Below are 72,089 nucleotides of genomic sequence, written 5' to 3'. Positions count from 1 at the left end.
ATAAGGTCCAAATTTTTGGTAATTTGTAGAGGAGTTATAGCTTTCAAGGAATACACCATAGGTCTCCGCAGATCCTTCTATTCATACTACAGAGTTCTCCTTTCCGGACTTTACACTGTACAAGTATGAAAAGATTTGAAGCTGGTTTGTGTGGGGATTTTAACGTAAATTTTGATATTGAATCTCAAGAAAGAATAGTGTTAATGAATCTACTTGAACCTTACGACCTGGTACAGACAGTGTGCTTCCAAACTAGCTAAGAGGGGAACTTCGCAAGATCATATCCAGTATCTTCACGTATTCTTCTCTTACAGATGACAGCAGCATGAGAATAATTAGTAATGGCCTGTAAGACCATTATTTGTGGACAATAATAGTGAAAAAAATCAATACAGACTTACTCCTGAAAGGAATAAATAAAAGATTAAGTGGTATGAGCCAACTTGCACCTGACAATCTCAAAGGGCAAACTTTTCAAGATATCTACAATATAGATAATTTGAACTACAAATGTAATAAAGGTATTCTTTATCCTTTTCCTTAATAAATCACTTCCTTTAAAAACGATTGCAGCCAGATATGCAGTAAGGAAACGATTTTCATAACTCATGGCTTTCGAAAAACATATAGTTTAAAACTGGAGCTGTGTCATAATATTAAGGATACTTAAAGACCGGTTAAAGATTTTCGCTATGGCATACTGTTGAACACTGATATCAGGCAGTTTTAAACAATGCAGTACACGTAGACAATGGAAAGCCTGCAACACAGAATTAAAAATCTGTGGTCAGTGTGAAAGACATATTAGGACAGAATATGGCTACTCAACATGTTTAATTTCTCATATGTGGGCATGAAGCCAGTTGTGATACAGCGTTTTGTGTTAAATATATTGTATCCATTTTCTTTCAATAGCCTATAAATGAAATCAGAATTGTTTGACAATTTTTGGTAACATTATTGGAGGTTCAACTCGTTCAAATGTATCGAAGCACTATGGGACTTAACTTCTGAGGTCATCAGTCCCCCAGACGTAGAACTACGTAATACTAACTAATCTAAGGACATCACACACACCCATGTCCGAGGCAGGATTCGAACCTGCGACCGTAGCAGCCACGTGGTTACCGACTGAAGCGCCTAGAACCGCTCGGCCACAGCGGCCGGCATTATTGGAGGTATCAGCGACCCAGCTATAATATTTATATAATATATAATTTATACAATATAATATATAATAATTATATAATGTTTTCAAAAAACAATTTTAACAGTGTAGACCGCAAGGCAGATTTATTTAGAGGTGACTGGTTTCGGTCATCACATGATCATCTTCAGACCTTAAGCCGAGATGATCATGTCATGATCGAGATCGGTCATCTTTGAATGCATGTTCCTTTCGATCTAGACTGTCCTACTTTTTTCAAAGAATTTGTTTGGTACATTAAAATATGCAGATCTTTAAAGGCTGTTGTTTTGAGAAAAGTAATCACATGAAGCTAGAGATAACAAAGAAAGACGATATTGGATGGATGACTATATCACTGTAAAGAAAGCGACGAGTACGGTGAAATATTTACTAGGATTCTGAAAATGAGAGTACCATACTTTCGTTCTTTGTGTGGCTGTAAAAGTTGTCTTTGAGGTGTGAAACTTTATTGACGTACCGAAAAATACGCGTGAAACAATTTTGTGAAAAGGGAAAAGATATCCCGATTGGGGTAATGAAAAGTGAGGAGTGCCTCCACAATATATGAAACATCGCTCCGTAGTTGTGTCTGCATATGACACAAATATTGTTGTGGAAGTTATGGAATAGCTGATAGGTAATATTTTCATGGCGCTCTCAGAGAAAAAAGGTCAAGGCTTGAATGGGGAAAATTTCAGTGCTCATAGTTTCTGGGAATTAACTCCTGCAAAATCAAAATGTTATTGCCATTTCGTGGTTGACAGTCAGTGACGTTCACGGTTTTAAATTCTTGGAGTTGGGAGTGAATGAAAAGCATTGTTGGAAGTATCAAGTTCAAGTTCTTGTGCAGAGATCGAATGCTCCTGTGTACACTACAAGAGTAATCTGTCTTTGACAGTGGAAAGCGAAGGCTTGTTTATATTGCTTACTTATATTACTCTGTTTGATACAGTTTTATATTTTTGAGCAAGCTATGCACTACCCATAAAGAGCAGGAAGGGGGTCACACTGAACTGCAGCGTCAGTTCGTGAATTTTGTGTTGGGACTCAGACGTCTCTCAAATCTATTTTTAACATCCCCGTACGTATTTCCATAATGAGATTCGTTGTTTTCAGTATTTATCCAATTCTAAGATACCGCAACATTAGTGGAGTGATCACTAGACGAAAAAACGATGTACACTTGCATAACACATTCTTCACTACTATGCAGAAAGATATGAGCTATCTTTCAAATTTAATTTTTGTAGGCTTCCTGTGGAACTGTAAAAAAGTTAGTGATAAGCGCCAAGTATTCTCTTTGGGAATTCCTCACATTTTATAATCATCATTCTGCAAACTATGTACCGACAGTGAGTAAATAGGTATATGAAAATACTTCCCTGTGGAATTTGTGCCCATACAATAATCTCTGAAATTTGCGACCAGTAATCCTAGAAAATACCTACTCATTATTTCACCACCTGCCTAGATCTCGAGGATGCCCTCCCACCAGAAACGCTCCCTGTTTTTCACGGTCTACTAGCACACCGACATTTCTCGTGCAACTCAGTGGGCGACCTCTTGATCAATGACCTTTGGTACGACTCTAGTTTTCATACTTTCTCTGTACCTTGCGGGCTTTGTCCTTATAGATTCGATATGGAAGTGTCAAAAATCATTCGTAGTAAGGCGCGTGACCACTATAAAGATTACTTATAAAGAGAACCGTATTAGGTGGAACTGCGATTTGGTGTTGTTCAAAATAGAAATCAATGCACTACCGAGTAACTATTAAGACCAAAGATAGTAAGGTGCTTACTTCAAACAAGCATCATTGTAGAGCTCTCGATGACACTCACTTACAAGTATTTAAGACACTGAATCGATCGAAAAAGGGTGCAAGAGACGAAGAGAGTTCGATTTCTGAATATATTCTGAAGACTTAGGTAACCTGTACAACAGAGGGTATGATTCTGTTACCGAAATGCCATACCAACAAGCAACACAATACAACCATCCTGCCAAACCACATTTAAATTAGAAAGAACCAAAGTTATGTCAAGATGTTGATCTCCAAGAAGCGGTACTAATTGTGAAGGACGCTAGCGGTTTTCTTTTAAGTGTCAACAAGTTTGGAGGGAAGGATCATAGTGTTTATTGGAAAAGCAGAAATGGAGCCTCTATAAAGACGGCTTCTATTTATAGATGGGACTTCAAATGCTGTCGCGAGTACTTTCACAAATATATACTACTCTTGCAGACTCTGGAGGACCCGATCAGATACCTTACAGCGATAAACCCCACTTCTTAAACAGGGGAACGAATTCGGCCGGCAGGTTATCGACAGAAACCTCTGAGAAGGCCAGCATGGAGGTGGTTTTCAGGCTGTTTCACACCGGTCTAGTAAAAAGCAGTACCAGACTTGTACCGGTACAGAATAAGCAAACATTTAGAAAACGATATTAACTTGAAGTAGAATTTATGGTGAACGCAATCAGTTGGGGTACACAAACTGCAACCTGGGACGAGTGGTGACTTTACCAAGGGCATTCGGCCACCAGCTTACAGCTAATGTGGCCAAAACCCGTATACCAATGCTGATCCCGTCGCGCGACAACAACAGGCAATGAAGAGGAGGAAGATGCACAATTTGGAAGTAACAAGGAAAGAAACATAGTTCTATAAGCTTGTCTTAGTGTTCTTACTCAAAAAATAAAAGAGGCAAAAATCAGTTTTTCCGCAGTGTGGTCCGTAATGTACCAGGTGGAAAAACCTAAAACTGCTACGGTTGATTTCGAATCAGCAGCCATTTCTATTCCTATCGCTTCAAAAACATAGGTCCCATTGCAACATCGAGAAATCTATGGAGGAATGTGCAAGATCTGCGACTTATTCGGAAATAAAGAGAAGTGAAGCAGTAATGCTACAAATTCGCTTATGTGCTGCTTTGGCATTCGTTCGTCCTGAAAAACTCTGTGATAACTGGATCGAGGTACATGCACAAGAGCCGGATGTTGCCAGTCCTTATGCATTTTGGCTATATTGTACTGTTGGAGTATGTATTCCCAATGACACTTTGTAGCTGCCACAGCTGCAACGTAGCACCAACGCTGTAGAATTCTGTCAAAGTGAGACTAAAAACGTGCTCGGAAAACGGAGTCCAAACCTAAAGGTGTAATGTAGTATATGGAGACAGAAATAGAGAAACCAGCAAGGGCATTAATGAGGGCAGAGTCAAGCACAGAAGACAAAAGAAAGAAAGCAAACTTCTGGAAATATAATGAAATGTTGGAAGAAATAGTAAAATGACTACGAAATGGATGGTGACAGCAGGGCTTACGGAGAAAGGTGGCGTAGTGGTTATCACATGGGACGCATTCGACAGGCCGATTGTGTAAAAGCGCGTCCGGCCATCCCGATTTGAGTTTATTGTGACTTCTCTAAATCGCTTCGGGCAAACGTCAAGATGGTTCCTTTGAAAGGCCACGGCCGACTTCCTTACCCGTCCTTCCCTAATCCGGTGAGACGTATGACCTCGACCTTTGGTCCCTCCTCGAAATCAACCAAACATCAACGGCAGTCCTTATTTGAAAGCAATCTTTCAGCTCAAAAAATTTGAATATACTTATAGACCTAGTGCCACGCTAGGTACATAAATGAACAATGTACGGAACGCGTATGGTAGCCAATCAATAATAAAAATACTGAGAATTCCTAGAGACCTAAATAACTCTAAATGGCTCTGAGCACAAGAGGCTTAACATCTGAGGTCATCAGTCCCCTAGAACGTAGTACTATATATACCTAACTATCCTAAGGACGTCACACACATCCATGCCCGAGGCAAGATTAGAACCTGCGACCGTAGCGGTAGCGCGGTTCCAGTCTGAAGCGCCTAAATAACCGTAATTACCATTTACCTAGTACTAATTCTGGATGAAATGTTACTGGATACAATGTAATGTGGAAAACATCGAGACAGGTAGAGGCTGCTTCCCAGGAACAATGATATTGTCTTCGGGGCATCGTAATTGAATGTCTCACGTTTTTTATTATCTGCCACAATTTCAAAATCTTGACTTTTTGCTGGTTTTCGCCAAAATCTGCTATATTAAAAAACTGCAATAGAAAAGATGCAAAACAAACTGCAAACAAGGTATCTTTTACTTAACGGTGTATACTGGAAAAAAAGCATGAAAGAAAATTTCTTCATACTTATGGATTGTTGTATGGTATGTGTAATGTGTATAAGAACCGTTCTTGTAGTAACTAAAAAGGCTAGGTAAGTGAGAGAAATGACTTTCTGGATCGAATATGCTCCGCATACATTCCTCAGACTGTCGCAGGTTGGGGCGAAGGCGCTGTGGCGGAATGACTTCATCATACCCTGATCTTTCCTATGCCACACCTCTTTCTTGGAAATATGAGCTTCTAGTCCAACATATGCACGTTTAGATCTCAGTATATTGACCTGGTACTCTACCAGCCAGTCACATTTTGCATCTCCTTTAAAAGCCACGCCACATTCTTGGAAATAGGCCAACCAAAGATCTTCTAAACCAACAAACACATATTGATATCTCCCAGTCACTGCCAAGGGTTTTACCAGCCACTATAATTAAACAGTCAACCTGTAAATGCTACAGAGTAACACACACAGACACACACACACACACACACACACACACACACACACACACACACACATACACATACACACAAACTATTTCAGCCTCATCGGAGTCCAGTATTTTGCCAGTCTTTATAAGGAAACTGTCACTCAGTATGTACACCTGAGTGCATCATATTGTTTTCCATACTCCACTTGGTAACGATCAAAATTCGATATTAGTGCCCCACTTAGTGCAAGGCACAATGGAACCAAAAATTAAATTCCAGAATGTATGTATTATTGTTCTACAACAGTGAAAATGCATATGCCACATTATTGGCACTGCTGTCTAAATACGAGTTAAGATGCCATGTAACTGTAGACTTTCAATTTACATGCTACAGCGCTATCTGAAAGCTCAGAGTGTCTGTATTATTGTTATATCACAGCATAAAACATATCTGGCTAAACTAATGTTTTAATTAGGCAAGCTGGTAATGGTTGACAGTTCCAAATAAATAGACATTCATAATCCAAGTAATATTCTAATACCATCAGCTTACAGTGTGTATTCCAAATTTGAGAGTGGGTGTAACTACTGGGGAAGTGCTACTATTTCCACTAGGAAAAGTGAATCATGTTTACTGCATTCGTACTAGTCCAAGCATTCTTCTAATTTATAAATTAGTGATGATCCACCTAATCCTCATTGACTGACACACCATTCCAGCTGCTAGAAAGCTAGTATATATTACGAACTGTTGCATACGACATCCTATGGAACAATGAGGAGAGGTGGGCTGTAGAGTGGTGGGGCAACTGTCTCCGTATTGAAGCAGAACATGAGCAGATATTACTAGCGACAAAGTTAACGTAACAAATAGAAGGTTTACTTAATTCTCATTTCTCCAAGTGCATGAAGACTCACTATAAATATCGCAGAAAGGAATCATTCAATAGCAGTTAGGATGGGGCTCAGTGCACTGAGAGTTCTGTTTTATACCACCAGTCACACAGCCTCAGGTAGGCTAATCACTATGCATGCATCATGGTGTCACAGCGATGAGGCTCCAGGTGCCTGTGAGTAGGGTGGCTGGTGCTGGCCATCCTATATTTCGGTGGCAAAGGGCACTTGTAGTCCAGAACCTCTGGAGATGCCGCTCAGTGGCCATGCACAGTTGGGTCTGCAACACCCAATGCGACCGCCATTGATGTATAATCTAAACTTGCGATTTTTTGTCAACATTGACGCCAGTAGGGTGGTATTGATAGGTGATACCACAACCCCCTCCTCAAATCTCCCCACCATTGTTGTGTAGTGAAGCCAGCGACAACTGGGTAAGGGGGAGGGGGGGGGGCGTGAAGAAGGGAAGAGGGCCCTATGCAGGTGGCAATGTGGATCCAGAAGCCGAAACAGAGGCCGGTGAAGCGCTGGCGCCCGCACCCCGGAAAACACCCTGAGTCCCACTGTAAACACCAGCCATAAAATTGGGCAGAAGGCATGCGCCCATATCTAGCGGTGAAGGGGAAAACGAAAATGGTGGCCTCTCACCCACTACAACGGCACCGAAGGCGGCACGTTGGACAGCTGCTGGGAAGAGAAGCCAGTCCCTTCCCTCTCCCCATGTTTAATATGTACGACTTCGTAGACAATGGTAAGGAGAGCAGACCACAGGGTGGTGTAGCAACTGTTATCGTAGTAAATCTGGACAGGAGCAGAAATCATTAGCGAACAATTTAACAGAACTAACAGAAGATTTACTTAACTTACATTTCTCCAAATGTATGAAAACTCACTATAAATGTTGCAGAAAGAAAACGGATCGTAACAAGAGCCACTAGGATAATCCTCGCTGTATTGAGCATGAATGAGGATGTAGCAATTCTACTGCCAACGTTGACGCGCTGGGGTGATATCGATAAACGGTACCACACTACCGAGTAGTTGACACACACTTTCATGCCATTTGTCTTAGGCCTACTTGAGGCTGTGTTACTGGTGGTACAAAACAGAATTCTCATCATCTGGCCAACCATAATTTCAGAGGGAAAGAAAAATGCTTCATGTTGTAGACTAGCACGTGTAATTAACTTTATTGACTGGCTAATACAGCTGTTTTATTACTTTTGACCTTGTACCTGTTGGACTCTATGTTACTGCAGGTGAAAAAATGAACTTTCATCATCTGACCAAGCACGAGTTTAAGGTGGGAAACTGTAAAGCATTATGTTACGTATTACATACATACAATCGACGTTACTGGCGGAGTAATATATGTTTTGATTAGGTTTAGTTCTTCAGCGTAGTTGGGATCATGTTCCACATGTGCTAGAAAAACGAATATTCGAGGCTATGGCTCAAATGGCTCTGAGCACTATGGCACTCAACATCTTAGGTCATAAGTCCCCTAGAACTTAGAACTACTTAAACCTAACTAACCTAAGGACATCACACATACCCATGCCCGAGGCAGGATTCGAACCTGCGACCGTAGCAGTCACGCGGTTCCAGACTGCGCGCCTAGAACCGCGAGACCACCGCGGCCGGCATTCGAGGCAGGTTGCGAAATTTTCCGGAAGGAACTATGGCGCTGAAGTTCTCTAAATTTGTTTATAAACTCTATCTCCTTTCCTTTCCATAAATCTATTAAATAACACCGACATCTGTAGCAAGTTTACGCTACCACATCTCGTTTTCCTACACTCTAGCACAGCAAAAAGTACTAAAAATGGTGGGTTTTAGAGAGATCTCTGACGCAGTGTATCGGGTAAACTGCATACTTTCGTAATTTGCAAGTCTAACTATGAAAAGCACTAATAACGATATGTTAGTTTCAGAAAATTAGATCTACATGTAGGCTGCTCTGTTCGCTCTTGCCACAGCCTGCTACTGTACTACTGTGATGGACAATATTCCACACAAAGGCACGTCTGATATTTGATCACGATCGAAAATTTATTCGTTGATTGGTGACTCCATAGCGTCCTGTGCACTACGACCAGATAATGGGTATACATGAAAAGAGAGACAGCATTGGTCGTATATTTTTACTATCGCAAAATCGATTTTCTGTCACTGAGTGACCATCTTCAGTGCCGTATTATATAACTTAAATTAGTAAGCACTGGTGTCAATAAGCTTACGGCGATCACATGTAGCTTATTGACACCAGTGCTTACTAATTTAAGTTATATAATACAGCACTGAAGATGGTCACTCAGTGACAGAAAATCGATTTTGCGATAGTAAAAATATACGACCAATGCTGTCTCTCTTTTCAAGAAAATTTAGTCTTTGCACCAAAATAATGTAGCACGTCAAAAAAACCGAGAAATGTCTCTATAATTTTTCCATAACAGTAGCAAAGACATGTGGTTCACATATTGACCCCAGTGCTGTACCTTATAGGTTAACGTACACTTGCCAACGAATATAGTTCAGTCTTTGTATTCCACTTGTTGAAAGGCACATTCGGCGGTCAAATGAAATTTTATTTACTCATTTTAATTTCCTGTCTTATTGTTGAATTGTAGTACAGAACACACGTGATTCGCTTATTGGCAGTACAGATTAAACTTAGAAATAAAGATATACATAGAGTCAAAAACTCTTGATTGGTCCGAGACCTTTGACTGACCATACGTACAGGCCTAAGCTCTGTACCCCCTTATTTAATTATGGCGTAAATTATGATTATTCGACCGAAATGTATAACGTCTCATCGTGACAGCTTGCTCGCCAAGCGTACATACTCATCTCAACGCAGTCACCCTAACGTGGCAGTAAGGAGAGATGTGATGTCAGGGGGATAGTGTTAAGTTGAGTTTGGAGATATAGTCAGCGAGGTGTCAGAAAAGTCAAGATTTCTTAACGCATTGAAATTTGCGTGTGTGTTATTTCACGTGTTACAGATGCACGTGTATCAGGTTGCTGTCAGATAATGACAGCTATGTATTAGTGGAATGCCAAGGGCAATTAGAGAAACAACTGTAATGTTGAAGAATGAAATGTGTAGTGCTATTAGCAGTTATCTACGTGGTAGGTTCCACAGAACAAGCTTCGCGGGATACTGAAGCTATTTCGCGTAGACGATTGTTACATTATGGATCTACATTTAACGCAAGATTTTTCTGGGACTTTTAATAAAAGAGAGATGTGTGAGTGTCCAACATCAGACGTATTCTCTTTGTGCAAGAAGATTGCCAAAGAACCAGCAGTGTCACTGTGAACAAGGATAAGATTATAGGAATAGGCAGTTTACTGTCGAACTGTAGAACAGTTATAACTAATAACTTTCTATGTCAAACACCAAGCCCAGAAGAGGACAGTGATATAAATAACATGTTATCAGTCTGATAACGTGTCCTAGATGTGAGTCTTTGGGAAATTTTTACATATTGTTTCGCTAAATAACATGCCACTACCAGACTGGAAGTTACAATTGATAACTACAGAATGAAAGGTGTGTTTGACTCTGTGGAAGACCAAGTGTATTAAACATCTCCAGCTTCTTTGCAACAGCAAAAATTACTCTCATCGCTAAAAGATGTAAAGTTTTGCACTGCAGGGTAAAGTCAATAACCGAATATGGGCTGACTGAAAAATATTTGAAAAAAGTAGTTAAAGTATGGGAATCCTCTTTTTTTACCTACAAAAATATTGAGATTTGCTTGTTACGATACGTTCTATTTTTCAATCATTTGCTTTCAGCAACATGCGAACTGGTCTTTGCTAATAAATTGCAAACATGAGCGGTAACCAACATCGATTAATACAGTGTAGATTCTATGAACTCTCTCACACTTAGATGGTGTGAAGAAAGAATGGTTGCGCTTGATCACCAGTCAGTGCGCTACTGGTTGAAAATGCCGGCCCCAGGGTGGATTTGAAACGCACTTGTTCCGCGAAGCTTGCTATGTAGAGTCAGAGGTCAGACGCGGTGGGACGTGTTTGCAGTTATTCTTGAAAACGTATCATTTATTCAACGTATCATTTAGTCACAGCAGGATTTTCCAGGTAATTCATTCAGGTGATGTTTCTATCCCATTATTTACTTTCACTTAGTTCAAGTATTAAACTCTTACGATATGCGTGGGTGAGCAGATATTAAGGCACGTGTTATTCCAAGACTTGTGGGACCTTGTGCTTTCAGTAAGCTTGAAACTAGTCACACGATCAATTTCTGATCATTCAGTCCGATGCATTAAGCATTCAGTTCCTACACTCCTCCCTTCAACGTAGGTAATTATGTGCGGTTCTTGAAGTTGTGTCAGTGTTACTCTTGGAAATTACGACATCTTGAATGTCGTTAGTTCCCTTTCGTTGTTTTGAATTAAATATACAGTTTAATTACGTTTGTTTTTCCACATTTCCACTTCCCCAAACCATCTATTGAATAGTTGTGTATATTTTGACGCATGCTTTGTGTTCCTTCACTACGTTCTCACACACTGCAAAGTACCAACTTTGTCTAACTATGACACCTTTTAAAGATGATGAAGTCACTCTGTTCGCAGCTAGTTTTCCTCTGATTCTAGTAATAAATAGCCTGTTCTCTACACTCAGATTAGTGTGAACGTAAGTCATTACGTCGTCTGTTGAGTGAAGAAATGCTGTGGCAGACTCCATGCAGTATATGTTTTCATGTTCCGCGAACCTGACTTGCAGAAACTATTGAATCGATCTATTCAGCTCTGCATAACACCTGATACATATTCCGTTCTTTTAAAGAAAATCATGTTTCATGTAACTTGGAAAAGTAATTGCAGTTAACCATATTGTATTAACTCTCGAACTCTTGAATGACTTTCATATATTATACGTACTAGACCTGTAATTTGTTGTGTGGTATACTTTCTCAGATTCTTTTCTCTTAATCGAAGGCAGATAGCGTTACAGCGATTATTTGTTCATGAATTTATTTATAACAGGGTATATAGTTTCGGTAAATCAGGACTCAGTTTTTATAATTGCATTATTAGTTCCATTTTCTAATAAGTTGTTGACATATAGAAACTCATGACCAGGATTAGTGTACCTTTGAACCTCTTAATTTACAATTAATTGCAAAACTGTTCCACTCAATATATAATGATGTATGTGAACCACTTACGAAGTTGTGTCTCCATCGCCGGATTCTTCCATCTTGAACTCAGTTTTGTCTGGCAAGTTTTCATTTTGTCAGTACTTAACAAATTTAAATAGTGCTTTAATACTTCATGGATCTCCAGCTGAGATAACACTAGCCGACATTGAAAATTTAACTAGGATGAAATAAATGTTTGTTAACTATATCGAACATGCTGATAACGAAAACGAAAACAAAAGTCACAAATTAGCTCTCAGCACTTAACAATTAGCACTTAATAATAATTATGTCTTAATAGGATTCACTGTCAGACGCTTCCCACGAAGGCTTAGAAATCCCGCTGATGGTAGACAGTGAGATGAAATTTCAGGCAGAAATAGATGTGTGTTTTTTGTCGCCATTTTTAGCCCTGGCTCGTAGCAGCAAGGGGAAGGACAAGAGGAAGGGAGAAGCGGAGCATGATTTCCTTAAGCGTAACGATAGTCTTTTACAAGCTGTTTCTGGTCGTGTGCTGGAAGAACGTGTTACTAAATTGTAGTTGGTGTGTAGCTATTGTAATTCGTGAGGGTCAATATGCCTCGCAAATGCATAACCAGTGCTCACAATATTTGCTGCAGTTCGGGATGGGCTACAGTGAAATTGCAAAGAAGCGCAATAGTGCCAAATAATAGAAACATATACAGACTATACTCTGGTTGTGAAATCTAGGTCCAGAACAAGCCCTGGACTCCTCATCTATACTGCTTATATTGTGTCTCGAGTCACCATTCACAGTTGAATCGTGAAAGATCTCCCATGGGCTCTTTCTTTACCCAAGGTCTTGTGAGAACCATGCGAATATTTATAACTTTGGCATGACAGCTCCATTAACACGTGGACTACCGAGAAGACAAAAAAGTCTTTCTTGACATATACTAACATACCTTCGTGCATGCCAACACTTCCTGATGGAGACGGACATCCTGCTCCTGTCCCACCTCATTGCGATAGTGACGAGGGCGGTAGTGAAACTAGTGCTTCACCATCACCTTCTAAATCACGTTCTTCGAAAGATGCTCATTTTGTGTGTAACGATGAGTGTACAGAGATTCACAAAATAGCACAGTGTGAACCTCATGACCTGGAGAGAGATCTGAAATTGAGGAAACGTACAGCTAGCTGAACTTTTACCGTCAAGATTGCAGCAATAGAATTTTCTTTATAATACGGTAAATGTGACTGCATTTTCTAAACGCCATTTGCCATTACTTCGAGTTTTCGAAAGTGAAAAGAACATGACGTAAAGGGATTAATGGCAGCTGCGGGTACTGCTTACAAAACTGATCGTTGGAGGTCGTTCATCGGCTCCTCCAAAGTAATTCTCAAGTACCTTGGCCCCAGACACGAAACTGAAGAAATATGTGCATATTGACAGGTACAGAGTTTCAGGCAGAGAGTCAGGGAACAATTGACAGGAATTGGCGAAATAAATACAGTAGAAGAAGAATGGGTAGCTTTCAGGGATGAAGTAGTGAAGTCATCAGAGGATCAAGTAGGTAAAAAGACAAAGGCTAGTAGAAATCCTTGGGTAACAGAATAAATATTGAATTTAATTGGTAAAAGGAGAAAATATAAAAATGCTGTAAATGAATCAGGCAAAAATGAATACAAACGTCTCAAAAATGAGATCGACAGGAAGTGCAAAATGGCTAAGCAGGGATGGCTAGACGATAAATATAAGGATAGAGAGGCTTATCTCACTAAGGGTAATATAGATACTGCCTACAGGAAAATTAAAAAGACCTTTGGAGAAAAGAGAACCATTTGTATGAATATCAAGAACTCAGATGGAAACCCATTTCTAAGCAAAGAAGGGAAAGCATAAAGGTGGAAGGAGTTACCATTTGGTGAGCAAGATGTATGAGGCAGGCAAAATACCCTCAGACTTCAAGAAGGATATAATAATTCCAATCCCAAAGAAATCAGATGTTGATAGATGTGAAAATTACCGAACTATCAGTTTAATAATCCACGCCTGCAAAATACTAACACGAATTCATTACAGACGAGTGGAAAAACTGGTAGAAGCCGACCTCCGGGAAGATCAGTTTGGATTCTGCAGAAAAGTTGGAACACGTGAGGCAATACTGACCCTACGACTTATCTTAGAAAATAGATTAAGAAAAGGCAAACCTACGTATCTAGCATTTGTAGACTTAGAGAAAGCTTTTGACAATGTTGACAGGACTACTCTCTTTCAAATTCTGAAGGTGGCAGGGGTAAAATACTGGGAGCGAATGGCTATTTACAATTTGTACAGAAACCAGATGGCAGTTATAAGAGTCGAGGGACATGAAAGGGAAGCAGTGTTTGGGAAGGGAGTGAGACAGGGTTGTAGCCTCTCCCCAATGTTATTCAATCTGTATATTGAATATAGCAGTGAAGGAATGAAAAGAAAAATTCGGAGTAGGTGTTACAATGCATGGAGAGCAAATAAAACTTTGATGTTCGCCGATGACATTGTAATTCTGTCAGAGACAGCTACGAACTTGGAAGAATAGTTGAACGGAATGGACAGTGTGTTGAAGGGAGAAAATAAGATGAAAGGATATAAGATCAACATCGACAAAAGCAAAACGAGGATAATGGAATGTAGTCGAATTAAATCGGGCGATGCTGAGGGTATAAGATTAGGAAAAGAGACACTTAAAGTAGTAAATGAGTTTTGCTATTTGGGGAGAAAAATAACTGATGGTGGTGGAAGTAGAGAGGATAAATAATGTAGACTGATAATGGCAAGGAAATTGATTCTGAAGAAGAGAAATTTGTTAACATCGAGTATAGACTTGAGTGTCACGAAGCCGTTTCTGAAAGTATTTGTATGGAGTGTAGCCATGTATGGAAGTGAAACGTGGGCGATAAATAGTTTGGACAAGAAGAGAATAGAAGCTTTCGAAATGTGGTGCTACAGAAGAATGCAGAAGATTAGATGGTTAGATCACATAACTAATGAGGAGGTATTGAATAGAATTGAGGAGAATGGGAGTTTGTGGCACAACTTGACTAGAAGGGATCGGTTGGTAGGACATACACGTGCTATCAAGGGATCACCAATTTAGTATTGCAGGGCAGCGCGGAGGGTAAAAATCGTAGAGGGAGACCAAGAGATGAGTACACTAAGCATATTCAGAAGGATGTAAGTTGCAGTAGGTACTGGGAGGTGAAGAAGTTTTCACAGGATAGAGTAACATGGAGAGCAGCATCAAACCAGTATCAGGACTGTAGACAACACAACAACAACTCATAGGTAATAAAAAGTTAGCTCAGTATTCCTTAGTTCAAAAGTCAAAAACTTTTAGGAAGTAAAAGGACAGAAAAGTATAAGAATCTTGAGTGAGGTTAGAATTAATAGTAGTGTCACAGTTTTTGTCATTGCTTGGAGTCAATAAGTAAAGATTTTCGTTCTTGGTAGCTGCTATAACGAGTAAACACATTTTGGTAAATGTTTGGCTAATCTAGGTAGCAACGCTGCAGTACTATTACTTGTTGCTAACTACCTTTTGCAGTAGTACATTTCGGCGGTTGTGAACTATTAGATGTATATTTTTAGTTGGAAATTACACTTGTGCGCTTTATCCTATTTCCCGTTTATCTTTAATGTACAATCCTGTTTTTCTACTGAAGTTTATATTCTTAGAAGATCAATATACGATTTTTAATCTGCCCCTATACTTAATACTTAACTCACGTGGCTACTTTTCGTAACGTGTTCTCTGAAGTGTCGCATACAGGACCGCGATGTTTAAATCAAGGTTTACCTAGTAACGCTTTTGGAAATCTTAATTTGATTTATACAACATTTATTTTCACCGTCATCCAAATGTTGTTTAAATATTCCTTGTTGATTTTGTTGCAATAAACACGCATGATGTATTTCGGTGTTTATCAGACAAAATCAAATACTTGTTCTTAGTTTTTTAAGACCGTACACTTGAATTCACTGTTAGATAACTGAACATTACATTCTGAAAAACTTAGTCTCTCTGTAGTAACTAAATTTCCACACAAAATTAAATGTCTGAGCTTAATATTCTTCCCAAAAATTGTATAACAGACAGTACAACAAAAAGTCTGAAAAATCCGACATTCGATGCTAAGACCTAAACTCTACTTTTACAGCACTAAGAACACATTTCATTTTAAATAACAATTTTATTTTATTGGAGAAACAGAAAGGTGTCCATCACCATCGTCCTGCAATTGTTCCTCTGAATGACTCACTTGTTCTCTAGCAGAAATGTTATCATTGGCTATTACAAAATCGTCGTCTTCTTGGTCTGTTTCGTGATCTATATCTTTACCATCTTCTTGCATCCAACGACAAACAGTTTCATCAAACTTGGTATCTTTAAAATTGACATGATCCTGTGAATAAATTTTTTATATACATTAAAACAGGCGGCGTATGGCTTATGAGTCCTGTACTAGGAGACGACAGTGTATGTCAGCAAACTTACAAAGAAGATGATAGTTTAAACTGATAGTCAAATATTGCATTATTGTGGATTGAGGGACGGTAGAGTGGCAATAACGCATTCCTTCAGAACTGAGCTTAGAGAGGAAGTTAGAAAATTCTCACTTGATATGACAAACCTACCGTTTCTATTTATAATACTGAGCTGAGACAATCATTCGTCAGAAGACTATCGGTTTATCGGCAAATTGTTTCCTAATGTTTTTCTTGATTTTAGTGGTGTTGAGGTTGCAACTCGAGGAATTAGTGGTATTGATATGAGTGAGTGTGCAGCTGAGCTGCAGAGGTACTGACTCTTGAATCCTATGGTAAATATGATCTTTTGATAGGCGATTCTTCTCATACTATTCCCTATATTGTTCAAGCCAAACAACGTGTCGCACCAGGTTCTGTTCATATAATATTTATTGTCTCCAAGACGAAGAAATGTAACGTCGACCCATCCTAAAGAGATACCCTTCAAAAATTTGCTCAGGTTTTATTTTTGAAATCATTTCAGAAACACATAAAGGAGAATAACAGCGTTAATATCAGAGAAAAACATGAGAGATTAGAGGCGAAAGTTCAAGCTGGTATAAGGGGAAGCCAAGGTAATAGAAAATAATTGGATGAGAATTTACAGACAAGGATACACATTTATATTAGAGAACAGATGTCTCTCATTCAGGAACACAAATGTAGTAAAAACAGATTAGGTAGAAGGGTGGAACCATTCGCAACGAACAATGCAATCACAAATACAAAATTTAGACACAGAAAATTTAATCCGTTGCGTCAGATATTTCAAGTAGATTTAATGTACTTGGCACATAAGTAAGATTAGAGATGGATCTGAATTTCATGATAGGCTCTCTCCAGTGAATAACTGAGAGCCAGGTTAAGTTACAGGAAAGATTCGTTTAACAATATTAGCAATTACGAGGAGTTTTACAGAATTGAGACAAGAGTATGAGAAAAGTAAGGCGGATTTAACAGAGAGGTTGGAAGTTGTTCCAAATCAGGCAGCTGTCTCTAAGATTTAGGAACATATTTCAGATCATTCCACATTTTTACAATGTCTTGAAAAATGTTTAGAAGTATCAATAGTCAGTTCTGAGAAACAGGCTATTCAGCATAGAGGGAAAGTACAGAAAACAGTTAGGACGATTGATGAATTTCCTACAACTCTAGTAAAGATAGCTGTTAGTACTGAGCAGAGTTCATAAAGTACAATACGAGTATATCTTGGTGATTCAGAGCATGTGAGGTCTTTATGGGGATTACTGTGAGGAAAAGGGGAGATTAATTGGAGGAAGACGAGTAGGATCACAAGTTGCTAGAAAGAGTTTCCAAAATTGAAAAAAAAAAGTATAAGTGAAAGTTCTGCTGAGGGTCTTTGTTGCAGAGGAAATCATATTCCTCATAAAGATGTCGAATAAGGTCATGAAGATGAGCTCGATCCTGTACCTCGATACTTGAGGTAAAGAACGCATTGTAGTATTCGTCACTGTAATCATGAGGTTTTAAATCAAGAAGGATGGCTCATTTTAATTACAAGAATTTCTTATCTGTTTGAAAGTTTCAGGTATATAGAAACACATAAAATATTATTCATCCACGTGCCTGGATAGAGCAATTTATATTCTACCATACACGCCCCCCCCCAACCCCACCCCGTTTCTGAAGCTGCCATATGATACGTACATTATCTCATAACTGTGGGCTGCATGAATAATTTTTCCATTTACTCTTGTGTGCATACTTATCTGAGGCTGCTCAAGGCAGTGGCAAACGTGGTATTGTTACGAAGCGTATTATTAATGATCCTGGATTCACTAACCCTGTTCGTTTCTTCGAGTATGTGTTGCTAAAAAATCTGTTCTTGTAAAATTCTTACTTTCTAGCTGTAGTACTTCGCATTTGTCTTCTCAGATTTCATTCTCATTTACATCAAATTCTATGTGATGGGCGTTGTAAAGATTATTACAAGGTTTTCATTGTTTGTTTCAAGAGTTAAGAGTATTAGAGTGAAGAAGACAATGATCGTTGTATGGCTGACTCTCATTTCGCTTATTCTGGTCCTAGGCACAAAGAAGCAGAATTTTTTTGTGGCGACATGATTCGCATTATGAATGTTGTAAAGATAGGTCGAGAGATCATAAAAATTTCCTGATCCAAGTGGGGGGACTATTATCTTCGGAATATTTTCCCCCAGAGGAAGCCATCATAATTTGACTAGAAAGAAGAGTCGCACGTCCTCAGAAAAAATTACGGCTATAGTGTCCCCTTCTTCCCAGCCCTTCGAAGTTCCGCCACATCAAGGCCGTTCTAGCTGATGTAACAAGGCCAAAGCAGCCAATCTTCCAGGCTGTTACCAAATTACTCTATCAGTTGATAAAAAAAGAAAGTGACGTTTGTAGGACGATGTTTTATCAATTTGTGAAATGTAAATATGTATACTGTTTCTTTATTTCATGTGCTTTACGAGAAACGGAGGAGGTGACTCAAGTGACTTACAGTCACATGAGACACACGCTTACTAGTCAGCTGATCGCTGGACTACGATTTGGAGGAACACTGGGTTGAGTAACGTGGCCGGAAGAATGGCACTCATCTTCCACCAGTGCTGAGAGCACGCACCAGTCAACACGAGGTGTTAGATGTGTCATGGCATAAATGTACAGAGAGGATGATATTGACAAAGCAACCCACATACTGCATCAAACTTTATGTGTTGCGTGGCACGCGGATGACCAACATAGCATCGACATGCTGAACTAGCTCTATCTTCAACTTGTAACATGCTATGCTGACACAATATCTCTTCCCCCCACCACGCCCCCTCTCCGCCCCACTGTATCGATGCACTATAAGAAAATAAATACCCCCCCGAAAACGTGTGACTAAATTAAATCCAAATAATTATTACTTCAGTGTCTTATTAGTTTTCGTCCATTGTCAGAACTAAGAAATCTGGTAGTGTGTTTAGTGTATGACACTTTATAACAAAACGAAACAAGTAAATGATGTACAAAGCATGGGCTTTAGGAACTTTTACGAGAGACTAACTTACTATAGCTGGTTTGTCCATTTACACTTTATTCCCGTATGACAGCTTATGACTAAAAACTGGGTCACGTTTTGATTGTGAAGCAAATTATTCTACTCAAACAAAGAATGTTTAATAGATAAGTATTAAATGGTCATCGAACTTAAATAACAAATGAAGACATGCGCCGGCCGCGGTGGTCTCGCGGTTCTAGGCGTGCAGTCCGGAACCGTGCGACTGCTACGGTCGCAGGTTCGAATCCTACCTCGGGCATGGATGTGTGTGATGTCCTTAGGTTAGTTAGGTTTAAGTAGTTCTAAGTTCTAGGGGACTGATGACCACAGCAGTTGAGTCCCATAGTGCTCAGAGCCATTTGAACCATTTGAAGACATGCAAATTATTTTGGCGCCTCTTGTAGTACAGCTACCTATTTCCTGGCGTGCTTCGCATGTAAGCGACCTTGAATAAATGACATCAAAAGCCACACTACCTCACCAATAACCCGCTGTCATCTACATCTAAATATACATGGATACTCTGCAAATCACACCTAAGTCCCTGGCAGAGGATTCATCGAACCACCTTCACAATAATTCTCTATTATTTCAATCTCGAACACTTGAAAAGCGCGCAAAAGAATGAACACCTATATCTCTCCGTAAGAGCTCTGATTTCCCTTTTTATTATGATGATCGTTTCTCCTCACGTATTTCGGCGTCAACAAAATATTTACGTATTCGGAGGAGAAAGTTAGTGATTGAAATTTCGTAAGAAGATTCCGCACCAGCGAAAAACACATTTTTGTTCAATGATTTCCACCCCAAATCCCGTATCATGTCAGTGGCACTCTCTCCCCTATTTCTCGACAATACAAAAAGTGCTGCTCTTCTGTGAACTTTCTCGATGTACTCCGTTAATCCGCGCAGCAGAACTCGAAAAGAAGACGGACAAGCGTAGTGTAGGCAGCATCTTTAGTAGATATGTTATATTTTCTAAGTGTCATGCCAATAGAACGCAGACTTTGGTTTGCCTCCCCCCCACAACAACTCCTATGTTTTCTTTCCAATCTACGTTGTTAGTTGAATGTAAGGCCTTTAGATTTGACTGATTTGTCGTGTAACCGAAGTTTAAGGGATTCCTTTCAGCGCTCATGTGGATGGCCTCACACTTTTTATTATTTAGAGTCAATTGGCAATTTTTTCACCACACAAATACCTTTCCTAAACCATTTTGCAATTTCTTTGATCTTTTGATGACTTTCTTGACGACAAACGACAGTATCATGTGCAAACAACCTAAGACGTCTGCTCAGATTGTCTCCTAAATCGTTTATACAGAAAAGGGACATGAAAGAGGCTGTAACAGTACCGTGGAGAACGCCAAAAATCGCCTCTGCTTTACTCGATGACTTTCCGTTAGTTACTACGAACTGTAACCTTCCTGGCAGGAAATGGGGAATCCAGACATATAATTGAGACGATATTTCATAAGCACGCAATTTCACTACATGCCACTTGCATGGTGCAGTGTCGAAAGCCTTCTGGAAATCTAGAAATACGGAATCAATTTGAAAGCCCTTGTCAACAGCACTCAACACTTCGAGTGAGTAAATAGCTAGTTGTGTTTCACATGAACGATGTTATCTAAATCCGTGTTGACTGTGTGTCAATACCGTTCTACACTCCTGGAAATTGAAATAAGAACACCGTGAATTCATTGTCCCAGGAAGGGAAAACTTTATTGACACATTCCTGGGGTCAGATACATCACATGATCACACTGACAGAACCACAGGCACATAGACACAGGCAACAGAGCATGCACAATGTCGGCACTAGTACATTGTATATCCACCTTTCGCAGCAATGCAGGCTGCTATTCTCCCATGGAGACGATCGTAGAGATGCTGGATGTAGTCCTGTGGAACAGCTTGCCATGCCATTTCCACCTGGCGCCTCAGTTGGACCAGCGTTCGTGCTGGACGTGCAGACCGCGTGAGACGACGCTTCATCCAGTCCCAAACATGCTCAATGGGGGACAGATGTGGAGATCTTGCTGGCCAGGGTAGTTGACTTACACCTTCTAGAGCACGTTGGGTGGCACGGGATACATGCGGACGTGCATTGTCCTGTTGGAACAGCAAGTTCCCTTGCCGGTCTAGGAATGGTAGAACGATGGGTTCGATGACGGTTTGGATGTACCGTGCACTATTCAGTGTCCCCTCGACGATCACCAGTGGTGTACGGCCAGTGTAGGAGATCGCTCCCCACACCATGATGCCGGGTGTTGGCCCTGTGTGCCTCGGTCGTATGCAGTCCTGATTGTGGCGCTCACCTGCACGGCGCCAAACACGCATACGATCATCATTGGCACCAAGGCAGAAGCGACTCTCATCGCTGAAGACGACACGTCTCCATTCGTCCCTCCATTCACGCCTGTCGCGACACCACTGGAGGCGGGCTGCACGATGTTGGGGCGTGAGCGGAAGACGGCCTAACGGTGTGCGGGACCGTAGCCCAGCTTCGTGGAGACAGTTGCGAATGGTCCTCGCCGATACCCCAGGAGCAACAGTGTCCCTAATTTGCTGGGAAGTGGCGGTGCGGTCCCCTACGGCACTGCGTAGGATCCTACGGTCTTGGCGTGCATCCGTGCGTCGCTGCGGTCCGGTCCCAGGTCGACGGGCACGTGCACCTTCCGCCGACCACTGGCGACAACATCGATGTACTGTGGAGACCTCACGCCCCACGTGTTGAGCAATTCGGCGGTACGTCCACCCGGCCTCCCGCATGCCCACTATACGCCCTCGCTCAAAGTCCGTCAACTGCACATACGGTTCACGTCCACGCTGTCGCGGCATGCTACCAGTGTTAAAGACTGCGATGGAGCTCCGTATGCCACGGCAAACTGGCTGACACTGACGGCGGCGGTGCACAAATTCTGCGCAGCTAGCGCCATTCGATGGCCAACACCGCGGTTCCTGGTGTGTCCGCTGTGCCGTGCGTGTGATCATTGCTTGTACAGCCCTCTCGCAGTGTCCGGAGCAAGTATGGTGGGTCTGACACACCGGTGTCAATGTGTTCTGTTTTCCATTTCCAGGAGTGTATTTGAAATAATTCATACTGACCATAATCAAGATTTCACAAGCCATGCCCTTTTCTTCTATAGTGTAATGTTGGCGAGAAATTCACATAATACTGTTGATAGAGATAATCAGTTCAGTCTGAATGATTAGCAATATTTAATTAAAATATACCAGCTTCATCTAAGTTCCATAAAACGCTGAAAAAGAAAAATGATGCCGATACTACAGTACTTCCATAAATTACCAGAATTGCTTAAATTTATGCTAACGACTTCTTTGTGTTTCCACACTTCTCTAAAAATTGTTTATGTTAATTGCTGAACTCCTTACATGTGACACCTACGTTACAAAGTAACCCTTTTATTGAAAACCACCCATTTTAGGACAGATTTCTTTCCTCTTTCTGCCCCCCCCCCTGCCCTTCACCCTCCCCCCTCCCCCTCCCAACACACACACACGCACACAGACACACCCTTGAGTGCAGGTGGAAGACTCGAGGGAAAAGAGACATGAGCAAGATCGTAGGTGATGCTAAAGGTCTTGTCGGGTCAACAGTGGGGCGTCTTTATTTTAAGGTCCAGCCGAAGGCAACGCATGATAGGACATGCCTGTTACTGGAAAGGCTGCAATTCCCTTGCATAGGGGGACAGACGTCATCACTATTACATTTTACAGACATGGCGTTCTATAGTGGGTCACCGTTTTCATTACAGATTTGAGTCCGTGATAAAAAAAAATATCACCCCCTCCTCCCAAATCTAAAATTTTATGTTCTTGCAAGGAGTAGTTTGGGAGTTACTAGCAATTCGTCGGCATTTAAAGTGAAACTGAATCCGAATTTGTCATGAGGGCTCAATTACTCATTATATTCACGGTCATAGTGTCGTATAGTAGAGTTCCTTAGTTTTTATGGTAATATACTGACAGTTTGAACTACACGAACTCAAGACATTCTATAATTTCGAGAGATGTTGATTGTTGGTATTGGTTATGTTAGTAACGCTACCATACAACACTTTCAGTTTTTAGTCATAGTCTTTGCTTATAACTAAAAACTTTCACTCATTTTCACTCTATGCTCGTTCACACATTCCGATGAAGCAACTGAATGTTATGTCGGGGCCAACGTGGTCACAGAATTCATGTCTCAAATCATGTTTGTTTTGTTTGCAAGTAATAGAAATATATTGATACAAATACTGTCTATGCCATAATACCATTCATGGCGTCGCTGCAGTTAGAGATGACTATAGCGTAGTTGTGCCACTTTTCGTCTGCATTCAGTGATCCTATACGTGAGATATGTATCGATGAACTCTTCATTAGTAAACCTTTCAACGTTTCTGTGCATCACTGTTAACGTGCCACTAATACTGTCGGAAAAACAAAGCATGCTTGGAGACAAAATGCAGAGTACGCGCCGGCCGGAGTAGCCGAGCGGTTCTAGACGCTACAGTCTGGAACCGTGCGACCGCTACGGTCGCAGGTTCGAATCCTGCCTCGGGCATGGATGTGTGTGATGTCTTTAGGTTAGTTGGGTTTAAGAAGTTTTAAGTTCTAGGGGACTGAAGACCACTGCAGTTAAGTTCCATAGTGCTCAGAGCCATTTGAACCATTTTTTTTGTAAAGTACGTGATCGACAGCAAGACACAGGGCGCATACTACAGTCAGTGTACGAAATCTAAAGTTTTCCCTAATTTTCTGTCTTGTTTATTAGATGAATCGATATTACAATGAGTGACGAAAAAGTAGTGACTTTCAACCGTTTTCCACATGAGGGCGCCGGCCGCTGTGACCGAGCAGTTCTAGGCACTTGAGTCCGGAACCACGCTGCTGCTACGGTCGCAGGTTGGAATCCTGCCTCGGGCATGGATGTGTATGATGTCCTTAGATTAGTTACGCTTAAGTTGTTCCAAGTCCAGGGGACTGATGAACTTGATGTTAAGTCCCATAGTGCTTAGGAGGGAAAGTAATAAGTGAGGTGTTCCACTGCACTTACCACTTCACTGTTGTATTTAAAAAAAGACCGTCAAAAGTCTTCAGTTTAAAAACAACAAATCGTTGTAGAGTCTAGGACATCACTGAAAACGCGTTGCCAAGATATGAAACGCCTGTGGGAGAACAGCTAAAATGAAAAACTGATTTGTATTATGAAAAATTGTGTTCTCAGATGAAATACTGCGATTTGTTAACGTTTAATTGCAAGTGATTTTCTCTGAGCTCTTCTTAGAACTTCATCACCGGAAATTAACATCAATGGCTCAACCAATAGCACCTGGGGCGTTGTTAGTCTCTCTGGAAACTGACCATCGTTTCCCCACACCTCTCAATCTGGGGTAACTGTGCTCATCCGACAAAGGAACTGAACAGAATGGATCGGAACGTTACAAAAATTCCACATTTCAGATGGTGGTATTCACACAGAGCGCTAAAACAGAACTGGAGGGATCGGAATGTAAAAGAAAAATTCCACAATGCATTACAAAAAGCTGCATTCACGCAGACCGTCGAAACGGAACGGAATGGGGCGGTTCGAAATGGAAGAAGCTGGACAATGCATTTCAAAAGTCAGTATGCACACAAACCGCCAAAACAGGTAAGAACACGACGGATCAGAGTGTCGAAAAGTACTAAAATACATATCGAATGGCGCCATTCACACAGATTGTCAATGGAACGTGAAACTGTTCATGGAAAGATAATTTTATGATGTATTTGGGGCAGTGGGGTGTCATTTAGTTCCATTATGACGGAAGCAGAAGAGCTATGGGCAAACTGCAAACCGACTGAAAATCGGGCTCGCCCCCATAGGAAGATCAGTGCGTAAAGCATCGTGAAGCTTAGCGATATTGCTTGCCCGTAATCTGAAAAAATTCTGATCATACGTAAAATTACTAAGCGGGTAGAGGGCTTTATTCAGTCACTCGTTGACCAGTCTGAGGTGGCAACTGATATCAGCAAACGGAAGCTGAAGTTATATATTTCAGGGTTACGATATGATTCACGCATAAGGATCGTATAAGCATACCTTCGTTTGATTGTCACACAGACACCGACATGTAGGACATAGAAATGGAACTCCCTGATGTAGAGATCCAAGTGAAAGAGTTGAAATAAATAATTTAGCAGATGCACATGGATTCCCTATTCGGTTTTAAAGAAAGCACTCTGCGGCACTGACACCTACTTAGCTCCTATTTATAGCAAATCTCTCTCACAGCGCAAAGTCCTAAAGAGACTGGATACTATTTATACGAAAGGTAAGCGAGTAGACCCACAGACCAATATTCTTTACATCGGTTTGCAGCACAATTCTTGAATACATTCTCAGTTCGAATATTAAATTTCCTTGAGACAGAAAAGCATGTGTCCACAAACTGGAACGGATTTAGGAAGCACACTGCTCGTGCGAAACTAGCTAGCCCTTTCCTCACATGAGATCCTAGAAATCACGGATTGAGTGCAACAGGCGTACTCCATATCCTTAGATTTCTTACTACAGACTGTTGACGCAGGTACGAGGATACGGATTAGATTCCCAGATATGTGACGAGTGCTCATGAGGTACCTAGATATTGACAGAAGGGCCCCAGGAGAGTGCGATATGACCCCTGTTACCCTCTGTATACGTAAATGACCTAACGGACATATTAAACAGCAATTTATTCGTGTTTTACATCTGCATCTACATCTACAACCATACTCCGCAAGCCATCTGACAGTGTGTGGCGGAGGGTACCTTGAGTACCTCTATCGGTTCACCCTTCTATTCCAGTCTCGTATTGTTCGTGGAAAGAAGGATTGTCGGTATGCCACTGTGTGGGCTCTAATGTCTCTGATTTTATCCTCATGGTCTCTTCGCGAGATATACGCAGGAGGGAGCAATATACCGTTTGACACTTCGGTGAAGGTATGTTCTCGAAACTTCAACAAAAGCCCGTACCGAGCTACCGAGCGTCTCTCCTGCAGAGTCTTTCAATGGAGTTTATCATCTCCGTAACGCTTTCGCGATTACTAAATGATCCTGTAACGAAGCGCGCTGCTCTCCGTTGGATCTTCTCTATCTCTTCTATTAATCCTACCTGGTACGGATCCCACACTGCTGAGCAGTTTTCAAGCAGTGGGCGAACAAGCGTGCTGTAACCTACTTCCATTGTTTTTGGATTGCATTTCCTTAGGATTCTTCCAATGAATCTCAGTCTGGCATCTGCTTTACCGACGATCAATTTTTTATGATCATTCCATTTTAAATCTCTCCTAATGCGTACTGCCAGATAATTTACGGAATTAACTGCTTCCAGTTGCTGACCTGCTATATTGTAGCTAAATGATAAGGGATCGTTTTGTGACGGTCCTGTGGTGTACGAAAAGGTGTCGGCATTGAGTAACTTTAGGAGGATTCAAAAAGAAATTACAGTTTGTGTGCAGAATGGCAGGTGGCTCTGATTGTAGAAAAAAGTTAATGCGGTTGAGTAGGAAAAACAATGCTGCAGCATTCGAGTACAGCATCACTAGTATGATGCTTGATAAGTCAAATCGATTAAATATCTAGATGTAACTCAGCAAAGTGATATGATATGGAATGGACGCGTCAGTTAGGTAGCAAGGTAGGCTAATGTTCGACTTTGTTCTACGGGGAAAATTTTGGGAAGGTTTAGCGCATCTGTAAAGTAATCAGCGTACGTATAGAGTGCCAGTGCGCTCCACTCTTGAATAATGCTCGAGTGTTTGGGACACCTCCCCCCCTCACCCCTTCCACCAGGTCGGATTAAGGAAGAGCCCGCGTGGTGTAGCAATGCGGTCTGCGGCGTCTTGTCACGGGTTCGCGAGGATCCCCCCCATCGGTGGTATGATTCCTCCCTCGGGCAAGGGTGTGTGTGTGTGTTGTCCGTAGTGTTAGTTAGTATAAGTTAGATTAAATAGTGCGTAAGCCTAGGGAGCGATGACCTCAGCAGTTTGGTCCCATAAGACCCTACCACTAATTTCCAAAATTTAAAGGAAGATATCGAAATAATTCCGAGGTGTACAGCTATATTTGTTACTGGTAGGTTCTATCACCACGTAACTATTGCGAAGATGCATCGTGAACTCAAATGGGAATCCTTGGAGTGAAGACGACGCTCTTTATGTGAGGCACTTGCGGAAGCTTAGAGAACCAACATTTAAGGTTGACTACAGCTCGATTCTTATACCGTCAACGTTCATTTAGCGTAAGGACCACGAAGATAATATCAGAGAAATTAGGGCTCTTTCGGAGGCCTATAGTTTCCTTTTTCTTGTTCTAATGGAGAGTGTAATGCTCCACCATGCACCTTAGGGTTGTGTGCAGAGTATGTAGATGCAGACGGCGGGTGGGGGGTGGTGGGGCGGGGGTGGGGGCAGTTGGTTGCGTCTTCTGCTGATACCAGATGTTGACAAATTCTTGCTGAACTCAGTGCCGCTGTAGAAAAGCATATTGTGGTTTTGTGAAACGTTGTGCATGAGCGGTGAGAACTGGCATAGGTTTTTTCCCTATTCGTATTCTTCCGTCAAGTTATCAAATTTTGAAAGGAGAAAATAGAGTAGGTTTTACAATACCCCTCAAAGAAAAAGGCGAAAGCAATTGAAGAATACCTTGGCCCTGCTGGACTAGAAAAATGCAGATGTAGTAATAATTTGGCTTTTAGAATTGGAATGACGCAATAGATAAGCTAAAATCAGTTCACCATCTTCACCTCTGACGTGAAAATCTCTTCATCCAGAGTCGCTTTTTAAGTCTTCAAGTAAACAAACCTTTTTTCTCTTTCTCGAAGAACCTGGCTTTATAGTTTTAAAGTCTTGGAAATGGCTTAAATAAACCATTGCAGAAAAGCTTCTGTAACTGTGAGGTGATGGTAACTCATTGGATGCACCACCAAGCAACAAAGCCTGAAGCACACGTAAGCCAATATCTTTACACAATTTTATAAGTATTACAGAAGATTTAGACGTGGAACGTACGTTGCTGTCTGCGGGAAACTTGTCCATCATTTTACTTAGCCATTTTGTATTTTTACATTTCGTATTTGGTTCGTAAGTATTAGATCTTGGTGTTACTTATTTGTTGATTATAGAAAGGGAAGGATATGCAACCCGTTATCATTTAGAGAGCCAGACGCGGTAGTTCCATTAGGAAAATGTCACAGCCTCCCTCAAAAACTAGTTTTCGTACGTAGCCACATTTAGGCCCAAAATGAAGTGCCAACTGTGGGCGTACCGTGTGTGTACTGTTATACAAAACAATCACTACAAAGGGAGATGGCATTTAGTGATGAATCCCTAGTGCATTAGATATAATTTCTGTGGGGGTATAGAGAGAGATGGAACCTACTAAATACGATGAATTTTAAGTGCTTAGGTGTTTTTGATAAATGATCCAGATGTATAAATAGTATACGTTAGTGCCATTATGCATTTTATAATGCCGAGTATGCACCTGTAGCGTGATAGGTGCAGTACTTGACATAAATTCGAAAAATGTCTTGGTTACTGCCTCAAGCTGCTGATAAATTCTATATCTAACACGCAGTTTCAATCGACAGATCATTGTCAGGCTCTTAAAGGTGTTTACAGCATCATATTAGGGGAATGTAAGATCACTGACGTCAGAGATTAAGACCATGAATTTGTCGCTGCTGCCACATCGTGACATAAATTATATCGTCAGTGTATTAATTGTGCTACAAAGTATACTTTTCCATGTTACAACAGAAATCAGCGTTAAAGCTATGAAAGGATGCTACCACATTTGGTATGTGGTATGCATCCGTTGGTGTTAACGTCGACTGCTGATGTGACAAGTAAGACTGCACTGGCTAGTACAGTTTAGGCAGGGTGTTCGGAAATACCCGCTTCATACTTCTAGGAGTGGCAAAGGGGAGTGAGTGCGTAACATCTCAAAAAGGAATCCCACATCTGAAAACGTTCTACGACGATTCCAATTGAGACGTTTTCTGACCGACCCATGCTTGAGAAGTTGAAGTAGGTGTGGTAGTGTACAGTTCTTAGGTAAAAATTCGAAAGAAACATAAGGAAACATCTATTTATCCGTTAAGCACATTTGTTTGCATTAACACTATAATATTACGTATTTACATTCTTCCAAACCAAAAAAGAGCCCACCAAACTGTACGTGCAGTACAGCAGTGATGCACTGCGACAGCGGCCGGATGTGTAGATCACCAACGTTGTTACAGTCGTTGCACCTACAAAGCATGTTCAGGTACATACTCTCCATCTCACCTGGCATCTCTTCAATTTCTAGTGTAGCACCCAGCATTTCTTCATCTGTGTCTCCACGGGAGTCACCAACATTAAACTTTGCACACGACCCGTGTCTACGTCATGCTCTCATCCCTAATGCATTCCTGCAGAAGAAAATTCGGAGACATTTCTCTTTCACTCAGCTGACGTGGACGCGTTACTCATCTGAAGCGAAACCATCGTAGAATGGAAACGCTACGTCTCCGAACAAGGATTCATACTACAAATATTATGTGTTTACACCCCTATACAAGTCCTAGAAGCACGTGACAGCATTTTCCAATCACCCTGTATAGAGACGACGTAATTTGTATTGCTGTGTGACAACCACGACGAATTCATGAATTTATTATCTGTCACCAGTGATTTTATATTTGCCTAAATAATGTTGTAAATGTTCTTAACAAGCTGATGATCGTCTCTCGACCGCAACTGGTGGTAAATAAAGAATTTTATCGGCACCTCGAGGCGATAAACATGACATTTTTCAAATACTTACATACCATGGTGCACTACATCCTGAAAACATACCCTCAATAAAGTTCATGTGTGGATAGACAAGACGGGTCAAACATGTACTTTTGAACATGGCTATCAGTTCTAATACATTTGTACATGTCGCAGCTAAGGTAAAGCTTATGTGATTTTGGTAGGGAAATAATGTAGTATAGCCAGCATCATTACGTATTTCGAATAAAAAATTGCGTTCCCTTAGATACTTTTGAACATGGCGCAAAATATTTGGATTCTTGGAATAAATTTGAACATGACGCCAATTTACTGCAAGGTAGAGGATTCAGGTGTGAGCTGTGTGTGTGTGTGTGTGTGTGTGTGTGTGTGTGTGTGTCTGTGTGTGTGTTATGAAATTTACTGTTGATGCTAAATTTTTCCTGATTGGGCAGACAATACTATGTATCAGGTTACTACTGACACAGCATTTCGCCAAATCCACCTAGGCAGTCGGCCTGTGTGAGGCAAGAGGATCTCACGTGGTGATTTTTACACTGAAATATATGGAGAGCAATCCCTACAACCATTTTGCTACCGCGGAACTCTGCGGTATCTGTTCCATGAGATAAGACCGGTAACTGGCAACGGTACTATGTGTAACTGCGATATATTATACGCTTCTGAAGATGTTTGAAATATTTTGTGCGGCGAGTTTGACCGTATAGAAATGTTCTGCCAGAGCCTGCGACTACGACAAAATTTTCGAAAGTAATTTTTCCGGATTTTATTGCTGAAATGCAGCTTTGAGTTTAAGTAGTGATTTCATGAGTCCGTTTGCGGAATGGCATTATTATTCGCAGCATATTTATTAGATAAGTAGTATTTATAGAACCATTGGAGTGATCAGAAGTTTGTTTTATTTTAATATTCGCAAAAAAAGAAAAGAAACTCGAGAGGTGAACCGTTCGTTACAATGAACGTCAATCATTTTGGCATTCGCTTCTAGTTCACACAATCGTGTGAAATAAACGATTTGTTTAGTAAACTACGACCACACTGGTGTCGAGGACAACTATGAGTATTTTAAGCCAGCTCTGTTACGCCGGCAGTGTGATTAATTTCCTCGAAATAACTGATACTAACAGTCGCTTAGATGGGTGTGTCGCCACCTCTTCGACACATACATAGTAAACGAGTTCTATAGTCACACTCATACACTCCTTCCCTACAGAATTATCCGGTCTCTTTACTCTACCTATATTACACTGTCATTGATGACACGTTATGCTATGATAACGGCTAAGCAGTGTTAGGAATGGCGCAAGAAAATAAGTAAGAAGTAAAAGTATTACTTTCTCAAGAAAATCTACGTCATGGGGCGGATCTGTGGCCATTAGGTCGAAACAAGTCTTAGGGCGAAGAAGCGATGTAATCTTTAATACAGGAAACACGAAGCTGGACTAAATTACCCCTTGCATCGTATCTGGTTGCCTCTGATCGATGTGCGGAATTGATCTCGAAGAATCTGATATTACTAATGAAATTTCAGACCAGAATATTTTGCTTTCCTTGCTCTATACTTGAAACACTTCCCCGAAGAGTTCTGCACTGTCGAGGCTTGTAATCAGACAGTCTGGACGTGAATTCCATTCTATAGGACAGGAGCTGAAAATTTTTCGCTTTCTCTTCTCGGGATCTGACGAATGACAAGGGCCGTCAGTAACACAGCCCCACTGCGATTCTCTTTAAAGCTAAAATGGCTCTTTGTACAACGCATATATTTGACTTGAAAAGTGAAGTCGTCGTAATCCTTTGTACGCAGTCTGGTCATACTCTTACACACTATTTATGAATCGATGTTGTGGGAGGATAAATGATATTACTCTGTAATCAACAAAATGAAAAGAATCGGTCTGCCTTGCATCATACTTAATTTAACTGTTTTCTCCCAAAATTAGAAAGTACGTGAATACTTTTGCCTCCACAAAGAGAAATAAATGTAAAGGCAGTGGAACAGTAAACAGAAAATCGACTACAAAAGGACAGAGAGTTCAGGTCACATTCCGTGCTGTCTCCTCGCTGGAGCCACTACCGCAAGAGGCAGAACCTGTAACGGCAGCAGAGGTATTAATGTGTTCAGTGAAATTCGCTAACGAGTGCTTTCATATCAACCTCATACTGGATGTGGACGTAACATCCATATTGAACTTTAGGTTTCGTTGTTTTAGCGTCATATAGTTAGAAACTTATTGGATAATCATTTATCAATGGTAGCTGCCCTCGGGCTCCTGCTAGTGTCATATTTTAGCTAAAAACCATGGTATCTGTTCGTATCATATTATGAAGAAGATGCACATCACTTCCTTTTTATTCGTTGAGCTTAACCATTATAACGGGTTTTCGATTCCGTTCAACAAATGGCCGGAATACTTACGTTGATTTCCAAAGAAGCTTATCACCAAATGCCTCTACTGAAGCAAAGCTACAATGAAGACAATATTTAAGACATTCGTTTTCGCATTTTACGTGAGAATAGTTTTAGTATCACCGTCAATTGTGTGCCAGCTACTTTACCCAGCGGCTAAGAATAGTAGAGCTATTCTTGAGAACTCACCGGAATTTCTTATACAAATAAAAATTCCCAACAATATTATTATTCCTAAGCTGCGACATGGTCGCGAATAAAACAGTGACCCGAATATAGTATAAATTTCCTTTACCTTACGTATTTGGTCACAAGATTTTTTTGTCATCAGACTACCCGTTTCGGTCTATAAAGACCATCTTCAGATCTTTCCAGAATGAGATTTTCACTCTGCAGCGGTGTGTGCGTTGATATGAAACTTCCTGGAAGATTAAAACTGTGTGCCGGACCCAGACTCGCTGGCAGAAGTAAAGCTGTGAGGACGAGGCGTGAGTCGTGCTTGGGTAGCTCAGTTGGTAGAGCATTTGCCCGCAAAAGGCAAAGGTCCGGAGTTCGAGTCTCGGTCCGGCACACAGTTTTAATCTGCCTGGAAATTTCATCTTCAGATCTGTTTTATACAAACATATGTACTGCAGTACTGATGACAAAAAAAAAATATGAGCATAGACGGAAAGTAAAGGAAAAAATTATTACTGGCAAATTTGAAGTTATATATTTGCTTGTAATGCTTCTGTTTAACAGTTCTGAGACTGAAACACGTTTATCTAGTAATATTTTCGTATTTTAGAGGTAAATCTTAGGTACACATTTTTTATTTATGATCAAATCATGTAGGCCAGCCAATACTAAAGAGCACTCCGGCCGTTATAACTTGTAGCCTATATCTGGGTGCTATCTTGTGGTGTTTGGAGTTCTTGAAGTAGTGGACGAAACGGTTATATATTTTACGACAAAGTATTATACAGAATGACAGAACTGCGCTAAATTACGGAAATACAACGGCATAGTTTTCGCCTGTGCAGTTCTCTCCACACTTTCCGAGAAACGTTTCGTAAGTGTATCAGGGACTTAACCACTGAAATGCCAAGGAAAATAAATAGTTTTAAAAATCTTATATACGTCATCTAGAGCTACACCTAACAATTCGTTCACAATATGGCCATTCTAAGATCGAAAAACTTTCAAAACAGTGGACCGAAGTGCATCGGTTTATCCTCTCAAATGTTTAACATGGAATAATATCGCAGTCATCTAGGGGAAAGCGTTATACCTATCTAGCAATCTTAACTGTGCAACTTACGTCAGTGTGTTTGGCGCAGAACATTGATCCGATAAAGGTAAATATTTACGATAAATCTGGAAGCGATGTGCAAATTTTGTCTGATATTGAAAGATGCTGGGCGAGAGTGATAATTTGAAGCCAGTAACGTTTTCTCAAATTGTGAATTTGAAACTTAATGTCGTTTGCAAAACAATTTATAAATTGTGGAAATACATATTGATAAATGAAGTAGCGAAATAGCTGATAGATAGTCCTTTCTTGATCATTAACGGTCATTTAACAGCTGTAGCTGTTCTTCATTTATCAAGACTAACGTATTTTATTTGTATGTGTTGTAACATCTGTATCAGCGTAAGCCGCACTTGAATTCAAAAGGAGCTGGTGTCATGTCTACGTTATGTACCGATGTTTCAATATTTCGTTAATATCCCACACTGAATGCTGCTTTTTCCCTTAAGCAATTCAAGGGTATTTACTGACTGTAGCTTTGTTAAAATTTTATTTACTTTTCTAGCTTTTAATGACCACAGTGCTGTTAACATGCTCTGCTCTACACGACTAGAAAGGAATCTTTGTGGGAACTGTATGCAGTCATCATTTCTCCTTCCTTCTTTTTCTCTTATCTCCAGGATATGGAAAAGTCTTGAAGTACTGCTGAAATATCTAGATGAAACTACTCTAGACCGAAATTAAGGAGAAATTACAGCTGAGAAAGTTGGTAGACAAACTGCGAAAAAGAGAACGTGTAGGTGTCAGCAACATAAAAAAAAAACAATTTGGGAAATTTCAAGGATAGTTTGGTGAAAAAACTAAATTGTATGAATGAAATGTACACAATTCCAAAGATGGTGCGGTACTTTATTTTGAAGTCTTCTTCGCTTAAATCATTTATTTGTAATAAGTGTGTTTTCTACTCACCAGGCGTATTTTGTTTCTAGGTTATTTCGTTACCGAATTTTATTCTAGATAGATTCCTAGATTTATGGATCGCCATTCGTTTATCATATAAATGTTCCTAAAAACGATATGATTTCTCTTAAGTATTTCTTTTGTTTTCGAGTATCACGGATGATTTACATGAGAAACTTAACTTTGGTGGAAACGCAATATGTTTGAGATGTTGCACTACAGTCACACATAGTGGGAATGTGAACCATAAAAAACGCCAGCGCTGTCATGAAATGCAATGGACATAGAATAAAAGGAAATCTGTTACGTACGATCTCCTCATTTGAAGGAGCTCACTTTACGGAACAAAGCATTACACAGCCCGCGCTGTTAATTACCTCGGCCGTGAAGGCCAGTCACCAAATAGTGCTATAACGCCCAGTAGTCGCTCTAAGGGAGTAAATATTCCCGCTTTTTATAATATCTGTTGTATTTTGTTCGTATATAACTTTACGCCTGCATCTAAACCCGGCAAACTATCGATGCTGTGTGGCGGAATTATCATATTTTACTCTATCTATTACATTTTCTACTAGTATAACCAAGTAAGAACAAATAGTTACTTCCATGTTCATTTGTTTTATTCTTATTTTACCTTCACTGGCATATTACTACAAACGTGAGGGAGGAAGTAATGGTACTTATATAATTCGGGAATTTTAAATGTAATATTCTCTACGATACACGACACTCGTAGCATCGGAATTGGGTGGGCACAGTTTTGATCTTCACTAGTTCCTCTATGAATTCTGTCGGAGTTACAGAATGAAGATCACAACCCAGTGATCGGCTGAACGATATTTTTGGAAGATAACACTTTACACTGTAGTAGTAAGATTTCAATGAATCACAATGGCCCATGGGGCGCACCCTAAACACTTTATATCTGTGATATGCCGTATCACGTCAAATCTATATGGATTTATATTCGTGAATCACAACATTTTTTTGATAATGTTGTTTTGTATTCTAGCTGCGGAATCATAGGAAGCGCTTATGTATTTTATACACCAGGGTGTGCTGAGAAGTAATGCCCCCATATTTTTTATGTAAAAACTCTTAAGACCTTAAAAACTAAACAAACGTTACTAACATTCTACATCATTATTCTTCATATCTACGTATTTGTTTCTCAGCATAGTCACTCTGGTGACGAACACACTTCTCCCAACGCGAGACCTGTTTGTTGGTTCCGTCGCTGTAGGAAATTTGTGCCAAGATCTTATGGGACCAAACTGCTGAGCTCATCGGTCCCTAGGCTTACACACTACTTAATCTAACTTAAACTAACTTACGCTAAGGACAACACACACACCTATGACTTAGGGAGGAGTCGAGCCTCCGACGGGGCAAGCCGCGCGGACCTGGACAATACACGCCTAGACAGCGCGGCTACCCCGCGCGGCCCGTCACTATAGAATATTTGTTGACAGACCACAACCTCACCTCTGGCTGCACCGCTTCATGACTATCAAAGTGAAGTAATCGAAGGTGGTCTTTAAGTTCTGGAAACAGATGAAAATCGTATGCAGTCAAGTTCGGACTTTGTCGAGGACAATCGATGACAGTGAAACAAAGGCGTGAGATTGTTGCGCATGTCGCAGGGCACGAGTGTGCTAATGCTGAAGGAGAGAGTGCTCTTTTGTGGATGAACGCTCCGAATTCGAACTCGAACACAGCACGCCGTTTCACACGCAGCGACAGTATTACGGTGCACACCGCCACGTTACGCGCTAAAATTCCGAGCCCTCTGGTGGCAGGTGTTTGCAAATATGTAGACATGGAGAATGATTTGTTTAACAAGCTTTAAGAGTTTTGACATAATCATTCTGCAAATGCATTCCTTTTCGGCACTCCATTGTACAAACTACGAGGGTAAGTCAAATTAAAACCTTAAATATTCTTTTAAATATTATTAATTGTGCAGAAATAGTACAAAGCTGTATTACTTTTCAGCATAATTTCCGTCACGCTCAATGGAAGTCCACCGGCGCTTACATAGTGCATAAATTCCTTTAGAAAAAAATTCTTTTGGTAGTCCGCGCAACCACTCATGCACCGCGTGGCGTACCACTTCATCAGAACGGAACTTCTTTCCTCCCATTGCGTTTTTGAGTGGTCCAAAGATGTCACTTTGTGATGAGAATGGCCCCATTCCTTGCTTGCTCTCTTCGTTTCCGGTTGGTGGAAGTGAACCCAGGTTTCGTCCCCAGTAACGATTCCTGCAAGGGAGCCATCACCTTCTCGTTCAAAGCACCGAAGAAGTTCTTCTCAAGCATCAACAAGTGTTCGGACCCAGGACTGATCTGTAAACATGCTGCTATGTCATTCAGCGTCACTCGGCGGTTTTCCTTCACTGTAGCTTCAACTGCTGCAATGTTCTGTGGAGTCACAACTCGTTGTGCCTGACCTGGACGAGTATCATCTTCCACTGAAGTCACACCATTTGCGAAATTCCTACTCCAATCGTAGACTTGCTGCTGTGACAAACAATGCGTCACCGTACTGACCCTTCATTCGTCGATGAATTTCAATAGGTTTCACACCTCCACTACGCAAAAACCGAATAACAGAGCGCTGTACACCCCTGGTGCAAGTCGCAAGTTGAGAGGCCATCTTTATGCTGATACTGCGACGGTATGTGTGGATCTGCACTAGACTGCCACCTACAGGCCATTCTGCACGCTCTTCGAAGCACGTTTACCAACTTACAGGATATAGGAGCTAAATTTCGTTTTTTTTATTACAATTTTAAGGTTTTCATTTGACTCACCCTCATAACTGAGGATCTTATGTAGAGTAGTAGTTTCATACATACCGTGTGATTCTTTTAACAGGTGGCCTGGACGCGATGTCGGAGAACGTACCCTGGTCAGATACTGGACTGTGGATAAACGCTCGTGTTCTTGCGCTTGCTGGTATGTGGAGACCGCCATGGATCCAACCAAAGTGGTATCTGCTGTACAGAGCATGGGTGCTCTTTACGCTGTTCAGCTTCCTCGTCGCTCAGATTCAGGCCCTCTGGCACTTCTGGGGAAACATTGACAAAATCACCCATGACACGTGTCTTATGATCAGCATCATTCTAAGTCTAATAAAATTCTTTAGCTTCGTTTTCAGACAAGAAGAATTTTTTCGTATGGTGCAGAGAATAGACGATATCAGCGCGGAACAAAAGAAGACTGGGGATTCAGAAACAATCTCTATCCTCGACGCATCGTACAGATCTGCGAGAGCTGTTACGCTGTACATGACCTTTCTGGGAGGGTCTATGCCTGGCGTCTGGGCTACAATTCCCAGTATCATGCGGAAGCTCGGCGTATTTCCATCGGAGAGGGAACTTCCGGCCACAGCCTGGTACACCAGCAGGGACACTCAGACACCTTACTACGAAATACTCAGCACACTGCAGTACTTCAGTATGCAGTACAGTTTCTTCACTGCGGTGGGTCCAGACTTGCTCTTTGTATCCATAATAATCCACGCAGCAGGTCAATTGGAGGTTCTCAACGCTAGACTGAGACGTGTTGGGAAAATGAATGGAAACCGCAGCACTGCACAGCAGAAGACAGAGCAGGAACTTTCGCTCGAAGTTTCCAGCGGCGAGGTGATGTGGAGATATCTCTGCAGCTGCATCGAGCACCATCAGGACGTCATAGAGTGAGTATGCACTGCAAGGTACATGTTAAGTGGTCACTTTTGATAAAATATATAGTCGGAAGAAGTCTAAATATTTAAACCGCAATCATTGTGACGATAAGTCAATTTAAATATCTGCAAGTATAGGCCTATATCCTGCTTACGATTGCCTTTTCCATTTACAGGCTAATTAAAGAAGTCGAAAGGCTTGTGAGCAAAACAGTTCTCCTTCAGTTCATGGGAGCTACTGTCATCATTTGCGTCACACTCTACCAAAGTTCTACGGTATGTTCTATGTCCATCAACCGCTCAAATGAGTTTTATTTTTCTCTTTGATACGCACATCACTGCACATGGCACACATTTGTATAATTTCGAATGAATTTCCTGTTGTAATTTTTCTAAATCGTTCCATTTATAGAATACCGAGAACATTGCAGCGCTCTTGATGCTGCAAGGATACTTAGGACTCATCATGTACGAAGTATTCATGTATTGCTGGTACGCTGAAGATATATTATATCAGGTAAGTCAGTACAACAGTTTTATAGATACGGTTCTTTCTGTCTAACATATGATTTTCATTCTTTCTAAACTTTCTTTCAAGAAAGGTACCACTCTGAAACGTAATGATAATGTATTTTGAGTAAAATTGTAAGTTAATTTCCGAGGATACAGATAAAAAATTTTAACGTTACCTTTATTCATGTGAACATGAAGTGTGACATAAAATTGTTTCTTGCCTGAGATATTTCCTAACAGTAACTCCTATTCGATTACTTTGCTGTTGATTTGAGCTGATCATTTGAAGAAAAATGATGCGCAGGGGACGTTACGGTCCGACGTTCCAGCTTCAACATTTCCTTCAAGAAGTTTCCTGTGATGGAGAGCGTACTGATGAGCTAAAAAATTATACCACTTGCTCAATGCCGTATTGATCCCAATTTGACGGCAATACAGCAGAGGCTGTAAGTTGCATGGATTTAAAAACTCCGTCGTACGTTTCAACACACATTAGGCAGGGTTTGTCCATCACAGGTCACGCAGTTTTCCTAAAGTATGGGCCAGTGATCTATGGTGACGTGCTCGCACCCAATAGTATCCGACATGTGTTCCATTGGATTCAGGTCAGCAGAATTTCCTCGCCAAGAGACGAACATGACATCACCCTCTGGCTCCTCAAACCACTGTAACACGATTCTGTGCTTGTGACACGGACAGTCGTCCTTCTAGATGATGCCATCGCTGTCAGGCATGAGAAAAGGCATGAAGCGATGCAGCTGGTTCGTAATAATGTTCATGTAGTCCACAACCGTCACGGCGCATTCGATTCCTACCGCAGGTCCTGTGGAAGCTCAGGTGAATGTTCGCCATCCATAATACTGCCACCACCGACTTCCATCCGTTGCTCGTAGAAGTTTTTGATCAGCAATTCGGCTGTGAGGCAGAATATTTTAGCTCGATTGTCGAACTGACGTATCAAGACACATGATTCACCCAAACAGTCGGAACATTTCCACTGATCTATGGTCTGTGCCCAGTGACATCGTAACTGACTTTGTCGTAGAACCAACATGTGATCACGTAGAGGTCCTCTGCTGCGGATCACGATGTTTCTTTAACAACATCCACTGAACGATATGCTCCGAAACACTTGTGCCTGAAAGCTGCGAGTTGCGTGCAGACTCGAGGCACTGCTCAGACTGCAGGGTGCACACAGAGAACGCAGGTTAGCTTGCTATCGAAGGTCCAGCAGTCCCTTTACCAGTACAAGGTCGTGTGTGTTCCGTTAGCTGTGCAGATATTCTCAGATGTTCTTACAAAATCTATTCACTAAAAATATTGACTTGTATGTAGTTTACAGCTATATATGGCAGAGTTGTTTACAGCTGTATATGGCAGATTAATGGTGAAGCGTCCATCATTTCGTCAGTGGTCATAGTTAATGTGATATTTCACATTTCAGTTAGACACTGCACGAAATTCTAAATCGTGGCAATGCAAGAGAAGGGTCGCCATGAATTTGCGTTTGGTACATATAGGCCACATATTTATGTGTATGATATGTTTCAACCATTTTGAATTTTTCTTTAAACTTCGTAGAGGCTCAATATCTGTCTCCAGTCTCGAGAAAATTAATTTTATCTAGCACATTCACTTCCAATCGCACCTGCTCAGAATGAAATATTCGTCACATTTCCTATATCTCCTAAACTATTCGAGTTACCAAAACTAGATTTTGGCAAATGATAGCATGCAAAGGGGAGAGTAAGTTGCCAAACGGTTAACATCTAGAACTTTCTTAACCAAGGCGAGATAGCAGAATGAGTTTTTTTCACTTTTTTTGGAACCTATACTGCAATTTTGTTTACGTTATCGACACCTAGTGAAAAGGTAATTTGCCAGCATGAAAATACATATAAAATTTCTTCTCTTGTGTTACTGAAAACTAATACAATCAGTTTTTCTGTTAGCGATTAACAACCACTCTTGTAGCCAGTGTTTCTTTAATATGATCCTCTGTTTCAGCATTATGTCACAATAGCTACTGCTGGTTGAGTTTGTGCAAATTATACTGTGTTTTGAAAAAAGAAACAAAACTAAACCTTTCCGTATGAGAAATGTAGTCGCTGCTCACAAACAATGATGCCTCTTCGAATGAGAAGAGGCATACTGGTCAGACAAAAATAAACCAGCAGTTCTGTTGTAATTTTGACGGATTTTTTTCCTGTTCTTCATGTGAGAAATATGAAATACTTCGTAATCAATGGTGTAGCATACTTTTGTTGCTACACCCGTTCATAGTGAAGTGGTGAACTTCTTCAACTGAAGTTTCGTTTACAGAATGAAATTTTTCGCCCTGCAGCGGCGTGTGCGCTGATGTTAAATTTCCTGGCAGATTAAAACTGTGCAGGACCGAAATCGGGACCTTTTCATTTCACGGGCAAGTGCTCAGTCGACATCCCTGTAAGTTTCGCAGAACTTCCGTGACGTTTGGAAGGTAGGAGATGAGGCAGTGACGGAGATATGGCTGTGATGAGAAGCTGTGAGTTCTACTTGGGTAGCTCACTCGGTAGAGCACTTGTCTGTGAAAACTAAGGGGTCAAGTTCGAGTCTTGGCTTAGCACACACTTTTAATCGGCTATGGTGTTTCACATCAGTGCACTGTCAGCTGCAGAGTGATAATTTCATTCATAAAATGGTTCATGTAGCTCTGAGCACTATGTGACTTAACATATGAGGTCACCAGTCCCCTAGAACTACTTAACCTTAACTAACCTAAAGGCATCACACACATCCATGCCCGAGGCAGGATTAGAACCTGCGACCGTAGCGGTGGTGCGGTTCCAGACTGAAGCGCCTGGAACCGCTCGGCCACAACGGCCGACCATTCATAAAACATCAAAATATTATTAAGATGAAGAAGTTAACTTCTGTACTCTTAATGGGGTGAGAAAGAAAAAATTGTACCCCACATTCTGCGAATTATTTTTATAATCCTCAGACGAAGAAAAGGAAGAAAATCCTTTCCGCTCCAGTCGTTCACTATTGTAAATACGATGGGTTATAGGATTCTGCCAAAGTCGCAACAGAATTGGCTATTTATCTTTGTCTGAATTATTAAGAAGAATTATTTGAAGAAACATCATCATTTACGAGAGGTGAACAGTGGTCGCAGCATTTTGGTTCATCAGTGGAAGTAATCCCAAGTCACTACTTACCAGACACACAGAAAGCCATAGTTCCTGTGCGGGATTTACTTCGAAAATGTGTTGTACGAGTACTAAATTACAAAGATTTTAAGATCCGATAGTACGTTATGTACAATCACGACGAAAGTAATTCCTGTATCATACCATACAAGGATTCAGCTGTTTTTTGAGGGTCACCAGTTTCCTGAGTAATGTAAAACTAGAAACGGCTCTGCAAATTAATACAACGTCATTATTACTAGATAATACGTTTGAAGTCCACTTTATAAGTAAAGTTGACCCTGAATAAGAAAAAGTGTGCAGTTATTCACATTAGCACTAAAAGAAATCAGCTAAATTTCGATTACGCCATAAGTTACACAAATTTGAAGGCTGTAAATTTCGCTAAATACTTAGGGATTACAATTACAAATAACCTAAATTGGAACCATCACATAGATAATATTCTGCGTAGAGCAAACCAAAGACTGCGATTCATTGGCAGAACACTTAGAAGGTGCAACAAGTTTACTAAAGAGACTGCTTACATCACGCATGTCCGCCCTATTCGGGAGTATTGCTGTGCGGTGTGGGATCCGCATCAGGTGGGATAGACGGACGACATCGCAAAAGTACAAAGAAGTACAGCTCGTTTTGTATTATCGCGAAATAGGGGAGATTGTGTTTCAGACATGATACGTGAATTGGAGTGGCAATCATTAAAATAACGGCGTTTTTCGTTGCGACGGGGTGTTCTCATGAAATTTAAATCACCAGTTTTCTCCTTTGATTGCCTAAACATTCTGTTGGTACCCTCCTACGTAGGGAGAAGTGATCATCACAATAAAATAAGAGAAATCAGGGCTCGCACCGAAAAATTTAAGTGCTCGTTTTTTTCCGCGTGCCGTTCGAGAGTGGAACGGTAGAGAGACAGCTTGAAGGTGGTTCATTGAACCCTCTGCCAGGCAATTTATTATGAATAGCAGAGTAATCACGTAGATGTAGATGTAGACTTACTATCTCTTATCTGATATGTCAATCATCGCGTTTTAGATACGTATTCTTCTTTAGTCGCCTCTTGTACTATCATCTGCTATTTAATTCAATCGAACGTAGCGATTATTGATACAATTACACTCTTATTAACATGAACACGCAATTTATAACCTACAAGCTTGATGTCTCGGAATGAACAGTGTCCAATACATATCTAGCTGTTAGGTGATACGTTACTCTTGCCCCGTTCGCTCCGTTACTGTCTTCCTTCGAAGACCTTCATACGCTAGCAGGAATGAACATGAAAACTTATAGACACATCCAAACGTAATACCAATTAAGAAAATTTTGTATACACATATTCCTGCGTATCACGTAGTAATGCGACGGAAAGCGTGCGAGCAAGCCGCTGTATGAAACATGTTTCTTACTTCTTTGCAGAACTCTCGACTTGCTGAGTCCGCCTACTCGTGCGGGTGGCCTGGCGCACCTATGAAGCTGCAGCGCGCGTTGGTGATCGTCATCTGCAGGACGCAGAAGCCACTCGGATTGACGGCCGGCAAATTCTACTACGTATCGCGAGAGACGTTTGTCCGGGTAAGCGCAGCAGGGTAACCGAGCTTCAAAAGTGGTTATATTAAAGTAAGAGTGCAAAAGACACTTAAAATAGGATGGAACTGTCGTTCGTAAACAACATGATAACTGAAAACATAACTGTAGCCAAATTCAAGGTTTGTTTCACCTCCTTTCCTTTACGGACTGTGCTTCGGTGTAGCAACACTGCTGCATTATTTAGAGATAGAACTCATCGTAGGTGGCTTAAAACCTGTGTAATGGACGAGCATTTGAACCTGTCTCTCCGTCTTTGTCGGAAAGTGTAGTACTTCAGAGCGAAACTTACTGGCCAGCTCAAGACATCATGTTTGCCGTGTTGATTGCATAGAGCTCTAGCGAGTTAGATAGTCCTTAATGCAGAAGGTATTACTCAATGGCCACGGGAATACTACTTGATATCTAATCCTGTTTCGACATTATTGGCATTTACAGCAGGTCAGGTTACTTACTAATAGAGGAGTACAGCAGGATCGTTTAAGGGATGTTCACACTTACTTCATTCCGTCGCAGCCATCGGGTAACTTTTTAATTTTTTTAGGTATACTTCTGACGCGGTGCCCCAAGAATGATGTCTTAGCACACGCCTATAATCTTGTGCCTTCTCCTCCACAGTAATTTTCATATGTGCTTTTAAAGGCCAAAGTTTGATATTAGCAGACGTCTCTTGGCCAGTAATGGTATCTTTGCCTGTGCTAAACTGTTTCTTATGTCTTTCTTGCCTCATCCATCCTGTATTATTTCGCTTTCAAAGTAGAATCATTCCTTAACTGCGTAAACACCGTGGCATCCAATTTTGATGTCAAGTTTATCACTAATCATATATCTGCTGCTCCTGATTACTTCCGTCTACTTCCGATTTCCTCCCAATCCATATCCTGTAAGACTGTTTACTGCATTCCTATTGTTCTCCTACGCATTCACTGAGGATAGGAAGGTCATCACCGAATCTTATCATCAATATCCTTTCATACTTATTTTCTGTCCAATATTTCATCTCTCTTTTATAAGCGTCATTAATTCTTTGATGTGAAGATTGAACAGTAAGGGCGAAACACTGTAGCCCCATCTGGCAACATTTCTAATGCGACCATTTCGTTCTTGGTATTCCATTCTTATAGGTCGCACGTTCTAATAAGAAGACGTAGCAATAATGGAAGAACTGCTTCTGTGGTGCACTTACCTTTTCGACAGCCAAACTCATCGTCGTCTAATAGATCCTCAGTTGTCGTTTCCAGCTTCAAGGTTATCAGTTACAAACCTTCAAGCTGAATTCGAGTTCCATGGAACAGTTGCTGTGTACTCAAAAGCCAGTGACCGCAACCTCACACAGCTACAAGTGATGAATCCTGGAATGTGTATTGCTACTGCTTCAACCTACATTTCAGAAAACCTGTAAGCCAGTTTCTTGTTAGAGTGATGTGAGTGTTATTTGCTTGCGATACATTATGAAGAGAAACAGGCTGCATCAACTCGTTCCTAGGATGGAACAGCAATACAAACGACGAGCCAGTTCGCAGGGAACAGTATAGTGAATGGGTTCAAGCCATGGATATACTTATACTAGGATTTACGGCCAGCACTGTTTGCTCAGATAAGGCACAACCCAAATTAAACAGAACAGTGAACTGGTATAGTTGTTTTTACTGGGTTGCAAATAATCCTCACATTAAAATTGAAAGGCTGTGTATTTTCATCAGGTGCTCCGGCTTGTCTTCCAGAGGCTTCATTGGACCTTTCCGTCCTGAATCAGCTGAAACTGGAGAGAAGGGACGTATCACTGCTTCAGTGCTTGCTGATGTCTCCTTCCTGTTTTACTAAGTACGATAGTGACAGGTTTCCTTATAACAAAATGACGCCCCACAGCAGTGTCATAGGAATGCACGAACGCATCGCGGTGGTAATGTTCCAGAAGACAATATTGGACATAGTGGACCAACAGAGTTTTCTGCACGTTCACGAGTGCATACGCTGCCCGATTTTTCCAGTGAAATATTTTTCCAATAAGTACAAGTCTTTTATGATATGATGAAGTGAACCATCACAGATCATGCAGAGAGGACACACAACTAGTTGAGATGCAAGCGGTGGGTGCAATAAACCTGCTGGGTAATTTGTAGCACTTTACGGAATCTTTCGTGGTTCATACTTAGAAATGAATCGGTGCAGAAATCCAACTAAACCTATCCTTTCTTCTCCATTCTGAACAACGAGTTTAACCAGACTTACGTTTGTAGGTGTGAGTTTAAAGTGTGTGTAAATTTTTTGATGCACTCTGTATAGTATTAGAGACGTAGTTGTCACAAAAAAATGTATATTCATGAGAGTATTCTCTGTTATAGCCGCAACCATGGCTGACCTTTCTTTAGTAAAATTGTTACTGTATTAAATGTGTTACATTAAAGAACGACAGCACCAAAAATTGTTTGTTTAGAAATACAGAGAGAATTTTAGAGCGAAGAATATACATTCCCATACATGCTTATCTTGATCTTATTTTACTACTTGTTTTAACCAAAGGAAATAGTGCTAGTTCAGCTCACCAAGAACGTATAGATTTCTCTGTTTTCGGCTTGTTTAGCTGCGAGTGTTAATGTATTTGTTGTTTCGTGTGTCATGTTTCAGTTGATGAGTGCTTCGTATTCTTACTACGCTCTCCTCCGCCAGGTGAACGACAAATGAATGGGAAATACGTATCATCACACGTAACTAGGTGGTCAGATCAGCAGTAAAACCATCTCAGTAATGAGTAGTGTACTTCAAACCAACATTGATTGAATATCGGTTGGGGAACGATAAACATAAATGGAAATACTCAAAGTTCATTAGCCTAAATAAGTGAAACAACTTTTCACTTCATTGTTGTGTGCGTTCGATCTCAGTACTTTTTATTTTGTCATCAGAAGAAAGCAACGAAGCCACTGTAAATTCGGAAATATATTCAGCACTGTGTAAGTACTTCTGGTTTAGATACGCTTTGATGTAATTTTTTCTGTTGTTGCACACAATAGAAGTAAAATAATAGGATCTCAGTCATTAATGAAAATGAATTTACAATCAACAATGAGTATTCTCATTTAGTATCTTATTACTGATTCCTGTCTCTTTTGCATCACGGAGCCAATTATGAATAAAATGAAAACTATTTGCAGAGCTAGTACCTCAGTACTGCAGCTGTATCTGCCAATTAGGATAGCACATTAGCGTATTTTTATTCAGAGGTATAGAGTTGAATGTATTATTATACTAAGAGCAAATTAATGAACGGAATAATGTGTGAAATTATTTACAGAATGGAGACTATTCCAGTAGTGAAAGAAAAAAGTAATCGAAAGTGGAATTCAACGAGTTTTTATGTTGGCTGCTGTCTTCTCACTTTCAAACAGAGCTACATTTGCAAGAAAGGTTTATCACGCTCTCGGCAATTGAGTACCCACATCTCTATTACACACTGTCACGCAGTTGTGCGTACACCCCGAGTCTTGCACTGGTACACACCTTCGACGAAACAGAATGGAAGCTTTAGATAGGTAAAATGACACTGAAATCATACACTTACCGATTTAGCTATGATCTGATGAGAAACTGCACTGCTATTAATTTATAGTTTCTTATTATGACACAATGCACTGTACATATGCTGACAACCTTTTAAAAAACTTGTAAGAAGCAACGAACAATTACTGGTTAGCTTGGTATGAACATGAAGAGAATATTACAGTAAAAATCTTTAGCGCTTCGACACAGTGATTACCGAATACTGGAAAAAAAAGAAAAAAGCTGACAATTAGAAACGAAACAAAAATTGTGCTGAGGACATCTGCACCATATAATTAGTCCATCTGATAGAATGTTTAGAAACATTTATAGATTTCATTATAATGTTTCTACCTAATAAGTCGTTCTTGTTCTAAAGTTAATAATTAAAAACCAAATCAAACGATCGAGTAAAATCTGTTTGAGTGTCTTCATATGTCGTTCCAAGCATTTAATTACATTCTAAAGTATCATGGATTATTCAGAACAGAACAAAGGCCTCGAGGATACTGTCAGAGTCATTCTGCTACCGTACATCTATGGCACTGGCGCGGCTACGGTCAGCGAATCGATCCTGTCCTGTCCTGGGCGTCCAGTAGTTTGTAACTTATGTACAGCTGCCCGTGTCCTGTAATCCTCGCACCCTCACACTGACGATGCGACACAGAAATTGCTTTTCCATTGCGTACTACAGGCTTCCTGCCGATTTCTCTCCAAGAGACTAATACCGAACTCAGGAGATGTCTCGCCATGAGGTGAGTGCTGGGCTACTGCATAAGCCTCGAGGACATTGCCGGAATCATTCTGCTAGTGTATATCTATGATACTGACTCGGATACGGTCACCGCATGGAACCTCTCCTGGGAGTCTAGTAACCGATGCACCACTGTCCGTTTACTGTAACCGTCACAACCTTACATTGACGATGTGACACAGACATTGCTTCGCGATAGCATACTGCGGGCTCATGCCAAGGTCTCTCGAAGAGACTAAAACCGCCCACAGGATTATCTCCTCATTAGGTGGGTGGTGAACTACTATATAAGCCTCGATGACATTGTCGGAGTCATTCTGCTAGTCTGTATCTGTAGTACTGGCGCGGTTACGGTCACCCAGGGAGTACAGTAGCTTGTAACCGATGCACTGCTGCCTGTTTACTGTAAAGCTCGCATCGCAATGACGATGTGGAACATAAATTGCTCGGCGATTGCATACTACAAGCTCCATGCCGACATCTCTCCAAATGACTAACGGCCTCAGATGTCTCGCCAGTAGGTGGGTTCTGGGCTACTGCATTAGCCACAAGAACATTGTCATAGTAATTCTGCAAATGTACATCTATGATACTGGCCTTAATACTGTTACCTCATATAACCATTCCTGGGAGTCCAGTAGCTTGTAGCCGAAGCTTCGCTGCACGTTTACTGTAACCCTTGCACGCTCTCATTGACGATGCGACTCGGAACTTGCTTTGCGAGTGCATACTATAGGCTTTCTGCCGACGTCTCTCCAAGAGACTTTTGCCACCCTGAAGAGTAGTCTCGCCATTAGGCTGGTTCTGGGATATTCCATAAGCCTCGAGGACTTTGACGGAGTCTTTCTGCTAGTGTACATCTATGATACTGGCACAGCTACTGTCACCGCATGGAACCTCTCCTGTTAGTCCAATAGCATCTTACCAATGCACAGCTGCATGTGTACTGTAACTCTCGCACCCTGACATTGACGATGGGACACAGAAATTTCTTTGAGATTGCATAGGATAGGCACACTGTCGATTGCTCTAGAAGAGAGTAATGCCGCCCTCAGGAATTGTCTTGCCATTAGGCGGGCGTTACACCATAGTCTTGAGGTCCTTGTCGGAATCGTTCTGCTAGCGTGTATCTAAGATACTGGCGCGGCTACGGTCACCATATGGAATATCTCCTGGGAGTCCAGTAGAATGAAACCGATTCACCGCTGCTCGTTTGCTGTAACCGTAGGACTCTCATCCTCACTATTTGATACAGAAATTGCTACGTGATTGTGTACGAAAGACTCCCTGAAGACTTGTCTCCAGCTGCCTAGAGTCGTCCTCACGAGTTTTCTCGAGGACATTGTCTTAGTCATTCTGCTAGTGTACATGTATATTACTGGCGCGAGAACTGTCATCGAATGAAATCTCTCGTAGAATGCCAGTAGCATGTAACCAATGCACCGTCTTATTGACATTGCGTTACAGAAATTGCTTCGGAATTGCATAATGGACGCCCATTGCCGACTTGTCCAGGAGGTGTCTCGCCAGTAGGCGGGTGCTGGGCAACTGCATTATCCTCGAGAACATTATCGGAGTCTTTCTGCTAGTGTGCATCTATGATACTGGCACGGCTACGGTCGCCCTATGGATCGTCTCCTGGGAGTCCAGTAGCTTGTAACCGATGCACCGTTGCCGTTTACTCGGACATTGTATAAGTCTCGAGGACATTGTCAGAGTCATTCTGCTAGTACATTTATGACACTGACGCGGATACGGACACCGCCAAGAACCCTTCCTGGGAGAGAAGTAGCTTGCTTCCGATGCACCACTGCATGTTTGCTGTAGCCCTGATACCCACACTGTGACGATGCGAACAGAATGTACATCTTGATTGAATACCACGAGCTTCATGAATACCCCTTTCCAAGAAATACGTGCCACGATGAGGAGTTGTCTCTCCGTTAGGCGGGTGCTGCGCTATTGCATAAGCCTCGGGGGTAATATCCGAGTTACTTTGCTACTGCACATACTGCCCCTGATACGGACACAGCAAGGAACCTCCTCTGGGAGTCCCGTAACTTTCAACTCATGTACCACTCGACGTTTAATGCAACCCTCTTACTCCCACATTGATGATGTAACAGAGAACTTGCTTCCCGATTGCAATCTAGAAGCGCCCTGCCGACTTCCCTCCGAGAGAACCAAGATGCTCTCAGGATTTCTCATGCCAGTAAGCAGCTGCTGGTATATTATATAGGCCGCGAGGTCTTTGTCGGAGTCATTCTCCTAGTGTACATCTATGAGACTGGCGTGACTATGGTCAACTCATAGAACCTCTCCTGGCAGCCCAGTAGTATGTAAGCGATGCACGGGTGCCTGTATACTGTAACCTTCGAACGCTCACATTGGCAATGCATCACAGAAATAGGTACACAATTGCATACTACAGGTTCCCACCCGACATCTCTCCTCGAGACTAATGGTGTCCACAAGAGTTGGCTCACCATTAGGGTCGTGCTGAGATGTTGCACACGGGGAAACAGTCGGAGTCGTTTTGCTAGTGTACATCTATGATACTAGCGCGGCTACGTTCACCTCATGTAACCTCTCCTGGGAGCCCAGTACCTTGTAACCGATGCACCGCTGCCCATTCATTGTAACCCTCGCACTGTCACATTGACAATGTGATACAACAATTGCTTCGCAACTGCAAACTACAGGATCCAAGCCGACGTCCATCCAAGAGACTAATGCCGCCCTCCGGAGGTGTCCCACCATTAGGAACGTGTATGGCTATTGTATATGCCTCGAGGACTTTGTTGGAATCATTCTGCCAGTGTACATCTATGATGCTGGCGCGGCTACGGTCACCACACGGAACCTCTCTGGGAGTCCAGTAGCTTGTAACCTACTCACTACTGTGTGTTTACTGTAACCGTTGCGCTCTCACATTGGCGACGTGACGCAAAAAATAGCATTGCGATTCCATACTACAAGCTCTCTGTCGACGTCTATCCAAGAGACTAAAATCACCCTTTGGAGTCGTCACGCCATTAGGCGGGTGCTGGGCTATTGCATAAGCATCGAGGACATATCGGAATCATTGTGGTTGTGTACTTCTATGATACAGGCGTGGCTACAGTCGCCACATCGAAACTCTCCTGGGAGTCCAGTAGCATGTAACCATCCCACCGCGGCCCATTTACTATTGTAATTGCACCCTCCCATTGACAAAGTGACGCAGAAATTGCTAACAATTGCATACTACAGGCTCCATGCCTATGTCTATCAGAGAGACTAATGCAGCCCTTATGAGATGTCTCGCCATTAGGCGCATGCTGGGCTATTACATAAGGCTCGAGGACACTGTTGGAGTCATTCTGCTAGTGTACATCTATGATGGTGGCGTGATCACGGTCTCTCAGTGGAACCTCTCTGGGAGTCCACTAGTCTGTAACCGATGCACCGCTGCCTGTTTACTGTAACCGTCGCACCCTCACAATGAAAATTCGGCAGAGAAACAGAGAAATAGCTACGCGATTGCATACTACAGGTTTCCAGCCAATATCTCTCCAAGAGACTAATGGTGCCCTCCGGAGTTGTCTCGCCATTAGCTGGGTTCTGGGCTCCAGCATAATCCTCGAGGACATTGTTGGAATGAATCTGCTAGCGTACATCTAAGATATTTCGCGGCTAGGGTAACCACATGGATCCTCTCATGGGTGTGGGTGCCCAGCAGCTTGTACCCAATGCACCACTGTTCGTTCACTGTAGCCCTCACTCTCACATTAATGACGTGAGACAGAAATTGCTTTGCGATTGCTTACTACTGCCTCGCTACCTACTTCTCTCGAACTGACTAATACTGTCCTCAGGAGATGTCTCACCATTAGGCGGGTGCTGGACTATTGCATGTCTCGAGGCCATTGTCGGAATCATTATGCTTCTGTACATCTAAGATACTAGCACGGCTACAGTCATCACATCGAAACTCTCCTGGGAGTCCAGTAGCTTGTAACCGATGCACTACTGCCCGTTTACTGTAACCCTCGCACCATCATATCGACACTGCATCATAGAAATTCCTTCGCGATTTCATACTTCAGGCATCCGGCCGCTTTCTCTCCAAGAGGCCATTATGCGGGTATCGGGCTATAGCATAAGCCTCGAGGACATTGACGGAATCATTCTGCTAGTGTACATCTGTGACACTGGCGCGCATGGAACCTCTCCTGGGACTCTAGCAGCTTGTAACCGATGCACCGCACCCTCACATTAACGATGCGACAGAGAAATTACTTCGCTATTGCGTACAACAGGCTACCTGCCGACGTCTCTACAAGAAACTAATGCCGTCCCCAGGAGTTGTCTCGCCATTATGCGGGTACTGGGCTTTCCACAAGCCTTTGAGGAAGCTTTCGAGCAACTGGCAAGAAATGTTATTGGTGGCGTCGTCATTTGTATACAGGTGGTATCAAGAATTTTGTAATCGTAAATGGAAATAGTAGTGACCGTCAAAAATATTTAATAAAAGTCAAAAAGCAGTCTTGAACGCATTTGGAAATTCATTTAAAAACGGTCACTGGCTGTAGTCATAGATCATCATCGGACCATACTCCAAAGGTGTCATGAGGACATGGTGACACAATGCAGGAAATCTATGTGCGGGACATGGACATCAACAGTTAAAACCAGTCACTGCTTTTGAAGAAATGTGTGTATGCGATCAAAATTGCCTTGTAATTTTATCAGACAACACTTTAACATTAGAGGCATAATTTTCTATACAAATAATTTTTTTGTGTTAAGTTCTCCACAGCTGCAGAAGACTATCTCTAAAATAACAACAGCTACTCCGTGTAATACAGAAACCTACTGAAACCACAACATAGTTTAACACGCTTTTATGTTGGTGGTCACAGTATTTTATCTCACCAGTGCGTGTAGTTCTACAGGCTTATAGAAACGACTCACATAATCCTACAGAAGGTAGAATTCGCCAAAGATAGAAGAAAAGTCCAAAACCAGTACCTGTTCAGAAATAATCGTCTGCCGCCTCGTGCTCGCATGTGTGTTACGTGTCAGCAGAGACTACAGGCAGTGCTGCATTTGGTTTCCCTGCCTCCTGACACAGCCTTCAGCCTTTCTCCGCGGTGAATCACACGATATTTCTAATACACTGGCTTCCATTCAGACTGCATCAGACGATTGGTCGTAGATTCCTAAAAGGTATGCACATTCTCGCTGGTTCTGTTGTTCCACAAACTTTCAAGTGTCCCCATAGGCACAAATCCAAGTGGTTTTGTTTTGCTGAAAGGCGAGATCCTGCCCCTTGATCCCCTCCACCAATCCCTCGACTATTAAACATTGTGGTGAGGTACCGTCGTACGTTCCGTACAAAACTGGATGATACTCGTCTGTGCACAAACCACAGTCGTCCGTTTGCAAGAGTAGCGTTCTCCAATAACACAGATGCTTCATCTCGCAGAAACAGGTGATAAACAGCACCGTTTAATCTGTCTGGTAAAGTCCCTATGAGTAATGCCCCTATGAGTCAGCCACCGCCACATATGCCTACACGTTCCTTTTATCGTAATTTACTACGAAATCTCTTGTGAATCTTATCAGTAAATAAATTGCAGGATGCGAAATGCTGATCTCCTACGGCTCATGTAGGAATAGGTACTACTTTCCGGAAGTATTTTTACAGGAACTTTACTTTTGAGCAATACCCCCTCTTTTAGAATTACCTGAACCATTTATTCTGACATGTTGCATATGGCACCATAATAATGGCTTACGTCTTAACCATTTGTTTTATCTAGGAAAGGCCTCGTTCGGTATGTTCCCATCTCTCGCTAGCTCGCGGAGTGACTATCAGTTAGTCTGCATTTTCTCTACATTTGACGCCAGGACTCTCTCTCTCCTTGTTGTGCAATCCCAGATGACGACTACTCACACATTCCGACAATCAAACGGGATTTACAACATGGATTTATGGCACTGCGCACAGGGTACCTAAGGAACATCTCCGTCCGGCCGGATGTACTCCCACCATCGAATGCTAACATGTATTCCAGTAGACGAAGGCCAGTCCCAAGACGTATGTAGAATTATATGAACGCGTTCGCAACAGTTTCCTCGGATTTCCTCTTTGTTGATTTTGCTGTTATTAGTTTTTTTTTTAAATTAAAATGTTGTTAGATTCACGATGATTAAATAAAGACACGGTTCTGCTCATTTTGTAGCTATGAGTTCATTGTCAACTAGTGCGAGGCCATTTTCCTGGTTGTGAAGAATTTCTTGAAAAAAAAGAAAAACAAAGTCGAGCCAAGGAAGTGTTGCTACATCACAGAATCCTTTGTTGTGAAAGAAAACATGGCAATAATCATACTGTATCTTTAATTGGAAAAACAGTTTCTTACTATAGGAAGTGTAACCATCAATTCCGTCACACGAAAGTATTTGCAGCAATATGATGAATCTATCAGATACATCTAGAAGTCTCCATCTCACAGAAATTAAAAATTAATGTAACATAACTAAGAATCTGTGAGCAGTTTGGAGTTATACATAGCTTCCAAGACTGTTGCAACTGAGATAAAAGCCAGAAAGCGTGTAATGTAATGCGGAAGTTGAATGAGTATTACTTAAGTGGAAAGTGCTGCTAATGGAGTATCCGATTAGCGAGCATTAATCTGAGGAACGTTTTTACTTAAACGAGTAAGTACTGGCAGGTCGCCATACGCTAAGGACAGCCTTATATGATATGACTGCTTCCAGCTACCTTTCTTTGTCGATCCTTTACACAGGTAACTGTTACTGGTTGTTAACCACCACTCATCATCAGCTGTGCCCATGGGCTACTACTGGGTGAAAGGATTCAATTTGTATCTACTTGCAGCAGCAAACGCTCTTCAGATCCTGGACACATAGATATACGCAGAGGTAAGACAACATAGGTGAACCATTACGTGGAAGGATATAAACGTTCACCAACACTTCTACAACAAGTATAATCACTATGTGCTGTTTTGTGAGAGCGGTTAAGGATGTAATAATTCAGGCGAAGTTCGGTTTCTTTCCTGTCGACAGTGAACAAGAAAAGGCAGTACTATCGAATACTGATGTCTACGATTGATCAATAAAAAATTAGGAAAATGAAAGGAGAGTTCACATACTTGTATTAATCGTCCTGCTGTCTTCTTTCTTGTCATAATGTTTGAAATTCCAGGACCAGTTAATTTATAAATGTAGAAAAATAAAGTATTTAGTATTTTGAAACGAAATGAATAAAAACAAATTGTAGCATAAGTTTAGATAAAGTGCGAACTAATAGTTCATATTACATTTTAATGAAAGTATGGATATTGAAATTAAGTCCATCGAAACAATAAAGCAAATTTCGATACTTAATTCACAAGAATTACAAGAAGGTTTTACACTGCAGAGTTGCTGGAACTAAGACCAATATTTGGAGTAGTCAATATATACGAAATACTGGGCCAACATTTAGTCATGGTTTCAGACAACATTCTCTATGGGTTAAAATTTAGTTTAGATTTTCACCTACAATACTTTCATCCAGAAGTATTCCAACTAATCTCGAGTGTGTCACAAAAAACTAACAATGTGTATTTACAGATATTGACAAATAGAATAATTTGAGAAATCGGCAAGTACTGTATTTATTTTGGACTAAATAGAGATTGTTCTGTATATCTCTCATTCATTTTAACCTTTATTTAGCTGTTCATCTGTAACTTTAATAGGTATATAAATCTTGGAAGAAGGTGTATAAAGGACTACTCAGTTAATTTTTGTGTGCACACCATAATCATTGCTAGGCATTACACTGTATTCTACATTATGTGGAAAATTCATGAGCATTCACTGAACCATATTTCTATAAGATAGATTTGAAATTCTTGAAATATTATAGTGGTGGTCTGTAAGGTCAACAGCTAATAGAGTAAAGGACGGCAGAATTCGGTACTCAAATGAAATTTGATTATCATTTAGCCTAAAGTATACTTGGTATGGTTAATACAAAGGAATAGTCATACGTGTTTTTAATTGACACAATTTCTTACACAGAGTGTGCTAACCACTACTAGGGTTCACAAGAATGGAATATGTAAAATAACCAAGATGCACCAACCACAAATATTTAACAACCTAAATTATCTCTTTGCACTCTCAACAACATGCCAAAATATCTGACTGTGACATGCCCTTAATATTTGGGACAGTATTTAGTATTTTAAAATCCATGAGTAAGGTTTCGTTCATTTCGAATTGACGAAATTTGATGAAATGAGAACTGCGGTAAAACGAAGTCATATATGAGTAATTAATTTAGGATACTATAATAAATATAATTTTATAAATATGATGAAAGTGATTTAAGTACAGCGTAGGCCTAAGGCGACAGTGGGCCTTCTAACACACATAGTATACATCTCATACATGGTTATACTATCATTCATATCAATAGCATAATGTATGCTGCCATCATTCTTATCATTTTGTGCCGAACACTTTATTATCTCCAGCCAATCATAGTGCAGTATTATAAATTCAAGATAGCGAAAAGAGCCAAATATTGTATGAAGAAAATTTAAAATCTGTCCCCTCCTTTAACACTACTCAGTCATAACGCAGTACTAAAAAGAAACAACCAATGAAAAATCCAAGATGGCGTAAATGAATGAAATGAATTTTTTAAGACTCTCCTCCAATATCGCAACCTCGAACCAATTACAAAGTGCAATACTCCTTACCTGCAGCCAATAGAATTCCAAATGGCAGAAGGCACTGCAATTGCCTCAATGGAAAATTTAAAACCGACTGACTGCTTATCTGGAATAGACCAAGTGGATGTCTTATGCCCCGTCCGTCCTCCGTCTTTCCTACAAAGCAAAGTGTAGTATTAGAATATGGCGAGAGGTATGAATTAAACATTAAGTAACCTTGACCTGAATGTCAAAGACATGCTTTATATCTCTTGAGCGTTGTTCGTTCTTCCCGAAAGATATCTACATAGCTCTGGCGATTATTATTATTATTATTATTATTACTATCAGTAATAAAATGGTGTCAAGTTACAGCATTTTCTGTAAAACTCGCAAATCGTTGCGTTCACATTCATACCTCTCACGTAACACTAAAATTTACTCCAAGTTCAGAGGTGTGCTTTACATGCATGAAATGTTGTCTCTGTGTTTAAAATACTATGCTGCTTATAAAACACGTAATTTATCTGTATTTATTATGTAAAACACTATTCTTACTAACCACATGTCTCAATACAAATAGTATTTTTTGTCTGTGGGTTATAAGTCGTATACACTGTGCACACCAGTAATTCTCTGTCATACACACACACACACACACACACACACACACACACACACACACACACACACACACACACGAGCACAAACAAGAACATCTCTGTATTTTATATGTCAAATATGCTGTACTCCTTAAACATGCATGCAATCAGTAATCAGTTGTTAGTTTTTTCCAAATACAGCAATACGAGTAACGTTCCTAAGAAATTAGACATATGTGACTGTGCATATGTGTATCGTTATTATACGTCATGTCTCCTAAATTGTTAAGTAAAATTACAGTCCAAACTCTTCTATCATGGAGTGTCAGTGCATGTTTGCTAAAAGGCAGAGAGAGAGCTCCAATGCAAAAAGCGCAGATGTAACTCTGCACGTCACAGGCTACCTGATAAAGACGTATTCAAGTTGGTAGGCAGATGCACACTCGTAAAAGGATATGTAGACGTGAAAAACACAAACTGAAGCATCTACACTACTCCTATTTTGCATTTTTCAGGTATTTACAGTTTTCAAGTACAGAGCCAATCACATATATGCATAACATGTAATGGTAGTTTTTCAGGCATTTTCATTATTTATAACATTTATTTACATTATTACAATAAAGCCCTATCACGTATTTTAAACTATATGCAGTTATTATACCCTATCGATCTTCTCATCATAAAGGGGTATGAATCGTCTACAAATCAGCGAATAAATCCGTATCTGACGCCTCGTTCATCACACTGAAGTTGGTTGATAACGTTTATTAGCTGCAAGTACTCTTTAGTCGTTTTCAGCGTAGTCTCCCATTCCAAACCAGGTGTGACAACATGTGCCGGGTCCAGTTCATACATGTTAAAGCATGGGCCGCGAAAGCTTTCGAGGACATCAGCAAGGATCAGCACATCAGCTTTTAAAATACAAATCAGAGTATTTTTCGAGTGGCTTACAATTGAATGTGTCCCATACTCCGCACGTTTCTTGGTATTCAGCCTGAGTTGTTGTTTCGCCTGTTAACATACTCATAAACATTTTGATTAATGGAAGGCAATCTTGCAGAAGAATCGATTCGTTGATTGCATATTCGTATTAAGGAAATTCCCGTTCGGTTAAATGAATTAGACTTCTGATCATCGGGGAAATATACCCTCATTATCTTAGCTTCTCGTTTCAAATAAGATGCTGACTTTTCGCGGGGGCACGTCACCAGATTTATTGAACCAATTAATCGGAAAATCATGTTGCATCTCTCCTACTGATTAAATCTAAATTACTGGAATTCTCCGTGTGAATGATTTGTACTTCCCCATGTTGGATTGTATAAAAGAAACACGACATGGATTTACTGTCATTTCTTCTTCACAATCTTTTGTTCAAACAGTTTCGTGTTTAAGAGATCCCCATCGTAATCGGTCAAATTGTGGCATAGCACAATGACGGCTCTAACTCTCACTGCAATCAGGATGTGCTGCTCCATGGTTCACACCTCTGGAATGAACATGATCCCAATGGTTCACATCCTCTTCCGCAAAAGGTTCATCGTAAACGTGACAGACGTTTGCAGAGCAAAAGCCAGTCGCAGCCTCACCAATTGCATGAAGCCAGTCGCAGCCTCACCAATTGCATGAAGCTGCCTCTATGCAGTTTAAACGAGGGACGCTCTTGGTTATAGCTGCAATATATATAGCAAGTGACACTGAATGGTCTATGCAATATGCGTAATCGGAATTCGCACCGCAGCCTGTACTACGAATGCATCCCTTGACGGGTCCTCATACACGTCTCCTACCAGCATAAATCATGAAAGGCCTTTTTGTTTATTAATAAATTTTAGCATTTCACAAACCTGCTTTTGCCAGTAGGCATGACCCAGATGAGTAGTTTAGACAGGGCACAGACAACTGAGCAAGCATCTAATCTATACTGGTAATTAAAAAGACAGAGGCGACGTTCGCATACTGCAATGCAATGGCGTTGATGAGTAATAGCAGTTCGCGCTAACTTCTAAACTTTTTTATGTAATGGAAATGACTGATGTCTTTATCCTCAGAACCCGCAATATTAACAAAATCTGTCACAACGGTATTTCGTAAAATGTAGCTGCACAACTCGGATTTTTTTGTCTTTCCTCTTGTGTTCTACATTCATGCAATCATAATCCGATTAATGGTAGACGTAGGCACTTATAGACATGTCTTCGTTCTCCTTTCTCGAAAATGTGAACGTGGATGAGCTCTGTAGGCAGCGGTATGTGAGCAGTGTTTAATTTGTCTACACATAGAATATATCAATTTCGGAAGAAAGTTGTGCATTCGGCTGTACAGGATACAATCCTGCTAGAATTTAGCGCTTAAAAGGTGCAAAATCCTTTAATTTTGTTAAAGCATATTTATCTGCTTTTACATTTGGAAGTTTCGTGTGTACCGCTGCATAAAATCCCTTTCTTTCTTTAACGTAAAATTGCTTCAGTGCCCAGACAGAACCGCAACCTTGGAAAGTTTCACTTTTTAAAAAAGTCGCTCTGTGAAACTGACTGAGTACCATTCACTAATGTCAGCGACGGATAGTGATAAATATGCAGTCTTCCCATAGAGGTACGTCTGCTCTTCCTTACCTATTTTCAGCAAGAGAAAGTTCCAGATTAACGGACAGTTAGCCATAGCAAGTTAGTTAATTTAACGAGCTCGACTCTCAAGAACGGCAAAGCAGGTGTCCAACTAATGCCTGGCGTCCTTAAATCCAAGCCTGTTATCTTTAACACCAGTATATCTTCGTGATCTAAATGCAGACAAGGCATCAAGGCATTCCTAGTCAACATCGAATACGTTCTTTGCTGGTTCAGACACTCCAATAGTAGTAGTATTATGTACAATGGCGAAAGTGCAGCCTACCGTAACAGACGGTCCTCTTCTTCTTACGCGGGTTCTCTGTAGCCGCTGCTTCTTACAGATTTCCCCCACCCCCCACACTACCCATCAGTTCCACGATCAGGAGGACCGATGATTCTCTTCACTACTAGGCCAGGAGAACTGCAGATATCGCAAACATTACATGAGAAAAAAAGATGTGTTCATAGATATGAGCTACAGACTATTTGATTGATGGTGTGCATAAAAATTAGAAGAGTACTTACTTTCCTTTGGACTCCCAAACCCTGTTTCAACTCAGGTGAAGCTCATCTGATTCTTCATTTACTTATTTCCATCATAATATTCTGACAGGAGAGAAAATAAAAAAATGAAAATAAGCAAAAAAACAGTTCAGTACTAAAACACTTATGAAGGCGAAATTCCACTGACATCATCGGGTAACATCCATATAAATCTGTTATTCATCAGATATAAAGATTTCATACAACAGCATGATGCATTCCACAGGCGAAACTGTACTTAGTAAATTTTTTTGCTGAATCGGAGCATGTGTGTATTGCAGAAGAAGGACCGCAGATTCAGTATCAGACTACAGATTCTGTAGGATTAAATGAAGAAAAACGATTTATTGTTAGGTATCGCAAAAACAATGCTTAAACAATAGTGTGGATGAGAATAAGAGGAATACTTAATTTTTTCTGGAATGTGCGTATCCAAACTGCTACGATAGTGCAGAAAAACTCTAATGCTTCATTAAGATTTTTTTCTTCCCAAATGCAGCAGGAGCTCAAAAGCTGTTCACAGTGACAGGAAGAAGGTAGGAATGACTTCTGAAACTTTAAATATCTGCTTTTTATAACTTCTGAATATTTATTAAAGAACCTTACACGTATCGGGAGCGCTGTAGTTTCTGTAACGTTAAGGAGGAACAGATATATATTTATCGATATGACAAACGACCTGTATTCATAGATATGGCAAACAGAACGTTTCAATCGTAGAAAAGATACGCCAGAAGAATAAGTATTTTTTTACATGTTGAATTTCCATTTCTCCTCTCTAAACTCGAAACTCATCCCAAACAATGTTGCTGAATGTCCCCAATGTTCAGGATCACCTGAAAGCTACTAACCGAGTCTTCCTGTTCCTACACCCAAATTCTCTGCTGAGTCAGCAGAGATTTCTTATCGCATGTGATGAATCTGGGCTTGCCACAAACACCAAGACTGAGGAAAGAGATATACCAAAGAACATTGAGAGTTGGTTTTCTTCCGAGACAAAGGAAACAGAATCTGTTGGACTGTTGGCTTTTCTTATGAGTTAAGTGACGACTGTCGAAACCTACAGCTCCTAAAAACAGAGATTCCGTCTGTGTTACATTTAAAATAACCTGTTAAAACCCGTTTGTTCTATAACATAAACATTTACTTGTATTTGCAAACCAATGCCCACACGAAGGATAACAGGAAATTCAAGATGGTGTACCACATTTATCGTGTGACATGACGAGTGCCATTTTTTATGAGATTCTTTTCACCATCGACCTTAGCAGACTGAACGTCGTCCTCGACGAACAAACACGCAGCTGGAATGGCGGATTTTTATAAAGAACTTTTTTTTGGCTACTCGTTCCAGACCTAGCTGCATAACGGTGATATTGATAGTAATTCCAGGTGAACATTACTTAGGAAGTTACACACAAACGGAAAGACTATACTAGAGGGAAGATGGTTATTTTTACCTTCATTCTCCCTGCTTCAGAGAGAATTTAATGTGCAATGAGTAGTTATAAAAGCATTACCTCTCGCTAAGGGAAAGCGTGTCAAAGCGCATGTACCCTCCAGCACATTAGTGGTATGTGCATCTGGTGTAGGATTTCTAAGTAATAGACTGCGTTTTCCGATAATAGTATCTTGCAAGAAATAAGCATATACGGTTGTCCTATCGTTTCCTAAAAAAAGTAGTACCAGCTTCTTAAAGAAAGCCGGCAAGAGTGGCCGAGGTTCGAATCCTGCCTCGGGCATGGATGTGTGTGATGTCCTTAGGTTAGTTAGGTTTAAGTAGTCCTAAGTTCTAGGGGACTGATGACCTCAGAATTTAAGTCCATAGTGGTCAGAGCCATTTGAACCATTTGTTTTCTTAAAGAAATGTATGTTGAGAGGAGGTTATCCAGGATATTATCTGAAGAAGATTGAGTATAAGTTTTAATACTGAAACTTTACAACCTGTGTAGCGTCATGATGATAGGAGATTGTAGTACTACATATATATCTACAAAAGTTTGATCCAGGAAACACACTCCCCACCCATTCTCTCTGTACAATGCAGTCTGCATATTACCACACATTGTTAGCAGAGAATAACGCAGCGGCCCGTAACGCCTCTTGCAAGAAGGGAAACTATGAGTGGGCTTCACACCAAGAATGTTATCGTGAACAACACGTGATGGAAAGCAATAATGCATATCTTTGTGCTTGGCATCACTCTTTTAGCTTTACACCAGAGGTATGTATGTGCACTCACTTTTGCATACTATAAGCTAAGCGTTATGCTCTCTGCATTAGCCATTCAGTCTCAGACGTTTAGTCGATACTGGATCTTTTAACAGTATTTTGACACCAGATGCATGTCAGTTGCTGTAGGGGTGGGGGAATTGAATTTTAGAATGTTCTTTCAGAGAGGCATAATCCGTTATGTATTATGCGTCAAGCATTAGGTGTCACTGGAACATAGATCGTATTCTAACACTACATGAATCTCACTTACTGTTGGGGGAAAACTGTATATTATAATGTTGTAGCCTGGACGTATTATGTATTTAGTATCCTTTTCTTTGACTTCTGTGTAGAGGCTACGTAATTTTTACCTCATACCTGGCACCATTTTGACATTTCAATTTAATACTCTATTCTGACTGGTTAGAAAGGGGATTGGTAGGGGGTATAAAGCTCATATTATTGATCCATTTCCAAAATCTCTTGCTTTTTTTTGTTTTTGTTTTAATACGGTGCGGTGCTCCGTTGCAGATAAGAAGGGAATAGGAAAGTAACTAGATGTATGTATTAGAGTTTTAGAAATAACTTAACTTCTGACCATTTCAATGTTACTTTCTGATTGGTTGGAAAAGGAGGAGAGGGAGGAGAGCATATAAAGCACACAACAGGTATGTTTTCAAATAAAGGAGTGCGCTGCTTTGAACATACCATTTAAATAGTTACACCATTTCCCACCACTTCGATATTTGAATACAGCACTACGACTGGCTGGAGATAAAGATTGGCTCGAAATAGAGAGATCTGAATTCTCCTCTAATGCAGTTGGGCTCTTTCTACCGGCTTGGGTTTCTCACTGTTGCTTTCATTTTTAAAAATGTGCTACCATTTGATGGATATAGGTAGAAAGGGAGAGGAGGGAAGGGAAAGATACTATTATGTCACGAGGTCAATTTGAAGGGCACAGTCAAGGTGAAATATCCGTGGCCCTTCCCCTAAATGTAGACAACAAACTCGAACACTTGCACTTTTCTAGGTCATTTACATGCAAATTGTGCCAACTTCCTGATACCCCTATTCCTAATCAAGCGTTTAATATGTTAATTCATAAGTACCTTAACTCAGATATGAGGTCAGCTATAACTTTAAATTGGTGGCCTCGTGGTGAATACCATTGGTAAAGTGGAGGCATCCACAAACGTATGAGTATATTGCAGTTGCATCCACTATCAATGCTCAAAGCAAGAGATTGACCAGCGCAAAAATGCTACAAGCCAGCTAAACAGAGTGGGTCTCGTGACACACGTTTCAGAGCTCCCAGACGACACCACCACGCTACCTCGTCGTAAGAGAAGATGAAGCAGACAGACAGTGGAGTCCACAATGTCTTGATGTAGCTAAAACGTGCACATTCCTAAAATTATTATAAAAACTGAACAGTCCCAAAAATGCCTTAGTCTGTTTCCTCATTGTAGGAACAGGATAACCTCAAATTGACTCCGTCATTTTAGGGTCAGGATGAATCATGCTGTCACAATACGTCCAAGAAATTACATACGATGTCTGCCAAACTCTGATTTTTTTAAGTTAACAGTGACACCACACTGTTTGGCGACACTAAACAACCTATTCAGACACCCACTTCGCTTTCGCCAGCTGTTGTTGTGGTCTTCAGTCCTGAGACTGGTTTGATGCAGCTCTCCATGTTACTCTATCCTGTGCAAGCTTCTTCATCTCCCAGTACCTACTGCAACCTACATCCTTCATAATCTGCTTAGTGTATTGATCTCTTGGTCTCCCTCTACGATTTTTACCCTCTACAGTGCCTTCCAATGCTAAATTTTTGATCCCTTGATGCCTCAAAACATGTCCTACCAACCGATCCCTTCTTCTAGTCAAGTTGTGGAACAAACTTCTCTTCTCCCCAATCCTATTCAATACCTCCTCATTAGTTACGTGATCTACCCACCTTATCTTCAGCATTCTTCTGTAGCACCACATTTCGAAAGCTTCTATTCTCTTCTTGTCCAAACTAGTTATCGTCCATGTTTCACTTCCATACATGGCTACACTCCATACAAATACTTTCTGAAAGTACTTCCTGACACTTAAATCTATACTCGATGTTAACAAATTTCTCTTCTTGAGAAACGCTTTCCTTGCCATTGCCAGTCTACATTTTATATCCTCTCTACTTCGACCATCATCAGTTATTTTACTCCCTAAATAGCAAACTCCTTTACTACTTTAAGTGTCTCATTTCCTAATCTAATTATCTCAGGATCACCCGATTTAATTCGACTACATTCCATTATCCTCGTTTTGCTTTTGTTGATGTTCATCTTATATCCTCCTTTCAAGACACTGTCCATTCCGTTCAACTGCTCTTCCAAGTCCTTTGCTGTCTCTGACAGAATTACAATGTCATCGGCGAACCTCAAAGTTTTTATATCTTCTCCATGAATTTTAATACCTACTCAGCATTTTTCTTTTGTTTCCTTTACTGCTTGCTCAATATACATATTGAATAACATCGGGGAGAGGCTACAACCCTGTCTCACTCCCTTCCCAACCACTGCTTCCCTTTCATGCCCCTCGACTCTTATAACTGCCATCTGGTTTCTGTACAAATTGTAAATAGCCTTTCGCTCCCTGTATTTTACCCCTGCCACCTACAGAATTTGAATGAGAGTATTCCAGTTAACATTGTCAAAAGCTTTCTCTAAGTCTACAAATGCTAGAAACGTAGGTTTGTCTTTTCTTAATCTTTCTTCTAAGATAAGTCGTAAGATCAGTATTGCCTCACGTGTTCCGACATTTCTACGGAATCCAAACTGATCTTCCCCGAGGTCGGCTTCTACCAGTTTTTCCATTCGTCTGTAAAGAATTCGCGTTAGTATTTTGCAGCTGTGACTTATTAAAATGATAGTTCGGTAATTTTCACATCTGCCAACACCTGCTTTCTTTGGGATTGGAATTATTATATTCATCTTGAAGTCCGGGGGTATTTCGCCTGTCTCATACATCTTGCTCACCAGATGGTAGAGTTTTGTCATGACTGGCTCTCCCGAGGCCATCAGTAGTTCTAATGGAATGTTGTCTACTCCCGGTGCCTTGTTTCGACTCAGGTCTTTCAGTGCTCTGTCAAACTCTTCACGCAGTATCATATCTCCCATTTCGTCTTCATCTACATCCTCTTCCATTTCCATAATATTGTCCTCAAGTACATACTCCTTCCACCTTTCTGCCTTCCCTTCTTTGCTTAGAACTGGGTTGATATCTGAGCTCTTGATATTCATACAAGTGGTTCTCTTCTCTCCAAAGGTCTCTTTAATTTTCCTGTAGGCAGTATCTATCTTGCCCCTAGTCAGACAAGCCTCTACATCCTTACATTTGTCCTCTAGCCATCCCTGTTTAGCCATTTTGCACATCCTGTTGATATCATTTTTGAGACGTTTGTATTCCTTTTTGCCTGCTTCATTTACTGCATTTTTATATTTTCTCCTTTCATCAATTAAATTCAATATTTCTTCTGTTACCCAAGTATTTCTATTAGCCCTCGTCTTTTTGCCAACTTGATCGTCTGCTGCCTTCACTACTTCATCCCTCAGAGCTACCCATTCTTCTTCTACTGTATTTCTTTCCCCCATTCCTGTCAATTGTTCCCTTATGCTCTCCCTGAAACTCGCTACAACCTCTGGTTTTTTCAGTTTATCCAGGTTCCATCTCCTTAAATTCCCACCTTTTTGCAGTTTCTTCAGTTTCAATCTGCAGTTCATAACCAATAGATTGTGGTCAGAATCCACATCTGCCCCAGGGAATGTCTTACAATTTAACACCTGGTTCCTAAATCTCTGTCTTACCATTATATAATCTATCTGATACCTTTTAGTATCTCCAGGATTCTTCCAGGTATACAACCTTCTTTTATGATTCTTGAACCAAGTGTTAGCTATGATTAAGTTATGCTCTGTGCAAAATTCTACAAGGCGGCTTCCTCTTTCATTCCTTCCCCCCAATTCATATTCACCTACTATGTTTCCTTCTGTCCCTTTTCCTACTGACGAATTCCAGTCACCCATGACTATTAAATTTTCATCTCCCTTCACTACCTGAATAATTTCTTTTATCTCGTCATACATTTCATCAATTTCTTCATCATCTGCAGAGCTAGTGGGCATATATACTTGTACTACTGTAGTAGGCATGGGCTTTGTTTCTATCTTGGCCACAATAATGCGTTCACTATGCTGTTTGTAGTAGCTAACCCGCACTCCTATTTTTTTATTCATTATTAAACCTACTCCTGCATTACCCCTATTTGATTTTGTATTTATAACCCTGTAATCACCTGACCAAAAGCCTTGTTCCTCCTGCCACCGAACTTCACTAATTCCCACTATATGTAACTTTAACCTATCCATTTCCCTTTTTAAATTTTCTAACCGACCTGTTCGATTAAGGGATCTGACATTCCACGCTCCGATCCGTAGAGCGCCAGTTTTCTTTCTCCTGATAACGACGTCCTCCTGAGTAGTCCCCGCCCGGAGATCCGAATGGGGGACTATTTTACCTCCGGAATATTTTACCCAAGAGGACGCCATCATCATTTAATCATACAGTAAAGCTGCATGTCCTCGGGAAAAGTTACGGCTGTAGTTTCCCCTTGCTTTCAGCCGTTCGCAGTACCAGCACAGCAAGGCCGTTTTGGTTAATGTTACAAGGCCAGATCAGTCAATCACCCAGACCGTTGCCTATGCAACTACTGAAAAGGCTGCTGCCCCTCTTCAGGAACCACATGTTTGTCTGGCCTCTCAACAGAGACCTACGGTACGGCCATCTGTATCGCTGAGGCACGCAAGCCTCCCCACCAACGGCAAGGTCCATGGTTCGCCAGCTACCGTCGGTAATTATCACACAATGTAGATTGTTAACCTTGTCTCAGATCTACTGGAGTGAGGCTATTAAAACCTCTACCAAAACAGTTAAAATGACATTAAGCCCAAAGCACAGCTTGAAAATTTGGTAGCAACAGATATAATGTAAAATAGCTATGAACATTCGATTTGAAGAATGCAGTTCAGTATGCCAGTAACTTGTTCATAAGTCAATACCAGACAAAACCTGAATATCATGGCACTTGCAGCAATGTCAATGGTCTACTAGTCTGTCTTTCAATAACTGTATTAACGTGTCTGTGACCTAGAAACAGTCGAATTCCATCTCCATTCTTATGTACCAGTGACAACTGCTCCCAGGAGTATATGATCGTCCCTTTATGAAGCATTTTATCAATCTTAGCCTCCACTCTTTCTTTATAAATCATTGGGTAAAATACGATGTGACAAAGACGTTCTTTCACTTTAAACTGATAGGAAAAACTTTATGCTATACTGACATGTTCAGGTAATACCAAAGAATGACATCACACTACATCAAACGATTCTGTTTCACTACTAAAATTTGTCCTCCCTTTCGTAAAGATATAAGTGTTATTTGATTTTAAATGATTAGCAAGAAGAGGAGACGGAGTTGCCTTAATGATGAAAATGGGTTCAAAAACTGGCACAATAAGTGGTTGTTCATCTCCTACTAATAAGATGATGCATCACCGTAGAATGAGATGTAAGTGTTTCGAAGCTAGTATTTGCATTGAACAACAATGGTTCTTTAAGTGGATTATACTTCGGAAACCACATTTAGGAAAAATGCAGTTTCTTGTTACACGTCATGCAACATGCAGTTGAGGCTGCAGCAGCCGAGGTCAGTCAGTAGCACACAGTATTAGTAACAACATTGCTTCTGCTCGTCAGTTACAATATTTCAATACAGATTCAAAAAACAAGATTAGGACAGGAAATTAAAGTAAGTAAACAAAATAATTTAAGCTTTGAATGATATGCAATTAATCTAAAAACCTTTACATATTGTTAATTTTCGGTTTCTGTCCAGGCAAGAGCGACAGCAGGAAGTAAATGGTATAAAAAGAAGTCTGCGAGAACTCTCCATTGTTTTAAAACAGGATGATATTGAAAATATTTTACAGAGGCTACAGTTTTTATTTCATTTCAGATCTAGAAATACTATAAATTTTCTTTTATAATATTCGCTTACGTACCTCACTTTAATGGAGTTGGCACATTCTGTAGTATTCAGCTTGAGATCATTCAACTATTTATCACACTGCACATACATTTATGTAGGGGTGTGCATTACTTTTCACTGTCTATTATCATCAAAGTTCTTTCGTATTCATAAGTGGCGTCGATCAGTACGCAATCTAAAAAAATAAAAAATTAAAAAATGTTGACTGATTCAAGAGAAAGAGCTTCACAGATTGAGCAAGTCAGTTATACGTTACTCCAAATCTGGCCGTTATGCAAGGAGTTATTCAGCTTGGGACTGATTCATAGAGTTCTTGGACGTTCTCCTGAGGAATACCGTGCCAAATTACACCAAATCAGTGCTTTAGATCTTCAAATCCCGAGCGGTCTGGAAGACCCTGCTACACTGACGCAAACTTTCTCAACTGGGGAGAATTCCATAACCTTGCTGGATATGGAAGGGTTTGGCAAGAACGAAGAGAAGCAACAGAAACTCTCGCTGTCCAAGATGAGTTTCCATGAATGGCAACAGACTAGGGAGTAGAATACGGGGTGATTATAATTAAACATTCAAAACGCAGTAGATATAACACCACTGGCCAATGGAATATTATCGGAGAAGGAGGAAAACCTATGGCACAAGGAAAAAATAGTGCGATAATTGATCAGTAAATGGCGCTGTATGTGTCAGAAGATTTTGCGGACGGCGAAACCTACCTCCATCTGATAGGAAATGTCCGTACACAGGATTGTCGAATATGGGCAACGGAAAAACCATACGGAAATCAACCAGTACCACTTCATCCTGAAGTGTGGTGCGAGTTTACGGCAGCATTTATCATAGGGTCACATTTCTTAGAATAGACAGGTGCTTCCGGTCCTGTTACTTGTATCGTCGCTGGTAAGTGCTATGAGTGTCTTTTGCGCAACCATGTCACTCCAGCTCTCCAACGGTGTGGATGTGTTGATGGGATAGTTTTTATGCAAGATGGCGCGCCTCTGCTCGTTGCACATCCACTTAAGCATATGCTGAAGCGCCATTTCGGAAATTCTAGAATTATCAGACGACGTTTCCTTACAGCCTGGCCGTCCCGAAAACCTAATCTTAATCCGTGTGACTTCTGGTTGTAGGGCTATCTGACAGATGTTGTGTTCAGTGTTACGATTGAAAACTTAGCTGCATTGAAGGCACGCATTGCGTAACACATTCTGACATGACCCCTCAAATACTTAGATCAATTGTGGAACATGCTGTTTCTAGATTTCAACTTCTTGCAGAAAACGGCAGACAGCATATTGAAAATGTTTTGCGCCAGTCACACGGAAATTTATAAAACGATTTGATTTTCCAATTTGATTTTGATTGAAGCTTTTTATTTATGCCATTTTTCGCCTCATGACAATTAAAAACCAATGTGATTGATGCTTTTTATGCGGTGTTTGGCCTCAGAACAATTAAAAACCGATTTTTCCCATCCGCTGTGATATGATCTTGCCGTGGTGGATGGTCTTTCGTAACGAGCAGTATCTCACCTGTAGAACAATGCACACAGAGTAGAACAACTTATTTAACGTCAAATGTACACCTTAGGCATTGTTGTATGATTCACTCGTCATTTGTAGTCGACCACTATTAAGGGGAGGCGTTAATGAAAAACACACAATATTTCAAAAATTCACCAAATCCACAGTTTTGGAGAAATGGCAATGGAATTTTGTAACACGCTTTACTTTAAAGTTACACATTTTTATATACAATCCTTTGATTGTATATACACCCCTGGAAATTGAAATAAGAACACCGTGAATTCATTGTCCCAGGAAGGGGAAACTTTATTGACACATTCCTGGGGTCAGATACATCACATGATCACACTGACAGAACCACAGGCACATAGACACAGGCAACAGAGCATGCACAATGTCGGCACTAGTACAGTGTATATCCACCTTTCGCAGCAATGCAGGCTGCTATTCTCCCATGGAGACGATCGTAGAGATGCTGGATGTAGTCCTGTGGAACGGCTTGCCATGCCATTTCCACCTGGCGCCTCAGTTGGACCAGCGTTCGTGCTGGACGTGCAGACCGCGTGAGACGACGCTTCATCCAGTCCCAAACATGCTCAATGGGGGACAGATCCGGAGATCTTGCTGGACAGGGTAGTTGACTTACACCTTCTAGAGCACGTTGGGTGGCACGGGATACATGCGGACGTGCATTGTCCTGTTGGATCACCGAGTTCCCTTGCCGGTCTAGGAATGGTAGAACGATGGGTTCGATGACGGTTTGGATGTACCGTGCACTATTCAGTGTCCCCTCGACGATCACCAGTGGTGTACGGCCAGTGTAGGAGATCGCTCCCCACACCATGATGCCGGGTGTTGGCCCTGTTAGCCTCGGTCGTATGCAGTCCTGATTGTGGCGCTCACCTGCACGGCGCCAAACACGCATACGACCATCATTGGCACCAAGGCAGAAGCGACTCTCATCGCTGAAGACGACACGTCTCCATTCGTCCCTCCATTCACGCCTGTCGCGACACCACTGGAGGCGGGCTGCACGATGTAGGGGCGTGAGCGGAAGACGGCCTAACGGTGTGCGGGACCGTAGCCCAGCTTCATGGAGACGGTTGCGAATGGTCCTCGCCGATACCCCAGGAGCAACAGTGTCCCTAATTTGCTGGGAAGTGGCGGTGCGGTCCCCTACGGCACTGCGTAGGATCCTACGGTCTTGGCGTGCATCCGTGCGTCGTTGCGGTCCGGTCCCAGGTCGACGGGCACGTGCACCTTCCGCCGACCACTGGCGACAACATCGATGTACTGTGGAGACCTCACGCCCCACGTGTTGAGCAATTCGGCGGTACGTCCACCCGGCCTCCCGCATGCCCACTATACGCCCTCGCTCAAAGTCCGTCAACTGCACATACGGTTCACGTCCACGCTGTCGCGGCATGCTACCAGTGTTAAAGACTGCGATGGAGCTCCGTATGCCACGGCAAACTGGCTGACACTGACGGCGGCGGTGCACAAATGCTGCGCAGCTAGCGCCATTCGACGGCCAACACCGCGGCTCCTGGTGTGTCCGCTGTGCCGTGCGTGTGATCATTGCTTGTACAGCCCTCTCGCAGTGTCCGGAGCAAGTATGGTGGGTCTGACACACCGGTGTCAATGTGTTCTTTTTTCCATTTC

At 41.1% G+C, this 72,089-nt stretch overlaps 1 protein-coding gene across 1 annotated transcript; it reads left to right on the top strand.

The window, feature by feature from the left end:
• Positions 1–38,185: 38,185 nt before the first annotated feature.
• Positions 38,186–46,762, top strand: LOC126199408 (odorant receptor Or2-like). The gene is made up of 5 exons (XM_049936327.1): positions 38,186–38,541; positions 38,706–38,805; positions 38,942–39,046; positions 43,650–43,805; positions 46,446–46,762. Exons 1-5 carry the CDS (start codon positions 38,186–38,188, stop codon positions 46,500–46,502), a joined length of 774 nt encoding a protein of 257 aa, XP_049792284.1. The 3' UTR covers positions 46,503–46,762.
• Positions 46,763–72,089: the final 25,327 nt, after the last annotated feature.

The sequence above is a fragment of the Schistocerca nitens genome, chromosome 8 (genome assembly GCF_023898315.1).
Source record: "Schistocerca nitens isolate TAMUIC-IGC-003100 chromosome 8, iqSchNite1.1, whole genome shotgun sequence".
Classification (NCBI taxonomy): domain Eukaryota; kingdom Metazoa; phylum Arthropoda; class Insecta; order Orthoptera; family Acrididae; genus Schistocerca; species Schistocerca nitens.
This window is presented reverse-complemented; position numbering and strand designations above follow the sequence as displayed.

What these genes read in the sequence shown, in the direction of transcription:
- LOC126199408 (XM_049936327.1), top strand. Translation starts at nt 38,186, where the DNA reads ATGCGGAAGCTCGGCGTATTTCCATCGGAGAGGGAACTTCCGGCCACA. An exon ending in CTGAAGATATATTATATCAG is followed by an intron (nt 39,047 to 43,649) that starts GTAAGTCAGTAC and finishes ACTTCTTTGCAG; the next exon opens with AACTCTCGACTTGCTGAGTC. An exon ending in CGCGAGAGACGTTTGTCCGG is followed by an intron (nt 43,806 to 46,445) that starts GTAAGCGCAGCA and finishes GTCATGTTTCAG; the next exon opens with TTGATGAGTGCTTCGTATTC.